A 68,642-nucleotide genomic window follows, 5' to 3' on the forward strand; every position below is an offset into this window, starting at 1 on the left:
CACAGTGCACCGGCACATGCCAGAGATGCGATCAGCATCTCTGCCCAGTGAGCGCCTCTGTCTGATTGACAGGCAGAGGCGGTCACTGGGCAGGAGGAGTCGGGCCAGCGGCGTTGTGCCGCCATTTTGGGGGCACAGTCAGGACAACGCAGACATGACCGGACCGTATGGGGGCGGGCCGTGACGGCTGTGTGACCCGGACAGCAACGGGCCTTATTTACTAAAATCTCAGATAAATTTTATGGCATTTATGTGCAGTCTAGTTTGCACAGTTGATAGAGTGTTGATCTTGCACTATCAATGTAAGCCTCACATAGGTTTGATACACATGTAAGTTTGTTTTTATTTTACTACATTGTGGTTTGTGGCTCTATACCATGTAATGCATGTCTTTTAACAGTAGTCAAGTCTTCCAATGTGCTTGTTAGTGAAACCCAATACATAGCTTTATTTTATTTTGTTTCTTCAAATATTGAATGCATATGTCTTATAACTTTTTTTTTCAATATATAAACATTTTTATTATAAGATTTTCAATGACACAAGTACATCCAAGTTGCAGATTATGGATTGTGAAGGACAAATCAACCATATAAACAATTTAAGCAATTTAAATTGCATGCAGGTAGTAGAATATCAAACTCCTTGGATGAGAGTTGGTCGTAATAAACTAGGATAGAAAAGAATAAAGTAGAAAATAAGATTTTAAACCTACCGGTAAATCTTTTTCTCGTAGTCCGTAGAGGATGCTGGGGACTCCGTAAGGACCATGGGGATAGACGGGCTCCGCAGGAGACATGGGCACTTTAAGAAAGACTTTAGTTCTGGGTGTGCACTGGCTCCTCCCTCTATGCCCCTCTATGCCACAGTTAGAGTAACTGTGCCCAGAGGAGACTGACAGTATGAGGAAAGGATTTTGTTAATCCAGGGCAAGATTCATACCAGCCACACCAATCACACCGTATAACTTGTGATAAACTACCCAGTTATGAGTACGAAAAAACAACATACTGTAGCAACAGTGCAGGACCGATGCAACTATAACATAACCCTTATTGAAGCAATAACTATATACAAGTATTGCAGAAGTAGTCCGCACTTGGGACGGGCGCCCAGCATCCTCTACGGACTACGAGAAAAAGATTTACCGGTAGGTTTAAAATCTTATTTTCTCTAATGTCCTAGAGGATGCTGGGGACTCCGTAAGGACCATGGGGATTATACCAAAGCTCCAAAACGGGCGGGAGAGTGCGGATGACTCTGCAGCACCGATTGAGCAAACATGAGTTCCTCCTCAGCCAGGGTATCAAACTTATAGTATTTTGAAAAGGTGTTTGAACCTGGCCAAGTAGCAGCTCGACACAGCTGTAGTGCCGAGACCCCTCGGGCAGCCGCCCAAGAAGAGCCCACTTTCCTCGTGGAATGGGCCTAGACCGATTTCTGTAACTGCAATCCAGCCATAGAATGCGCTTGCTGAATCGTGTTACAAATCCAGCGAGCAATAGCCTGCTTTGAAGCAGGGGCACCAATCTTGTTGGTTGCATACAGGACAAACAGCGCTTCAGTTTTCCTGACTCTAGCCGTCCTGGCCACGTAAATTTTCAAAGCCCTGACCACATCAAGTAACTCGGAATCCTCCAAGTCACACATAGCCAAAGGCACCACAATAGGTTGGTTCATATGAAAAGATGAGACCACTTTTGGTAGGAATTGAGGACGGGTCCGCAATTCCGCTCTATCCACATGGAACACCAAATATGGGCTTTTATGTGACAAAGCCGCTAATTCCGACACTCGCCTAGCCGAAGCCAAGGCTAATAACATGACCACCTTCCACGTGAGATATGTTAACTCCACCGTTTTAAGGCTGCTAAAAACTGCTAGCAAACAATCAACTCAGAATGACCCCCATAGTGTATTGCAAGAAAATATCTGTAAATCCAATGGTACCGTAAGTGCGGTATATACGGGCGAGAACATCTCCCCTAAGTGAAGTCAGCCCTATGAATAGAGTTTGTGTGATCCCTGTGCAGCAGTCACAGAAAGGGTTCATCTCTGCAGTTTGTCACTCAAATTACATTGTTGCATTTTTTCTAGAAGTGGATCTGAGAGCTGTTACCCGCAGACCAGCTACAATAATTATCCTGGGTACTCACTAGACCAGTTGTTCTCAAACTGCACCCTGGGGTGCCTCAGGGCACTTGCAGGGGTGCCTTGGATTGGTGGTCCAGGACCAATTCAAAATATTTATAGTTAGTGTTATAGGCAAAACCAGTGCTGTTGGCTGGCAATCATAACATATGTGCACAAGCAGAAGCAAATCCTGTCCCCTACCAAAGGGCCGGTGCTAGGGTGTTTGGCGCCTCCCTGCAAACTATTAATTTAAGCCCTCTCTCCAATACTTAATAAAGGCGCCTTAAAAAAAGAAGGTGTGGTATCACAAGGAAGGGGCATGGCCACACAATAGCACCCCAAATCAATATACGCCACACAGTAGCACTATCTTATTGTCATTACACCGCATGTAATAATAATAATAATAATAATACCCACAGTCGCAGTGCCCTTTATACACATAACCACCATATCAGTGCAGCTTACACACATAATGCCAACAGTAGCAGTGCCCCTTCTACACATGCCCATGGTGGCAATCCTTTACATGGCAAAAATCAACCTGGTTTTGCCATGTAAAGGATTGCCACTTTAAAAAACAAACAATCAAACAAAAACAAAAAAACAACAGGAAAAAAACACAAAATCTCTCACTTTCTGATTCTCACACCCTATTACATTCCTCCCTATATATTTAAATGTTTCTATTACTGTATGTTCCCTCTTCCCTTCTCCAAACTATACACATCAATATCTTTTAGTATTTCCAGGTAAGTTTTGTGATGTAGGCCATGCACCATTTTAGTTGCCCTAATGTAATTACAGCCTTCTGGAGATATGGCTTCTGGAACTGAACACAGGATTCTAAATGTGGCTGTACCAAGGACCTATACAGTGGCATTACAGGTTGAGTATCCCTTATCCAAAATGCTTGGGACCAGAGGAATTTTGGATATCGTATTTTTCTGTATTTTGGAATAATTGCATACCATAACGAGATATTATGGTGATGGGACCTAAATCTAAGCACAGAATGCATTTATGTTTCATATACACCTTATACACACAGCCTGAAGGTCATTTTAGCCAATATTTTTTATAACTTTGTGCATTAAACAAAGTGTGTGTACATTCACAGAATTCATTTATGTTTCATATACACCTTATACACACAGTCTGAAGTTCATTTAATACAATATTTTTAATAACTTTGAGTATTAAACAAAGTTTGTGTACACTGAGCCATCAAAAAACAAAGTCTCACTCAAAAAAGTCCGTATTTCGGAATATTCCGTATTTCGGAATATTTGGATATGGGATACTCAACCTGTATTACTTTTTTCTGCTACTGGTTCTTTAACCTATGCAAACAAGCATCTGACTTGCCTTTCCTATTGCTTTGATACATTGCTCACCTGAAATAGTAATACTTAGATAGCTTTCCTCTTGCCATTATAATGCCCTTAATCTTATAGTTAGCCTTTGCATTTTTGAGACGTGTATGATTTTGCATTTTTTGGCATTAAATGTTGCCATGTTCTTGACCATTCCTCTAGTGCAGGGGTGGAACTGCCAGAGACAACGGAGTCAGTTGCCGCCGGGCTCCAGCCCTAAAGGGGCTTCCCCCATTGCCCCCCGGCTGTTACGTGCCCTTCCTACTAAATAGACAAAGGCGCTACCAGCAGGGTCTCGCAGTTTGTACATTCCATGCCGTAACACCCTTCTTTCCACCTTTTTCAAGACCCAGCCCAGCAGCCTCGCCGCTGCAGCACTGCCAGCGGTGGGGTGCCCCTGCTTCTTCTCACACCACAGATAGCTGGGCAGCACTGCAACTGCCTGCCTGATTGCTCCGCCCCCTTCCGGCTCCCAAGCACCTCTGCTGCCCAGTGATCCAGGAGCCTGCTGCTAGGAAGAAGTGGCCGAGCTTCAGCAAGTGAGTCTGGACACTGGCGGAGGAAGCCATGATAACCAGATAATGGGGAGTGGAGAGCCAGTTCCAAGGTAATACTTTATACAGCTGGTTGAGATCCTGGTCGGTGGATATGGATTCCAAGAAAACCCTGGAGGTGCTTCCTTTCAAGGGAGACACTCTCTTTGGAGAAGACCTCAATAAGATTGTAGCTGATCTGGCTACTGCTAAAACAGCTTGCCTACCTAGTATGACTCCTACCACGCAGAAGGCTAAAAGTACTTTCCCTTGGCCCTTTCATCCTCCAGGTAAAGCGTACCCAAGGTCAGGCATACCCAATGCAAGCTCATGCTTCCAGACCTGCCAAGCCCAGACTGAAGCAAGCCTGGGCTGCCCATCAGCCTGCATTCCTGTGTCCAATGAACAATGAGATTGTAGGGACCATTGAATTGTATTGTGTGTGAGGCATAAATAGACAAGCCGACCACATCCAGCTCTCACTCTTCAACGGTTCTCATTGCTGATAATCGGGAGCTGGATGTCCAGAGGCGCATGCGATCGTTCCCTTTGTGCGTAAGTTTTCTCCGCAATCATATTGTCTTTCTCGTTATTATGGGCCATATCTCTCTCTCTCTCTCTCTTCTCCTTTTTCTCTCATTTTCCCTTAAAACGTAATTGTATTGTATTGTATTTTACTGTGTAGTTATCTGGTTAGTTAGTCTATGTTATATTGTAGTGTATGACTTGTATTGTATTATTCTTTTTTCAAGTATAACATTCATATAAGGCGTTAGACCCTAAGCACAGTATCTGTGTATTTCTTATAGTGTTAAGTATTCTCAGAACGCTTTTTAGTTAATAAGGTTACACTGTGTTGCATCCACACTCTATCTCTACACCAAGGTTTACTGCATAATACACTGTTTTATGGTATAGTTATAAGGGTTTAACATTGTGAGCGTTTGCGCCGCTGGTGATCTCCTCGTGGTCCTGAGCGTTCGCATCGCTATAGCGAATCATTACGTTAGTCGGCAGCCAATAGCGTGCCTGCCTGTGATCTCTTGGCCGTAAGCGAACGTGACGCTTGAGCGTCTCGACTACGGCTAAGCGATTGTTATGCAACGTGCGTACCCTTACGGTACTCCATACGTCAATAGCATACAGTGTTCTTAGACCTCTTAAAGGGTTTTAAATAAGATAAATATTTAGCTTTATCAATTGGCGGCTCGTCCGTCCTTCACATATCTCTGCTAGGTAATTTCAGCAGACATTATCCATCAGCAAAGGGCGGGAGATCATATTCCCCGTAGTGCTGTCTGGCTAAGCGTCTGCTTCGCTTAGTAAAGGGTGCTGAAGGAATCCGGAACCGGAGGTAAGAACAAAAGCTAGTGTCTTTTAAAACTGTTTATTTCTGTCTTGCGTACGCACGCACATATCTGCATTTCTTTTTCATTCGTGTATTTTCATATCACTCTCCTGTTTGCCATTTTATAATTGATAAAACGTGCTAAGAGAGATTTGTCGCTATTTCATAGTTAAAGTGTAAAAGTAATATATTAAGGGATAAAGTGTAAAAGCACACACGCAACTCTACCTAAAGGTACAAGGAGAGATTGGTGTGGTGCGCGGTAGACGATCGAGGATCATCTACATTGATAAACGTGTTAGTTGTGTTACGGTGGAGATTTGCTTTGCGTACACGTGTCTCTAACAAAGGGTGAGACTCGTGTACGCAACTCAAAGGCCGACGCACGCAGCGTATATTACGCAAACGGAGCATCCGGGCACGCTCACGTAACTCAAATCACACGGTAGTGTTATTTTAACAGGCGAAAAGGTGGGAACGCGATAAATGGCGCAAGTTTATTTTAGTGTCCGAAATTTAGACTAACAGATCCTTCTCCAAATTCACAACACATCTGGTTTAAAGAAAATGTCTGCGCAGAAATAGAAATAGAAACAAAAGTATATATGTGGTGAGTGAGTGTTTTTGTATATATAAGTTTATACAATTTTCAAGGTTGAACCACAAGAAGTCGAGTTCTCGCAGAGGTACATGCATGTAAGTGTCGTACATGGTGGCGAGGGAGGCATCCCTTGTTAAATATAAAATTTGAGCAGTAGAGTATAGCAGACCAGGAGGTCATACTGTAGCACAGACCAGGAGGTCCAGAACAGACCAGGAGGTCCAGGTACAGCAGACAAAGAAGTCCGCTATAAATAAGAGAAAAGGGCACAACCCAGGGGGTTGGTGCAAAACCCATATAGGCCAATAAAGCTCTGGCTGAAGGAATTCGCAGCCGAAATTTTCGATTCCACTGGTCGCTCAGTACATAAGATTAGTTGCTTATGTGCTGAACGATTGTACCGCACGTAATTGTGTGCATTAGTTAATCTGACCAGTACCATTTGTGTACGCAACCGGTTATAAAACTATTTGTACATTCTGACGTGATTTGTGTAATTTTTTATTTTCTGAAGGGAAGTTCGCTGGTCACTCAGGAATTGTCCAACAACCAACAGTTACTGGAAAGGGTCAATGCTCTGCGGAACACACTCACATGTTCCAGTAAACGAAGGTTCATAGGGGCCCTGGGTCGAGTACGCCAGCACTAGGGCAGTGTGTAGGTCGTATTGGTCGGCGTGGGCGAGTGAGTGGGGTACTCGGTAAACCGCCACCGTCAGCCTATCGTGAACATTTTGGTTATTGTAAGGGTTCGCTGAAGACCCTGATTGAAGGTCAGAGGTGGTGAAAGCAACGCCTGCAAGTTATGGGGGCCAATTGTTCAGGAAGGGGGCGATCAACCTCGGTTCGGGTTGATTCAGTAAACCGACCAGTCGGGTCGGCAAGGTACGTAATGTGTGAAAAATATGGTTCACACACAGAGGTTTTATGTGATGAATGGGAGAGAATGACTGTGCATGACGGGGAGAAATTCCCAAGAGTAGGTAGCTTTAGCCCAGAAGTGTTACAAAATTTAAGGAGGAGGATATGTCTCATTAAATCAACAAAGAGACGAATCCAACATTATGATTATTTGCAGTTATGGCAACAGGAGGGTGAAATACAGAGAGGATTGGCTCTGGCGGCGGGATCTAATCCTGTCAAGAAATTGATAGCCACGGCCCCGCCGCCACCATACATATCGGGAGAGAAATTGGTTGCGGAGAATGACGCATTAGGGTGTAACAAACAAACACTTAGCAACTGCGTAAATGTTAATAAGTTAACCAATGCAAGTACTAACCCGTGCAAGTTGTACCCTGTTTTGAACTTTCCCCAGGAGTGTGATCAAGAGGACGAATCGGCAACAATATCAGCGCTCTCTCTAGCAGCCACCATATCAGAAACAACAGTAGGCACGGCCCAACCCTTAAGATTAGTAACAAAGGCCCCTAGCGGAGGGACAGGTGAGGTCGTATCTACGGGTAAGTACGGCACCATACACTATGCTGAAACCATTTCACCACAGGCTGTAGAATCTACACAGAATGATGTTAGTAGACTTAATCCTGTTAGGGTAATAGCAGTGCCAAATGGGAAAACTGACACAACAGGAATCACTCCTGTTAGGAACATTGCCATGTACAGCCCATTTTCCCGAATGGAATTAAGAACCATAGTGTCCGAATTCCCTGACCCTAGGAAAGATTTAGTTGCCAGCCAGAAATACATCAGAGACCTAGGGAACACTTTAGAGCCCAATAACAAAGACTGGCAGATATTGCTGAGGGCATGTTTACCCTCCAATGTCGACGCAGCTCAATTTTTAGCTGACTGTGGATTGGATCAGGATGTACCTCTTACAGATGTGTACAACAAAGATAATGTAAAAAGAATAAATTTACAATTAAAGGAGTATTTTTCAGCAGTAGTTAAATGGAACAAGATTTTCTCCATTAAACAGAAAGAGTCAGAAACTGCTGCAGAATATTTTCACAGGGCATTACTAGATATGGCAAAATACACAGGTATAGAGGACATTAAAACAAACATAAACCATCGAGAAGTAGCAGTATCTGTACTGATGGATGGTTTAAAAGAGACATTAAAGACAAGGGTACAGACCACGCAACCATGTTGGCGAAGTCTGTCGGTGGCTACTTTGAGAGAGGCAGCTGTGGATCACGATCGGAATATCACCAGACACAGGGAATCACAAGGTGATAAGTTAATGGCCGTAAGTATACAGGCCCTGACCACAAGGCAGCCTTTGTATAAATCACCAAACCCTGTGGGTAAGTCAAATGTGGTAACTTGTTTTTCTTGTCATAGACAGGGACACATGGCACGAGACTGTAGAGCAGGCATTCCCAACCACGGTCCTCAAGGCACACTAACAGTGCATGTTTTAGTGATATCCAGGCCTCAGCACAGGTGACTTAATTAGTAGCTCAGTTATTTTGATTTAACCATCTGTGCTGCAGCCTGGATATCACTAAAACCTGCACTGTTGGTGTGCCTTGAGGAGCGTGGTTGGGAATGCCTGCTGTAGAGTGAAACATTCACAAAACTCATATCAACCCCCTAGACAACGACACGACACACGACATTGGGAGCAGGGTCCGCAGAAACGGAGTTATGAGCCACATGCAGGGGAAACAAAAAGATACCCCCCGAACAGAGACTGGCAAGCCTCTGGTAGTTCCCATTTAACCCCTTCACAAGTAGTTGCTGCCAGCGGGATTCAGGGAGGTCACCATACCCAATAGGGGTGTGGCCATACCTGTAATCTGCAGCCAGTAAAATTGATTGCAAGTCTTGGGAGTGAACCCGAAATTGCAATTAATGTAGCTGGTAAAACATTAAACTTCCTTGTAGATACGGGGGCGGCCAAATCAGTGATAAATTCGACAGTGGGCATGAGAACCACTGGTAAGACAATTCCAGCCATGGGAGTAACGGGAGTAGTCCAGCACTACCCTGTTAGCAAACCAGCCGAGATCACAGTAGGGCCTTTACATACCAAGCATTCCTTTTTGCTGGCTGCATCGGCACCGACTAATCTCCTGGGAAGAGACTTATTGTGTAAAATGGGGTGCGTCATTTATTGTACTCCTGAAGGTGTATTCTTGGACATACCTGAGAATCACGCTCAGGAAGTGCGAGACATGTTAGACTCCCCATCAAAATGAATGTCACATACCATTATGACAAATAGGACTCCATCCCAAGTAGAAGAAATGACATCCCAGATACCAGAGTCACTGTGGACTAAAGACGGACAAGACACTGGATTGATGGCAAACGTAGCTCCAGTAGTTGTGCAAGTAAAAGATGGTAGGATAGCTCCAAAAATCCCACAGTACCCTCTGAAGCCAGAGGTGGAGTTAGGAGTTTACCCAGTAATAGAGCGCTTGCTACAACAGGGCATCCTGGTAAGAACGTCCAGCACTGCCAACAGTCCCATCTTCCCTGTTAAAAAGAGTGGGGGGAGGGGTTACAGGCTAGTGCAGGATCTAAGGGGGATTAACAAAATAGTTGAGAGTCAGTTCCCCGTAGTGCCAAATCCAGCTGTCATCCTTATGCAAATCCCTCCCACTGCGAAATTTTTCATTGTTATTGACCTCTGCTCCGCTTTCTTTTCGGTACCTCTGCACCCTGACAGCCAGTATTTGTTTGCATTTACATACAGAGGAGTCCAATACACATGGACCCGATTACCACAAGGTTTCATAGACAGTCCAAGTATATTTTCCCAGGCTTTGCATGATTGTTTACAGTCTTTCCAACCAGAGAGTGGATCAGTATTAATACAGTACGTGGATGATCTACTACTGTGTTCTGATTCATTGGAAGCATCCCTGAAGGATACGAAACAGCTCCTGTTTCATCTTTCAGACACTGGACACAAGGTTTCCAAAGACAAGTTGCAATTATGCCAAACTAAGGTAAAGTATTTGGGACACTGTCTAACACAAGGACTGAGACACCTGACCGCTGATAGAATTCAAGCAATTAGAGACATGACTCTGCCACAAACCCAGCAACAGATCAGAACGTTTTTAGGAATGTGTGGGTATTGCCGTAACTGGATCCCAGGATTTTCCATTCTAGCATTACCTTTGCAGGAGATGGTTTCCTCAAACAAGCCTGATCGGATTTCGCATACAGACGAGTCTGAGATGGCATTTGAGAGACTTAAACAGTGCCTAACGCAGGCACCAGCATTAGGTATGCCAGACTATGGGAAACCCTTTGAGCTGTACGGAACAGAAAGCGCTGGTTGCGCAGCAGGCGTCCTAACCCAAAAGCACGGTGATGCCAGCAGACCAGTAGCATACTACAGCGCTCAGCTAGACACGGTAGCGCGATCCCTCCCCACATGCTTGCGAAGCGTTGCTGCGATAGCATTGCTAGTAACGAAAAGCGAAGATGTAGTGCTATGTCACAACCTCACAATTCATACACCACATGCAGTGTCAGCCTTGCTAAATTCTGCCCAAACCAGGCACGTCTCATCAGCGCGGTTTACAAGATGGGAATTGGCACTAATGGCCCCCGTAAACATCACCATAAGGAGATGCAGTGCATTAAATCCTGCAACATATCTCCCAGGTGTGCCTGGACAGGCACAAAGGGTGGAGGATGAGAGTGGTGGGGAAGGAGAATTTAATACAAAGGAGGACACACATGATTGTATGGAATATTTGACCCAAAATTTTACCGCAAGGCCTGACATCAGTGACAACCCACTGGAAGATGTAGATCTAACTTTCTACACGGACGGTAGTTGTCACAGACAGTCAGACTCGGGAGACTTGTGTACTGGATACGCAGTCGTAGATGACCAAGGCACCATAGAAGCGGAACCGCTAGGCCCACCTCACTCAGCCCAGGTTGCTGAACTGGTCGCCCTAACCAGAGCATGTGAATTGGCTAAGGGCAAATCAGCCAATATCTACACCGACTCTAGATACGCATTCGGGGTAGTCCATGATTTCGGAGCCCTATGGCGCCTCAGAAACTTCATGACGGCAGCTGGTACACCGGTAGCGCATGCAGCTCACATCAAAAGGCTTCTAACAGCGATACAGGAACCCGACAGAGTGGCTGTTATCAAGTGTAAAGCACACACATATAGCCAAGACCCAGTATCACTTGGTAACAGCCGAGCAGACGAAGCTGCTAAATTAGCAGCTGGTACCCCCAGACAGACAGACACCACACAACTGATGGTATTTAATACCATCAACACACAGAAGTTGTGTGAGATGCAAAATTTGTGTTCCACACAGGAAAAGGCAGTCTGGAAGGCAAAGGGATATGGCCAGGAGTCCTCAGGACTCTGGACAGATGGACAAGGTAAACCGGTGGCCCCCAGAGCATATCTTCCATGTTTAGCTGAGGCAGCTCACGGGCTGACTCATCTGGGCAAGGAAGGAATGTGCAAGTTGGTAAGAGCATATTGGTGCGCCCCAGGATTTTCATCTCATGCAAGTAAGAGAGCAATGTCATGCCTTACCTGTCTGAGAAAGAATATCGGAAAGGCAATACCAACAGAACCATCTCATATCCCACCTACAGGCGGTCCTTTTCAGGTAATACAGATTGACTTTATTCAATTACCCCCTTGTCGAAATTCGAAATATGTACTTGTTTGTATAGATGTATTCTCAAATTGGGTCGAAGCATTTCCTGCGGCCACAAATACCGCTATGTTTACTGCTAAGAAAATTGTGCAGGAATTTGTATGTAGATATGGTATCCCTAGAATAATCGAAAGTGATAGGGGTACCCATTTTACAGGTGATGTCTTTCAAGGAATGTGTAAGTTGATGGGAATTGATAGCAAGCTGCACACTCCATACCGTCCACAGGCGAGTGCGAAGGTGGAAAGAGTGAACAGCACTATTAAAAATAAACTGAGCAAAGTTATGGCAGAGACAGGATTGACATGGCCAGAAGCTTTACCCATTGTACTGTACAGCATCAGAACCACTCCCAGGTCCCCTCTTAATCTGTCTCCCTTTGAAATCTTGTTTGGTCGACAACCGCATGTTATGATTAACCCTCAGGATGATTTGAAGTGTAACAATGAAGTGACTGTAAAGTACCTGGTTAACATGAGTAAACAGCTAAGGAATCAAAATGATAATTTGAAGTTAGTGATTCCTGATTTGCCAGATAGTAATTGTCATGACATTGAACCTGGGGATTATGTAATGATACGAAATTTTCTACGCTCAGGTTGCCTTATTGACAGATGGGAAGGACCATACCAGGTCTTATTGACTAGCACTACAGCATTGAAAGTTGCCGAGAGAGAGACTTGGGTTCATTTGTCCCATTGTAAGAAGGTTGCTGATCCAGAGAGGTCCCGTGATAAGGAACAGACGGTAGAGGAAGTTGTATCACTGGAGTGTCTGTTCCAGGAGGACTGAGGCGGCACCTGAGCATCGAGAATCACAAGATCAAAAGCAGTTGTCGATTCCCTGTTCCCTTTTATTGTTTTTCTCCACTTCCCATCCCCTCTCCCTCAAATTATTTTTCCCCCTTCTCATTCTTCTTCGTTTCCTCCTAAGATGGACTTGCCTCAAGAGACTGTGATCCGGATTTTCCTGTTGACCATGATGTTGACCAGAGCAGTCTGTTCCGGCGAGAGTACCATGGAGGTCGAGAGAGGTTCTGGAATGGGTTCTGATGACAGAGATGGAGGCGTAGTTTTCCAAGAACAACTTAACCAACAAGTAAAGGCGAGTATCAGAAAACGATCCGATAGCATTGACAATAGAAGGAATTGTGAAGGATTGTTAGCTGAAGAAAACTGTATCTGTAGGCTCTGTGACAATGTAGTTGAGGATGGGTGCATCAAGAAATGCCAATCCAGTTTTAATATCCACATGGACCGGCATCCCTTGAGTGACTATCACTCCTTAGTGGGTAGTGCGTTAAATCAAACAGATTGTTGGGTATGCTCTCAAGTACCTCAAGGTCATAGCAAATCAGGACTAGTACCATTTCCTTTAACGGTAGGGGAGGTACTTGAGCTAAAGGGTGGGAGACCGGTGGACAGGAGGTTTTTTTATCTCCAGTCCTCCTAGTTTGAAGCTCCACCAATATCATGTGGATAGATCCCTAATATGTTTTAACATTACCAATCCCCGAAAGCCGGGAAATTGGGAAGTGTCATGGAGTAACCAAACCATGACCCTTTCATATAGGGCAGATAGAATGCCTACAGATACAGAGCTTATACGCCACATAGCCAGTAGAGAAAAGTCTTTCCGATATAGGTATACCCTAGGAAATAGGATTACGAGAGTTGGAGAGGTATCACCAGGATACTGTGCACATATCGTACAAACTGGTACGTGTACTAGACAGATGGGAGAATTAGGGTTAGGAGATTTCACATGGAAGATGTGTAATATGGTTATGTCCTACTCCGTCCCATATGTTCTCCCCGATGATGCATATTTCATATGCGGGAGGAAGGCGTATAAGTGGCTTGCCCCAAACTCTGAAGGATTGTGTTATATTGGAAAAGTACTGCCTGAAGTAATGACTGTATCACATGCCAAAATGAAAGATATTCACCGTGGTGCCCAAACTCCTTATACTCATACTCATTATGAGCACGTAGTTAAACGGCACCTGATAGAAAGAACAGAGCATCCGGCCTCTGACATGATCCATGAATCCACCGGGATTCAGTTTCTAATCGCGTTAGATATCACTCGCACCGCTAGAGGAGTGCTGAACTATAGATACATCTCTGCGCTTGCAAATTTGTTAGATAATATCACAGAAATGTATGATGACACGTTTAGGTATACTGGAAGAGAACTTCAAGCTTATAAAACAGAACTAGTTCAGCATAGAATGGTTCTCAATTATCTCACAGCAGTAACAGGTGGATATTGTGTCACACTGGCAGTACGCAGTACGGCGTGAAATGTTGCACATATATTACAAATAGTACAGAGGACCCGGTCGAGGTCATAGACCAAAAGATGGACGACATTCTCCAATTAAAATGGGAATTCCGCAGGAGACACAATCTCACCCTTGCTGCTGTGAGTAATGAGCTGACTAGTTGGGTGTCATGGTTGAACCCGCGAAATTGGTTCTCTGGTTTAGGAGAATGGGCTCAAGGAGTCATAATGGATGTAGGGAAGTTTCTCCTATGTATCTTAGGTGTTGTCATAACGATTGGTTTGATATTTAGATGCGGTCAGGCTTTAATGAAGTGCAAACGTAGTACCAGGGTAATGAGTCTAAGGAGTGAGGAAATTGTAATTCCAATGGATTTGATTTATGACCCAACTGTAGAAACAATGATGTGATGAAAATGCGATTATACGGTCCGTTTCTTTCACCTGTTTTTCCGGTTTCTCCAAGGTAAAAAGACCTACGTTTGACGAGGAATTTGATGATCCTGTATACAGACAACTGGTGGATTAAAGAAGAAGTTTTGACAACCTTATACACAGAGATTTGATGAACTATGCCATAGACCCCCAGTTTCCCTAGAAATTTTAAAATTACGCTAGCCCAACACTTTTTGTAAGTCTATGGACATTGACAAAGCTTTTTGCCCACGCCTTTTGGCAAAAGCACAAAGAAGACTGCATTCAACAGACACCGAACAAGACTTCAACCGACAAATGTTCATTAACCTGACATAGAATACCACTGCATTTACCATAATTATGTCTTATCTTCATCTCTACAACCTTCAGGTAATGACACACATAGTCGATAGGGAATACAGGCACAGATACCAGCAATCACATATCCCCCCCATTCATGTATCATCAACTAAAATGTGCTCCCCATTTTGTTGCAACCAAAAGCCGAAGAGAGCTAGGTAAAGTTTGACAGCCCATCCACAGACCCGTACCACGGGATAAGAAGGAATTCAAATGTATACTTCGCAATACCTCGTAGCTTGATTTAAAACACGTACGGCACGATGATACATGACCCCCCAAAACACGGATTCATACACACATGCTTCTGCTATCTCACTAGGTCATACCCTTTTCTCACCTCCTCCTCTCCTCCCCTACCCAACCATAGAAATATTTACACATGACATATATTTTTCTCTTTTTGAAATGTTTTAGGAAGTGGCAGTTATTGCTGACTGCCAAAGGGTGGACTGTCAAAGTCAGAAAAATATCACGATGCACACTGCCATATTTGCACCTCATATGTGTCCCTGCTGCGCATGCGTGCGCTCTCCCGTGCGTGCGCATACTCGCTGTTGCGGGCACCCGCAGGCGCACGGTATGCGCATTTACGGTAGAGTTCGTGTGCGTCTAGCGGGCGACTCGTTCATAACATATTTTAACTATATAATGTATTTTGTAGATAATGGTCCCTTTGATAGAATCTGAAAGTTTGGTTAATGTAGCATGTTCATGGACAGAGAGATCCCTCTTTGTTTGATACGAAGGGTCAGACAGGAGTAATACAGTGGTGTTTAGTATCCATCGGAAGAGTATTTAATTAGCAATATTCCGGTGTTGGTTTGAAACAGATTAATCGCTCGTGCGAATAGTTATGGACATAAGAAGTTTATGTCCATTTACTATTATTTGCACTTACTTATCCATGCGGCGGGAAACCTAGTTTCCCACCCACCTGAGCAGTTGGAAATTGTCACAGCCCACCTGTATGAATCAACCTATGACCTTTTGTTATAATGCGAAGAGGAATTCCTGTGTCCAATGAACAATGAGATTGTAGGGACCATTGAATTGTATTGTGTGTGAGGCATAAATAGACAAGCCGACCACATCCAGCTCTCACTCTTCAACGGTTCTCATTGCTGATAATCGGGAGCTGGATGTCCAGAGGCGCATGCGATCGTTCCCTTTGTGCGTAAGTTTTCTCCGCAATCATATTGTCTTTCTCGTTATTATGGGCCATATCTCTCTCTCTCTTCTCCTTTTTCTCTCATTTTCCCTTAAAACGTAATTGTATTGTATTGTATTTTACTGTGTAGTTATCTGGTTAGTTAGTCTATGTTATATTGTAGTGTATGACTTGTATTGTATTATTCTTTTTTCAAGTATAACATATAAGGCGTTAGACCCTAAGCACGGTATCTGTGTATTTCTTATAGTGTTAAGTATTCTCAGAGCGCTTTTTAGTTAATAAGGTTACACTGTGTTGCATCCACACTCTATCTCTACACCAAGGTTTACTGCATAATACACTGTTTTATGGTATAGTTATAAGGGTTTAACATTGTGAGCGTTTGCGCCGCTGGTGATCTCCTCGTGGTCCCGAGCGTTCGCATCGCTATAGCGAATCATTACGTTAGTCGGCAGCCAATAGCGTGCCTGCCTGTGATCTCTTGGCCGTAAGCGAACGTGACGCTTGAGCGTCTCGACTACGGCTAAGCGATTGTTACGCAACGTGCGTACCCTTACGGTACTCCATACGTCAATAGCGTACAGTGTTCTTAGACCTCTTAAAGGGTTTTAAATAAGATAAATATTTAGCTTTATCAGGTTCACCCAATAAACTTAAGAAGAGATGAACTGAATACATTCAACTCACTATTTGAAGACCTAAGAGCAGATGAGAATAAATTCTTCAATTATTTCCGCATGTCCTTGTCATCTTTTGACGAATTACATATGCGGCTGAGAGCCCATATTCAACATGAGAACACTACAATGCAAAATTGTATTCCACCTGTTCAAATGTTAGCAGTTACACTGAGGTAAGTAAATCAAAGACATTTGAAAGTACAATGTTTTTATTTCACACTGAAAATGGACATATTTAAAGTATGAGCAATATTTGCAATTAACTTATATCCAAAACATTAGGTAACAAATGTAACAAACAGCCAACGGTGGAAATTAAATTGCATGTGTTATGCACCATGTGTGTGATTTGTAACAAATTTGGTTGAATCAGGGCTAGATTGGTATTTATAATGGGTGCAGTGATGAAAAGTCCACGGAACTGTATGAACCAGAAGACGGTGCAGGGGATGGAGTTTGAGAGGGACAACTTTGAGGGCTATTTATTGGAGGCATGTTTCCAAAATGTGGGTACAATTGAGATGTTAGCGGAGGTTGGGCTTGTTGCATAGGATTTTGGCCATAAGGTTGTTGTAGAGGCATTGCTTGCAATAGTGTTTGGTGCATTGGCATAGACTGATAAGGCAGGGGCGAAGGCTGCAAGGATCTCCGCTTCTGCTGATTTATATTAGAAATCAGTTGAAGAACCCCCATTTGGAACTGTAATATTTCATCTTCGTCTAATTTCTCTAAAGCAGGCATGATCCCCTGAAAGAAAGATATATGACGATTTGGCTTTTCAGGTTCCAGAGCCTTTAGCAGTTTTAATTCTACTTCATCTGGCTTACGGCGGCGTGTTTGTGGTCGAAAAACCACCATGTGTGGCACTGGCTGCTGGTGTTAGTAGAGTCTCTGTTGTATTTTTGGGCTCATTTTCAGGAACTGAGTTTTCCCTCACAGCATCTTCAACTGGGTTATCTGGTATGACATCCTCCAGAGTGAATTTTCTTCAGTATCCCGACACACATACAATTTTTTTAAGAATTGCATCTGGTCATGAAACACATATTTCCTATGCTTCACTGCCCCAGCTCCAGATCTCTTGCTTTCTTCGATTTTTTTGAAAGACTTTGCAAAGGAGTCTCGAATATTGCTCCATCTTCTCATGACTTCTTTACCTAGAACAATATCATTCAATAACAATATAAATGTTTTACATTTTGTAATGTTTACCAAAGACCTACTGACCAATTACTCATAGTTTGCATTTGTTCTTTTCAGATATCTGGCAAGTGGGTGCACTTTTACTGATCTACACTATAGTTATCGAATTGGAATTTCAACTGTAAATCAGATAATTAAAGAAGTTTGCCGAGCCATTTGGTCAGTCATGCAATCAGAATGCCTACCTACACCTACAAAAGAACACTGGCAATCGATAGCAGCTGATTTTGAGAAAAACGCAAACTTCCCACATTGCATAGGGGCATTAGATGGCAAACATATCCGACTAATTTGTCCATCCAGCAGCGGCTCAATGTACTTCAATTACAAAGATTACTATTCTGTAGTGTTAATGGCCATTGCAGACTCCAAATACCGCTTTGTCTACGTGAATATAGGAAGTTTTGGTAAAGACTGCGACTCTGCTATCTGGAAAAGATCTAGTCTGTGGAGGTCAATTATAACAAACACACACCAACTTCCAGACGAGAAATGTCTACCAGGAACAGAAAGTCCTAAAGTGCCATATGTGTTTGTGGGTGACGAAGCATTTGCACTTCATAAGCATCTACTCCGACCTTATGGTGGGCCAAACCTGACGCAAGACAAAAGAATTTTTAACTACCGCCTGAGTCGAGCCCGTAGATATGTGGAATGCTCATTTGGCATTCTAACTAATAAGTGGAGAATTTTCCATAGACCAATTAATGTCAATCCCGATTTTGCCGTTGACATTGTCAAGACTTGTATAATTCTCCATAATTTTGTTAGGGCTAGAGATGGGTTTCAGATTGAGGACACTACATCAATAACAGGCTTGGAAGATTGGCAACGTGAACCCACAGCACGAGGAGGCATGACCGCAAACAACGTCAGACAAATATTTGCCAAATACTTTGTAACAGACATTGGAGCTGTGTCCTGGCAAATGTCAAAAATCTGACTGTAGTCATTTTCATTAAACTGTGCTAAAAATGTAAACACAACAGGAGATTTACGGTCAGCTGGGCCCCAGTCGTGTTTCGCACAGTCCTCCCGCACCTTGTTTGATGACGTTCACCTGTCACATCAATGACCCGTGGTGCTCCCCAGTTTTGGTTTTGGTTATGCACAATGTCAGCAACAAGTGATATGTGTGCAAACGGAGTATTGCATATATACCTTATATACCCGCAAAGTCACTGTTCTACATGTGCGTTTTTTTATGCACAATTTGTGCGCACCTTAAAATTGTTTAAGTTGCCATACTAATGTCGCTCATCTGTGTTGTGCTTTTGTTTAATAAATCACGAAGATGTTGCGTTGTGCACCTAAACGTAGATGTGCTGCCTCATGTTACTTTGTGAATAAATTCCTTTGTGTTCCCAAAAGCCTCTGAGTGCCATCACTTCTACAATTGATCACTTTTCAAGCCTAGTACATGCTGGACCAGGCCAGGATATCAGGGTAACTTGCGTGCATCTGAGTACCGAACTACCTGTAAGTGTGTGTATGTATGTATATATATATATATATATATATATACACACACACACAGCGAAGTCTGGTGCCACTAAAGGGTCTGCACAGTTAGTCCGACAGACAGTAGATCTTGTAGATCAACGTTTCCATTTCATGTCTAAATCGGCCTCAGTTTCACATCCTGATGACGATTTAGTCATTAAATCAAAACGTTGATTTACAAGATCCACTGTCTGTTGTACTAACTGCAGAGACCCTTGAGTGGCACCCGAGTTCGTAGTGTATTTGTGAGGTATCTTACCTGGGTGAGCACCTGGCCGGTACGGACTTTAGTGGGAGTAACGGTGGATGTACATTGTGTGTGTGTGTATGTGTGTGTCAGTGCCGTAACTAGGCATTTTAGCGCTGTGTGCAAGAAACGATAGTGGCGCCCCCCCCAATGTAAGATAGGGGCAGTGCACGCCTAAGGTGCGCAAAAAATTTATAGGGGCGTGGCTTAAAGGGGAAGGGTGCGTGGCCACAAAATAATAGTAATTCATACTACGGTGCACAGTAGTCTACATTATTCAAATTTCGCTGCACAGTAGCGCCCCTTTTATACATTACAATAGACAGCGTCCCCCTTTTTACACATTACAGCAGCCAGTCCCCCTTTTTACACATTGCGGCAGCCAGTCCCCCTTTTTACACATTGCGGCAGCCAGGCCCCCTTTTTACACATTGCGGCATCCAGGCCCCCTTTTTACACATTGCGGCAGCCAGTCCCCATTTTTACACATTGCGGCAGACGGGACCCCTTTTTACACATTGCGGCAGACGGTGACCAAGAGAGAGAGAGAGAGAGAGAGAGAATATACTTACTTTCTCCCCGCTGACAGGCTCCTCGTGCAGCTTCCTCTCGGTGCAGGCTGTGTGAGATGAGAAGGAGGAGGAAAGAGGGGGAGCAGGGAGCCGCAGCAGCGCTATTTGATTGGTAGTAAGCGCCGCTGCAGCATCCCCCTCTCCTCCTGTATTGGTTGCCTGGCGCTGCTGTGGATGCTGGGAAACCGCATCCCAGCATCCTTAGCAGCGCCGGGCAGCCAATACAGGAGGAGAGGGGGATGCTGCAGCGGCGCTTACTACCAATCAAATAGCGCTGCTGCGGCTCACTGCTCCCCCTCCTTCCTCCTCCTTCTCTCCGCTGCCCGGCGCTGGTCCTCTTCTCCCTACACAGCGGGGCGCACGGCGCAGACTTCGGCGGCATGTAATGAGTCAATTTGACTCATTACATGCCGCTGGCCGTTGCGCCCTCAGGGCAACTGCGCTGTGTGCCAAGCCCCCTTGGCACACACGTAGTTACGGCCCTGGTGTGTGTATATATATATATATATATATATATATATATGTGGGATGCGGTCAAGATACCGCCGACGGAATCCCAACTGCCACAATCCCAACATATTCTCCCTCCGTGGGTGTCCACGACACCCATAGAGGGAGAATATAATAGTGTGCCGAGCGTAGCGAGGCACCGTGCCCGCAGTGTGGCGAGCGAAGCTAGCCCGCAAGGGGCTGCGTTCCGCTCGCCACCCCTGTCGGCATTGTGTTGTTGGGATTCCGGCGTCGGTAAGTCATCAGCGGCATTGTAATGAGTCACTACAAGCCGCCTGTGTGCGTGTGCTGCCGCCGGAGAGGAGCAGCTCCGGGGGCAGGGGAGGAGTAGGGGGACTCTGGAGCTGCAGCAGCGCAGTGTAATTGTTGGTGGCGCTGCTGCAGTTGTCCCTCTCCTTCTGCATTGTCTGGACGCCGCCGCTGTGAATGCTGGGATGCGCCTCCCTCATCCCAGCATTCACAGCGGCGGCGGCCAGCCAATGCGGAAGGAGAGGGACAGCTGCATGTGACGCTGCCACCAATTACATAGCGCTGCTATTTGTCTGTCTATCTATCTATCTTTCTATCTATCTATCTATCTATCTATCTATCTATCTATCTATCTATCTATCTCTCTCTCCTGTTTACCTAATGTATGAAAGGTGGACTGGCTGCCGTAATGTGGAAAAAGGGAAATCCTGTGTGCCAGAATGTGTGAAAAGGGGGACTGGCTGCCGTAATGTGCTTAAACAGGGATTGTCTTCCGTAATGTGTAAAAGGGGGGACTCTAGGGGTCATTACAAGTTGTTCGATCGCTAGGAAATTTTTGCAGCGCTGTGATCATGTTAAAACTTGGCCAAACTGTGCATGCATATGCACTGCAATGCGCAGGCGCGTCCTACGGGTACAAAGAGGATCGGTGCTGGCCGATAGATTTTACGAAGAATCCATTCGCACAGTCGATCGCAAGGTGATTGCCAGGAAGAGGGTGTTTATGGTTGGCAACTGTCCGTTTTCTGGGAGTGTTTGCAAAAACGCAGGCGTGTCCAAGCGTTTGCAAGGCGGGTGTCTGACGTCAATTCCACGACCAAAAAGACTAAAGTGATCGCAGTGGCTGAGTAAGTCCAGAGCTACTCAGAAACTGCAAAACCTGTTATGGGGCCACTCAGCTGCAAAGGCGTTCCCACACTTGCCAAGTGAAAATACACTCCCCCATAGGCGGCGACTCTATGATCGCAGCGCACCCAAAAGTTGCTAGTGAGCGATCAAATCCGAATGACCCCCCTCTGTCTGCCGTAATGTGTAAAAAGGGGAATCTATCAGCCGTACTGTGTAAAAGGGGCTCTACCTGGTGTAGTGGCGCTACTGTGCGGTGTAATTTAAATAATAGAGACTACTGTGCACCGTAGTATGAATTGGGATTCTTTTGTGGCCACACACCTTCCCCATGAAGCCATGACCCTATATTTTTTGGAACGGCTGCGGCGCACACTGCCCTTATATTACATAAGTGTGGGGGCCGCTGTTGCTGTTTTTTGCACACAGCGCTAAAATGTCTAGTTACGGCACTGGTGCACAGTTGCTTGACACAGAAAACTACAACAAAAAAGTATTCCCAGTTTGGCCCAATAGAAAGTTGATTAGAAAAATGTACTGAGTCCGAAAAGAACACAAACACACACATATACATAGATATATAGACATATATATATATAAATGACACAACTGTATTATAAATCGAAACAATAAATCAAATACTAACCAAACAGTTCTTTATCATTCTCAGCAAGCTCATTGAAATCAGCTTTCAAATCACAGCAAAGCTCGTGCCAAGCCTTTCTGGTGGCATTTCTGTCTTTATAAACTTCAAGAGTTTTATCCCACAAAACTGGTCTGATTTCTACCAAGGAAATCAGTCTCTCAGTGTCAATATCTAGCTCTGCCATTTTCTCCAAACTACGCCTGCAGTGAGTGCACTGATGTGGGCGGGTTGTAGTGTTTTTATCAATAAACCATGTGATGTATGGGTGAGGAAACACATCGTTCCCGGCGAATAGCTGTTGTGTGTGTAAGCACTCATTGACAGTGCTTATACACTGAATCAGACAGACGGCAGGAGCACGGGCCGGCAGCCGGACTATTCAGTGGTGAGTCCCGGCTGTTACCCGGCAGCTGGGCCGGCACCGTGCCGTGTGTAAGGACACATTGCGCTGCATGTGTCTTTACATCACGGCAGCAGTTAAAAGCCGGCCGTGTGTTTGCCGGGCGGCGACAGCTGCCTCGTGTGTTTTAGCACTTACAGAGCAGCTCTGGAGCTGTTACAGTGCCCAGCTGCTGCAAGAAATAAGCTTGAATGCTTAAGGGGCTGGGGCATAGCCAACATGAGCCCTACACCGAAGGAGGGTGGAGGTGTTTAATGCGAACTAGGGGTCATCCAAGCGCCGCAAAAGGCCGCCATGCCCTGCACGCCCCTTTTCTCTTTTCATATGCAGACGAGGGTTGAAGCCAACTTTGACCCACTGCTTGGATGACATCACCATATGCAAATCCATCTGCTGCAGGCCTTCCCCCAGGAATGCTTGCACTAGTTGTTGCATTTGGTTTGTTGTTTGGGGGTGCTTCAGTATTAGGCAGCCTTCTGCCCTCCCATGTTCATCTGAAAATATGTGTTCTCCCTGCAGTTGTTGTCCCCAGATGAGAGTTCCCTTGTGCTGCCTCAGTTGAATCTCCTTTACTTGACAGAGATGTGCCTGAGCAGCGGCCCTCCCCAGCCCTATCCCAAATCATACTTATTTTGCATAGGAGATACCATGGTCATGAAGGTTGTTCTCCCAGGGTGAGGTTCATTCATTGCATTCTGGGTATGCTGACCCCTGTGATTTCCCCAAATGTGGGAAACTCGACTGCATTATTTGTGGTAGTGGGGAACTGTGTTTGTGCTTTCCTCTGGTCAGCTCTGGTAAAAGTCAGATTTCTTTGTTTCAGATCTTCCTCTAGCCTTGTTCTTCTTTCGAGAGTTCCCTTGTGCTGCCTCAGTTGGATCTCCTTCACTTGACAGGGGGGTGCCCGAGCAGCGACCCTCCCCAGCTCTAGCCCAACTCCTACTTACCTGCCAGGTGAGATACTATGATCATGAAGGTGCTTCTCCCAGGGCAAGGCTCACCCATTGCACTCTGGGTGTGTTGCTCCTGCGATTTCCCCAAATGTGGGAAACTTGACTGCATAATTTGTGTTTCCCCTGGTCGGCTCTCGTATAATTCAGATCTCTTTGTCTCAGGTCTCTCTCCAGCCTAGATTGCTGTCTGTTTCCACTTCTCTTTTCTTGAGCCGCTCCCTTCTATGCCCTTGCGCACTATCCTGACTTCTCCCGTCTGCTTACTTTGTGCCTTCCAACGCACAATGCGAACTACAGGTAGTGCTGCAGGGCCCACACCCTTTTACTTGCCTTACAGAGCAGCTCTGGAGCTGTTACAGTGCCCAGTTGCTGCAAGAAATCAGCTTGAATGCTTAAGGGGCTGGGGCATAGCCAACATGAGCCCCACACCGAAGGAGGGTGGAGGTGTTTAATGCGAACTAGTGGTCATCCAAGCGCCGCAAAAGGCCGCCATGCCCTGCACGCCCCTTTTCTCTTTTCATATGCAGACGAGGGTTGAAGCCAACTTTTACCCACTGCTTGGATGACATCACCATATGCAAATCCATCTGCTGCAGGCCTTCCCCCAGGAATGCTTGCACTAGTTGTTGCTTTTGGTTTGTTGTTTGGGGGTGCTTGAGTATTAGGCAGCCTTCTGCCCTCCCATGTTCATCTGAAAATATGTGTTCTCCCTGCAGTTGTTGTCCCCAGATGAGAGTTCCCTTGTGCTGCCTCAGTTGAATCTCCTTTACTTGACAGAGATGTGCCTGAGCAGCGGCCCTCCCCAGCCCTATCCCAAATCATACTTATTTTGCATAGGAGATACCATGGTCATGAAGATTGTTCTCCCAGGGTGAGGTTCATTCATTGCATTCTGGGTATGCTGACCCCTGTGATTTCCCCAAATGTGGGAAACTCGACTGCATTATTTGTGGTAGTGGGGGACTGTGTTTGTGTTTTCCTCTGGTCAGCTCTGATAAAAGTCAGATTTCTTTGTCTCATTTCTTCCTCTAGCCTTATTCTTCTTTCGAGAGTTCCCTTGTGCTGCCTCAGTTGGATCTCCTTCACTTGACAGGGGAGTGCTTGAGCAGCGACCCTCCCCAGCTCTAGCCCAACTCCTACTTACCTTCCAGGTGAGATACTATGATCATGAAGGTGCTTCTCCCAGGGCAAGGCTCACCCATTGCACTCTGGGTGTGCTGCCCCTGTGATTTCCCCAAATGTGGGAAACTTGACTGCATAATTTGTATTTCCACTGGTCGGCTTTCATATAATTCAGATCTCTTTGTCTCAGGTCTCTCTCCAGCCTAGTTTGCTGTCTGTTTCCACTTCTTTTTTTTTGAGCCACTCCCTTCTATACCCTTGTGCACTATCCTGACTTCTCCTCCTGTCTGCTTACTTTGTGCCTTCCAATGCACAATGCAAACTACAGGCAGTGCTGCAGGGCCCACACCCTTTTACTTGCCTTACAGAGCAGCTCTGGAGCTGTTACAGTGCCAAGCTGCTGCAAGAAATCAGCTTGAATGCTTCAGGGGCTGGGGCATTGCCAACATGAGCCCCACACCGAAGGAGGGTGGGGGTGTTTAATGCGAACTAAGGGTCATCCAAGCGCCGCAAAAGGCCGCCATGCCCTGCATACCCCTATTCTCTTTTCATATGCAGATGAGGGTTCCAGCCAACTTTGGCACACTGCTTGGATGACATCACTGTATGCAAATCCGTCTTCTGCAGACCTTCCCCCAGGAATGCTTGTACTAGTTGTTGCATTTGGTTTGTTGTTTGGGGGTGCTTCAGTATTAGGCAGCCTTCTGCCCTCCCATGTTCATTTGAAAATATGTGTTCTCCCTGCAGTTGTTGTCCCCAGATGAGAGTTCCCTTGTGCTGCCTCAGTTGAATCTCCTTTACTTGACAGAGATATGCCTGAGCAGCGGCCCTCCCCAGCCCTATCCCAAATCATACTTATTTTGCATAGGAGATACCATGGTCATGAAGATTGTTCTCCCAGGGTGAGGTTCATTCATTGCATTCTGGGTATGCTGACCCCTGTGATTTCCCCAAATGTGGGAAACTCGACTGCATTATTTGTGGTAGTGGGGGACTGTTTGTGCTTTCCTCTGGTCATCTCTGGTAACAGTCAGATTTCTTTGTCTCAGATCCTCCTCTAGCCTTGTTCTTCTTTCGAGAGTTCCCTTGTGCTGCCTCAGTTGGATCTCCTTCACTTGACAGGGGGGTGCCCGAGCAGCGACCCTCCCCAGCTCTAGCGCAACTCCTACTTACCTGCCAGGTGAGATACTATGATCAGGAAGGTGCTTCTCCCAGGGCAAGGCTCACCCATTGCACTCTGGGTGTGCTGCTCCTGTGATTTCCCCAAATGTGGGACACTTGACTGCATAATTTGTGTTTCCCCTGGTCGGCTTTCATTTAATTCAGATCTCTTTGTCTCAGGTCTCTCTCCAGCCTAGTTTGCTGTCTGTTTCCACTTCTTTTTTTTTTAGCCCCTCCCTTCTATACCCTTGTGCACTATCCTGACTTCTCCTCATGTCTGTTTACTTTGTGCCTTCCAACGGACAATGCGAACTACAGGTAGTGCTGCAGGGCCCACACCCTTTTACTTGCCTTACAGAGCAGCTCTGGAGCTGTTACAGTGCCAAGCTGCTGCAAGAAATCAGCTTGAATGCTTCAAAGGCTGGGGCATTGCCAACATGAGCCCCACACCGAAGGAGGGTGGAGGTGTTTAATGCGAACTAGGGGTCATCCAAGCCGCAAAAGGCCGCCATGCCCTGCATACCCCTTTTCTCTTTTCAGATGCAGACGAGGGTTGAAGCCAACTTTGACCCACTGCTTGGATGACATCACCATATGCAAATCCATCTGCTGCAGGCCTTCCCCCAGGAATGCTTGCACTAGTTGTTGCATTTGGTTTGTTGTTTGGGGGTGCTTCAGTATTAGGCAGCCTTCTGCCCTCCCATGTTCATCTGAAAATATGTGTTCTCCCTGCAGTTGTTGTCCCCAGATGAGAGTTCCCTTGTGCTGCCTCAGTTGAATCTCCTTTACTTGACAGAGATGTGCCTGAGCAGCGGCCCTCCCCAGCCCTATCCCAAATCATACTTATTTTGCATAGGAGATACCATGGTCATGAAGATTGTTCTCCCAGGGTGAGGTTCATTCATTGCATTCTGGGTATGCTGACCCCTGTGATTTCCCCAAATGTGGGAAACTCGACTGCATTATTTGTGGTAGTGGGGGACTGTGTTTGTGCTTTCCTCTGGTCACCTCTGGTAAAAGTCAGATTTTTTTGTCTCAGATCTTCCTCTAGCCTTGTTCCTCTTTTGAGAGTTCCCTTGTGCTGCCTCAGTTGGATCTCCTTCACTTGACAGGGGGGTGCTTGAGCAGCGACCCTCCCCAGCTCTAGCCCAACTCCTACTTACCTGCCAGGTAAGATACTATGATCATGAAGGTGCTTCTCCCAGGGCAAGGCTCACCCATTGCACTCTGGGTGTGCTGCCCCTGTGATTTCCCCAAATGTGGGAAACTTGACTGCATAATTTGTGTTTCCACTGGTCGGCTATCATATAATTCAGATCTCTTTGTCTCAGGTCTTTCTCCAGCCTAGTTTGCTGTCTGTTTCCACTTCTATTTTTTTGAGCCCCTCCCTTCTATACCCTTGTGCACTATCCTGACTTCTCCTCCTGTCTGCTTACTTTGTGCCTTCCAATGCACAATGCAAACTACAGGCAGTGCTGCAGGGCCCACACCCTTTTACTTGCCTTACAGAGCAGCTCTGGAGCTGTTACAGTGCCAAGCTGCTGCAAGAAATCAGCTTGAATGCTTCAGGGGCTGGGGCATTGCCAACATGAGCCCCACACCGAAGGAGGGTGGGGGTGTTTAATGCGAACTAAGGGTCATCCAAGCGCCGCAAAAGGCCGCCATGCCCTGCATACCCCTATTCTCTTTTCATATGCAGATGAGGGTTCCAGCCAACTTTGGCCCACTGCTTGGATGACATCACTGTATGCAAATCCGTCTTCTGCAGACCTTCCCCCAGGAATGCTTGTACTAGTTGTTGCATTTGGTTTGTTGTTTGGGGGTGCTTCAGTATTAGGCAGCCTTCTGCCCTCCCATGTTCATTTGAAAATATGTGTTCTCCCTGCAGTTGTTGTCCCCAGATGAGAGTTTCCTTGTGCTGCCTCAGTTGAATCTCCTTTACTTGACAGAGATATGCCTGAGCAGCGGCCCTCCCCAGCCCTATCCCAAATCGTACTTATTTTGCATAGGAGATACCATGGTCATGAAGATTGTTCTCCCAGGGTGAGGTTCATTCATTGCATTCTGGGTATGCTGACCCCTGTGATTTCCCCAAATGTGGGAAACTCGACTGCATTATTTGTGGTAGTGGGGGACTGTTTGTGCTTTCCTCTGGTCAGCTCTGGTAACAGTCAGATTTCTTTGTCTCAGATCTTCCTCTAGCCTTGTTCCTCTTTTGAGAGTTCCCTTGTGCTGCCTCAGTTGGATCTCCTTCACTTGACAGGGGGGTGCCCGAGCAGCGACCCTCCCCAGCTCTAGCGCAACTCCTACTTACCTGCCAGGTGAGATACTATGATCAGGAAGGTGCTTCTCCCAGGGCAAGGCTCACCCATTGCACTCTGGGTGTGCTGCTCCTGTGATTTCCCCAAATGTGGGACACTTGACTGCATAATTTGTGTTTCCCCTGGTCGGCTTTCATATAATTCAGATCTCTTTGTCTCAGGTCTCTCTCCAGCCTAGTTTGCTGTCTGTTTCCACTTCTTTTTTTTTGAGCCCCTCCCTTCTATACCCTTGTGCACTATCCTGACTTCTCCTCCTGTCTGCTTACTTTGTGCCTTCCAACGGACAATGCGAACTACAGGTAGTGCTGCAGGGCCCACACCCTTTTACTTGCCTTACAGAGCAGCTCTGGAGCTGTTACAGTGCCAAGCTGCTGCAAGAAATCAGCTTGAATGCTTCAGGGGCTGGGGCATTGCCAACATGAGCCCCACACCGAAGGAGGGTGGGGGTGTTTAATGCGAACGAAGGGTCATCCAAGCGCCGCAAAAGGCCGCCATGCCCTGCATATCCCTATTCTCTTTTCATATGCAGATGAGGGTTCCAGCCAACTTTGGCCCACTGCTTGGATGACATCACTGTATGCAAATCCGTCTTCTGCAGACCTTCCCCCAGAAATGCTTGTACTAGTTGTTGCATTTGGTTTGTTGTTTGGGGGTGCTTCAGTATTAGGCAGCCTTCTGCCCTCCCATGTTCATTTGAAAATATGTGTTCTCCCTGCAGTTGTTGTCCCCAGATTTGAGTTCCCTTGTGCTGCCTTAGTTGAATCTCCTTTACTTGACAGAGATATGCCTGAGCAGCGGCCCTCCCCAGCCCTATCCCAAATCATACTTATTTTGCATAGGAGATACCATGGTCATGAAGATTGTTCTCCCAGGGTGAGGTTCATTCATTGCATTCTGGGTATGCTGACCCCTGTGATTTCCCCAAATGTGGGAAACTCGACTGCATTATTTGTGGTAGTGGGGGACTGTTTGTGCTTTCCTTTGGTCAGCTCTGGTAACAGTCAGATTTCTTTGTCTCAGATCCTCCTCTAGCCTTGTTCTTCTTTCGAGAGTTCCCTTGTGCTTCCTCAGTTGGATCTCCTTCACTTGACAGGGGGGTGCCCGAGCAGCGACCCTCCCCAGCTCTAGCGCAACTCCTACTTACCTGCCAGGTGAGATACTATGATCAGGAAGGTGCTTCTCCCAGGGCAAGGCTCACCCATTGCACTCTGGGTGTGCTGCTCCTGTGATTTCCCCAAATGTGGGACACTTGACTGCATAATTTGTGTTTCCCCTGGTCGGCTTTCATTTAATTCAGATCTCTTTGTCTCAGGTCTCTCTCCAGCCTAGTTTGCTGTCTGTTTCCACTTCTTTTTTTTTGAGCCCCTCCCTTCTATACCCTTGTGCACTATCCTGACTTCTCCTCCTGTCTGCTTACTTTGTGCCTTCCAACGGACAATGCGAACTACAGGTAGTGCTGCAGGGCCCACACCCTTTTACTTGCCTTACAGAGCAGCTCTGGAGCTGTTACAGTGCCAAGCTGCTGCAAGAAATCAGCTTGAATGCTTCAAGGGCTGGGGCATTGCCAACATGAGCCCCACACCGAAGGAGGGTGGAGGTGTTTAATGCGAACTAGGGGTCATCCAAGCGCCGCAAAAGGCCGCTATGCCCTGCACGCCCCTTTTCTCTTTTCATATGCAGACGAGGGTTGAAGCCAAATTTGACCCACTGCTTGGATGACATCACCATATGCAAATCCATCTGCTGCAGGCCTTCCCCCAGGAATGCTTGCACTAGTTGTTGCATTTGGTTTGTTGTTTGGGGGTGCTTCAGTATTAGGCAGCCTTCTGCCCTCCTATGTTCATCTGAAAATATGTGTTCTCCCTGCAGTTGTTGTCCCCAGATGAGAGTTCCCTTGTGCTGCCTCAGTTGAATCTCCTTTACTTGACAGAGATGTGCCTGAGCAGCGGCCCTCCCCAGCCCTATCCCAAATCATACTTATTTTGCATAGGAGATACCATGGTCATGAAGATTGTTCTCCCAGGGTGAGGTTCATTCATTGCATTCTGGGTATACTGACCTCTGTGATTTCCCCAAATGTGGGAAACTCGACTGCATTATTTGTGGTAGTGGGGGACTGTTTGTGCTTTCCTTTGGTCAGCTCTGGTAACAGTCAGATTTCTTTGTCTCAGATCCTCCTCTAGCCTTGTTCTTCTTTCGAGAGTTCCCTTGTGCTTCCTCAGTTGGATCTCCTTCACTTGACAGGGGGGTGCCCGAGCAGCGACCCTCCCCAGCTCTAGCGCAACTCCTACTTACCTGCCAGGTGAGATACTATGATCAGGAAGGTGCTTCTCCCAGGGCAAGGCTCACCCATTGCACTCTGGGTGTGCTGCTCCTGTGATTTCCCCAAATGTGGGACACTTGACTGCATAATTTGTGTTTCCCCTGGTCGGCTTTCATTTAATTCAGATCTCTTTGTCTCAGGTCTCTCTCCAGCCTAGTTTGCTGTCTGTTTCCACTTCTTTTTTTTTGAGCCCCTCCCTTCTATACCCTTGTGCACTATCCTGACTTCTCCTCCTGTCTGCTTACTTTGTGCCTTCCAACGGACAATGCGAACTACAGGTAGTGTTGCAGGGCCCACACCCTTTTACTTGCCTTACAGAGCAGCTCTGGAGCTGTTACAGTGCCAAGCTGCTGCAAGAAATCAGCTTGAATGCTTCAAGGGCTGGGGCATTGCCAACATGAGCCCCACACCGAAGGAGGGTGGAGGTGTTTAATGCGAACTAGGGGTCATCCAACCGCCGCAAAAGGCCGCTATGCCCTGCACGCCCCTTTTCTCTTTTCATATGCAGACGAGGGTTAAAGCCAACTTTGACCCACTGCTTGGATGACATCACCATATGCAAATCCATCTGCTGCAGGCCTTCCCCCAGGAATGCTTGCACTAGTTGTTGCATTTGGTTTGTTGTTTGGGGGTGCTTCAGTATTAGGCAGCCTTCTGCCCTCCCATGTTCATCTGAAAATATGTGTTCTCCCTGCAGTTGTTGTCCCCAGATGAGAGTTCCCTTGTGCTGCCTCAGTTGAATCTCCTTTACTTGACAGAGATGTGCCTGAGCAGCGGCCCTCCCCAGCCCTATCCCAAATCATACTTATTTTGCATAGGAGATACCATGGTCATGAAGATTGTTCTCCCAGGGTGAGGTTCATTCATTGCATTCTGGGTATGCTGACCCCTGTGATTTCCCCAAATGTGGGAAACTCGACTGCATTATTTGTGGTAGTGGGGGACTGTGTTTGTGCTTTCCTCTGGTCACCTCTGGTAAAAGTCAGATTTCTTTGTCTCAGATCTTCCTCTAGCCTTGTTCCTCTTTCGAGAGTTTCCTTGTGCTGCCTCAGTTGGATCTCCTTCACTTGACAGGGGGGTGCTTGAGCAGCGACCCTCCCCAGCTCTAGCCCAACTCCTACTTACCTGCCAGGTAAGATACTATGATCATGAAGGTGCTTCTCCCAGGGCAAGGCTCACCCATTGCACTCTGGGTGTGCTGCCCCTGTGATTTCCCCAAATGTGGGAAACTTGACTGCATAATTTGTGTTTCCACTGGTCGGCTTTCATATAATTCAGATCTCTTTGTCTCAGGTCTTTCTCCAGCCTAGTTTGCTGTCTGTTTCCACTTCTTTTTTTTATGAGCCCCTCCCTTCTATACCCTTGTGCACTATCCTGACTTCTCGTCCTGTCTGCTTACTTTGTGCCTTCCAATGCACAATGCAAACTACAGGTAGTGCTGCAGGGCCCACACCCTTTTACTTGCCTTACAGAGCAGCTCTGGAGCTGTTACAGTGCCAAGCTGCTGCAAAAAATTAGCTTGAATGCTTCAGGGGCTGGGGCATTGCCAACATGAGCCCCACACCGAAGGAGGGTGGGGGTGTTTAATGCGAACTAAGGGTCATCCAAGCGCCGCAAAAGGCCGCCATGCCCTGCATACCCCTTTTCTCTTTTCATATGCAGATGAGGGTTCCAGCCAACTTTGGCCCACTGCTTGGATGACATCACTGTATACAAATCCATCTTCTGCAGGCCTTCCCCCAGGAATGCTTGCACTAGTTGTTGCATTTGGTTTGTTGTTTGGGGGTGCTTCCGTATTAGGCAGCCTTCTGCCCTCCCATGTTCATCTGAAAATATGTGTTCTCCCTGCAGTTGTTGTCCCCAGATGAGAGTTCCCTTGTGCTGCCTCAGTTGAATCTCCTTTACTTGACAGAGATGTGCCTGAGCAGCGGCCCTCCCCAGCCCTATCCCAAATCATACTTATTTTGCATAGGAGATACCATGGTCATGAAGATTGTTCTCCCAGGGTGAGGTTCATTCATTGCATTCTGGGTATGCTGACCCCTGTGATTTCCCCAAATGTGGGAAACTCGACTGCATTATTTGTGGTAGTGGGGGACTGTGTTTGTGCTTTCCTCTGGTCAGCTCTGGTAATAGTCAGATTTCTTTGTCTCAGATCTTCCTCTAGCCTTGTTCTTCTTTCGATAGTTCCCTTGTGCTGCCTCAGTTGGATCTCCTTCACTTGACAGGGGGTTGCCCGAGCAGCGACCCTCCCCAGCTCTAGCCCATCTCCTACTTACCTGCCAAGTGAGATACTAAGATCAGGAAGGTGCTTCTCCCAGGGAAAGGCTCACCCAATGCACTCTGGGTGTGCTGCTCCTGCGATTTCCCCAAATGTGGGACACTTGACTGCATAATTTGTGTTTCCTCTGGTCGGCTCTCGTATAATTCAGATCTCTTTTTCTCAGGTCTCTCTCCAGCCTAGTTTGCTGTTTGTTTCCACTTCTCTTTTCTTGAGCCGCTCCCTTCTATGCCCTTGCGCACTATCCTGACCTCTCCCGTCTGCTTACTTTGTGCCTTCCAACGCACAATGCAAACTACAGGTAGTGCTACAGGGCCCACACCCTTTTACATGCTTTACAGAGCAGCTCTGGAGCTGTTACAGTGCCCAGCTGCTGCAAGAAATCAGCTTGAATGCTTCAGGGGCTGGGGCATAGCCAACATGAGCCCCACACTGAAGGAGGGTGGAGATGTTTAATGCGAATTAGGGGTCATCCAAGTGCCACAAAAGGCCGCCATGCCCTGCCATCCCTTTTTTCTTTTCATATGCAGACGAGGGTTGAAGCCAACTTTGACCCACTGCTTGGATGACATCACCATATGCAAATCCGTCTGCTGTAGGCCTTCCCCAAGGAATGCTTGCACTAGTTGTTGTATTTGGTTTGTTGTTTGGGGGTGCTTCAGTATTAGGCAGCCTTCTGCCCTCCCATGTTCATCTGAAAATATGTGTTCTCCCTGCAGTTGTTGTCCCCAGATGAGAGTTCCCTTGTGCTGCCTCAGTTGAATCTCCTTTACTTGACAGAGATGTGCCTGAGCAGCGGCCCTCCCCAGCCCTATCCCAAATCATACTTATTTTGCATAGGAGATACCATGGGCATGAAGATTGTTCTCCCAGGGTGAGGTTCATTCATTGCATTCTGGGTATGCTGACCCCTGTGATTTCCCCAAATGTGGGAAACTCGACTGCATTATTTGTGGTAGTGGGGGACTGTGTTTATGCTTTCCTCTGGTCAGCTCTGGTAAAAGTCAGATTTCTTTGTCTCAGATTATCCTCTAGCCTTGTTCCTCTTTCGAGAGTTCCCTTGTGCTACCTCAGTTGGATCTCCTTCACTTGACAGGGGGGTGCCCGAGCAGCGACCCTCCCCAGCTCTAGCCCAACTCCTACTTACCTGCCAGGTGAGATACTATGATCATGTAGGTGCTTCTCCCAGGGCAAGGCTCACCCATTGCACTCTGGGTGTGCTGCCCCTGTGATTTCCCCAAATATGGGAAACTTGACTGCATAATTTGTGTTTCCCCTGGTCGGCTCTCGTATAATTCAGATCTCTTTGTCTCAGGTCTCTCTCCAGCCTAGTTTGCTGTCTGTTTCCACTTCTCTTTTCTTGAGCCGCTCCCTTCTATGCCCTTGCGCACTATCCTGACTTCTCCAGTCTGCTTACTTTGTGCCTTCCAATGCACAATGCGAATTACAGGTAGTGCTGCAGGGCCCACACCCTTTTACTTGCCTAACAGAGCAGCTCTGGAGCTGTTACAGTGCCCAGCTGCTGCAAGAAATCAGCTTGAATGCTTAAGGGGCCATCCAAGTGCCGCAAAAGGCCGCCATGCCCTGCATACCCCTTTTCTCTTTTCATATGCAGATGAGGGTTCCAGCCAACTTTGGCCCACTGCTTGGATGACATCACTATGCAAATCCGTCTTCTGTAGACCTTCCCCCAGGAATGCTTGTACTAGTTGTTGCATTTGGTTTGTTGTTTGGGGGTGCTTCAGTATTAGGCAGCCTTCTGCCCTCCCATGTTCATTTGAATATATGTGTTCTCCCTGCAGTTGTTGTCCCCAGATGAGAGTTCCCTTGTGCTGCCTCAGTTGAATCTCCTTTACTTGACAGAGATATGCCTGAGCAGCGGCCCTCCCCAGCCCTATCCCAAATCATACTTATTTTGCATAGGAGATACCATGGTCATGAAGATTGTTCTCCCAGGGTGAGGTTCATTCATTGCATTCTGGGTATGCTGACCCCTGTGATTTCCCCAAATGTGGGAAACTCGACTGCATTATTTGTGGTAGTGGGGGACTGTGTTTGTGCTTTCCTCTGGTCACCTCTGGTAAAAGTCAGATTTCTTTGTCTCAGATCTTCCTCTAGCCTTGTTCCTCTTTCGAGAGTTTCCTTGTGCTGCCTCAGTTGGATCTCCTTCACTTGACAGGGGGGTGCTTGAGCAGCGACCCTCCCCAGCTCTAGCCCAACTCCTACTTACCTGCCAGGTAAGATACTATGATCATGAAGGTGCTTCTCCCAGGGCAAGGCTCACCCATTGCACTCTGGGTGTGCTGCCCCTGTGATTTCCCCAAATGTGGGAAACTTGACTGCATAATTTGTGTTTCCACTGGTCGGCTTTCATATAATTCAGATCTCTTTGTCTCAGGTCTTTCTCCAGCCTAGTTTGCTGTCTGTTTCCACTTCTTTTTTTTTATGAGCCCCTCCCTTCTATACCCTTGTGCACTATCCTGACTTCTCCTCCTGTCTGCTTACCTTGTGCCTTCCAATGCACAATGCAAACTACAGGTAGTGCTGCAGGGCCCACACCCTTTTACTTGCCTTACAGAGCAGCTCTGGAGCTGTTACAGTGCCAAGCTGCTGCAAAAAATTAGCTTGAATGCTTCAGGGGCTGGGGCATTGCCAACATGAGCCCCACACCGAAGGAGGGTGGGGGTGTTTAATGCGAACTAAGGGTCATCCAAGCGCCGCAAAAGGCCGCCATGCCCTGCATACCCCTTTTCTCTTTTCATATGCAGATGAGGGTTCCAGCCAACTTTGGCCCACTGCTTGGATGACATCACTGTATACAAATCCATCTTCTGCAGGCCTTCCCCCAGGAATGCTTGCACTAGTTGTTGCATTTGGTTTGTTGTTTGGGGGTGCTTCCGTATTAGGCAGCCTTCTGCCCTCCCATGTTCATCTGAAAATATGTGTTCTCCCTGCAGTTGTTGTCCCCAGATGAGAGTTCCCTTGTGCTGCCTCAGTTGAATCTCCTTTACTTGACAGAGATGTGCCTGAGCAGCGGCCCTCCCCAGCCCTATCCCAAATCATACTTATTTTGCATAGGAGATACCATGGTCATGAAGATTGTTCTCCCAGGGTGAGGTTCATTCATTGCATTCTGGGTATGCTGACCCCTGTGATTTCCCCAAATGTGGGAAACTCGACTGCATTATTTGTGGTAGTGGGGGACTGTGTTTGTGCTTTCCTCTGGTCAGCTCTGGTAATAGTCAGATTTCTTTGTTTCAGATCTTCCTCTAGCCTTGTTCTTCTTTCGATAGTTCCCTTATGCTGCCTCAGTTGGATCTCCTTCACTTGACAGGGGGTTGCCCGAGCAGCGACCCTCCCCAGCTCTAGCCCATCTCCTACTTACCTGCCAAGTGAGATACTAAGATCAGGAAGGTGCTTCTCCCAGGGCAAGGCTCACCCATTGCACTCTGGGTGTGCTGCTCCTGTGATTTCCCCAAATGTGGGACACTTGACTGCATAATTTGTGTTTCCTCTGGTCGGCTCTCGTATAATTCAGATCTCTTTTTCTCAGGTCTCTCTCCAGCCTAGTTTGCTGTTTGTTTCCACTTCTCTTTTCTTGAGCCGCTCCCTTCTATGCCCTTGCGCACTATCCTGACCTCTCCCGTCTGCTTACTTTGTGCCTTCCAACGCACAATGCAAACTACAGGTAGTGCTGCAGGGCCCACACCCTTTTACATGCTTTACAGAGCAGCTCTGGAGCTGTTACAGTGCCCAGCTGCTGCAAGAAATCAGCTTGAATGCTTCAGGGGCTGGGGCATAGCCAACATGAGCCCCACACTGAAGGAGGGTGGAGATGTTTAATGCGAATTAGGGGTCATCCAAGCGCCACAAAAGGCCGCCATGCCCTGCCATCCCTTTTTTCTTTTCATATGCAGACGAGGGTTGAAGCCAACTTTGACCCACTGCTTGGATGACATCACCATATGCAAATCCGTCTGCTGTAGGCCTTCCCCAAGGAATGCTTGCACTAGTTGTTGCATTTGGTTTGTTGTTTGGGGGTGCTTCAGTATTAGGCAGCCTTCTGCCCTCCCATGTTCATCTGAAAATATGTGTTCTCCCTGCAGTTGTTGTCCCCAGATGAGAGTTCCCTTGTGCTGCCTCAGTTGAATCTCCTTTACTTGACAGAGATGTGCCTGAGCAGCGGCCCTCCCCAGCCCTATCCCAAATCATACTTATTTTGCATAGGAGATACCATGGTCATGAAGATTGTTCTCCCAGGGTGAGGTTCATTCATTGCATTCTGGGTATGCTGACCCCTGTGATTTCCCCAAATGTGGGAAACTCGACTGCATTATTTGTGGTAGTGGGGGACTGTGTTTGTGCTTTCCTCTGGTCAGCTCTGGTAAAAGTCAGATTTCTTTGTCTCAGATTATCCTCTAGCCTTGTTCCTCTTTCGAGAGTTCCCTTGTGCTACCTCAGTTGGATCTCCTTCACTTGACAGGGGGTGCCCGAGCAGCGACCCTCCCCAGCTCTAGCCCAACTCCTACTTACCTGCCAGGTGAGATACTATGATCATGTAGGTGCTTCTCCCAGGGCAAGGCTCACCCATTGCACTCTGGGTGTGCTGCCCCTGTGATTTCCCCAAATATGGGAAACTTGACTGCATAATTTGTGTTTCCCCTGGTCGGCTCTCGTATAATTCAGATCTCTTTGTCTCAGGTCTCTCTCCAGCCTAGTTTGCTGTCTGTTTCCACTTCTCTTTTCTTGAGCCGCTCCCTTCTATGCCCTTGCGCACTATCCTGACTTCTCCAGTCTGCTTACTTTGTGCCTTCCAATGCACAATGCGAACTACAGGTAGTGCTGCAGGGCCCACACCCTTTTACTTGCCTAACAGAGCAGCTCTGGAGCTGTTACAGTGCCCAGCTGCTGCAAGAAATCAGCTTGAATGCTTAAGGGGCCATCCAAGTGCCGCAAAAGGCCGCCATGCCCTGCATACCCCTTTTCTCTTTTCATATGCAGATGAGGGTTCCAGCCAACTTTGGCCCACTGCTTGGATGACATCACTATGCAAATCCGTCTTCTGTAGACCTTCCCCCAGGAATGCTTGTACTAGTTGTTGCATTTGGTTTGTTGTTTGGGGGTGCTTCAGTATTAGGCAGCCTTCTGCCCTCCCATGTTCATTTGAATATATGTGTTCTCCCTGCAGTTGTTGTCCCCAGATGAGAGTTCCCTTGTGCTGCCTCAGTTGAATCTCCTTTACTTGACAGAGATATGCCTGAGCAGCGGCCCTCCCCAGCCCAATCCCAAATCATACTTATTTTGCATAGGAGATACCATGGTCATGAAGATTGTTCTCCCAGGGTGAGGTTCATTCATTGCATTCTGGGTATGCTGACCCCTGTGATTTCCCCAAATGTGGGAAACTCAACTGCATTATTTGTGGTAGTGGGGGACTGTGTTTGTGCTTTCCTCTGGTCAGCTCTGGTAAAAGTCAGATTTCTTTGTCTCAGATCTTCCTCTAGCCTTGTTCTTCTTTCGAGAGTTCCCTTGTGCTGCCTCAGTTGGATCTCCTTCACTTGACAGGGGGGTGCCCGAGCAGCGACCCTCCCCAGCTCTAGCCTAACTCCTACTTACCTGCCAGGTGAGATACTATGATCAGGAAGGTGCTTCTCCCAGGGCAAATCTCACCCATTGCACTCTTGGTGTGCTGCTCCTGCGATTTCCCCAAATGTGGGACACTTGACTGCATAATGTGTGTTTCTTCTGGTCGGCTCTCGTATAATTCAGATTTCTTTGTCTCAGGTCTCTCTCCAGCCTAGTTTGCTGTCTGTTTCCACTTCTCTTTTCTTGAGCCGCTCCCTTCTATGCCTTTGCGCACTATCCTGACTACTCCCGTCTGCTTACTTTGTGCCTTCCAATGCACAATGCGAACTACAGGTAGTGCTGCAGGGCCCACACCCTTTTACTTGCCTTACAGAGCAGCTTTGGAGCTGTTACAGTGCCCAGCTGCTGCAAGAAATCAGCTTGAATGCTTCAGGGGCTGGGGCATAGCCAACATGAGCCCCACACTGAAGGAAAGTGCGAGGTGCGTCCTTTCTTGCCAGAGGTAGGGGCAGAGGAAAAAAGCTGCACAACACAGCTAGCTTCCAGGAACAGAAGTCCTCCCAGGCCTCTACAAAATCTACTGCATGACGCTGGGGCTCCACTGGCGGAGTCCGGCCCATGAGATGTCATGCAGCCGCTCTAACCACGCCTCCTGTTTCTCCGTTGCCGACCCAATATTGAAACCCTGCCCCCGCACCGCTCCATCTCCGACTTGGAAATGGAGTGTTGTTGACCCCCCTCCCCCCCCCCCCCTGCACCGATTGACAGGCAGAGGCGATCGAATTATCTGCGGGGTGCCGCAGAAAATGCAGGCGGATGCGTATGCTCTTAGCAATTTTTGCAGTTGGATTGCTTATTGCGATTGCAATCCAACCTGAATCAGGCCCTATTACCTATCACAATGCACTGCGGGTAGTACAAAATGGGGTTAATATAGGAGAAAAACCCCCAGAGCTGTGCTCCTTAACTGTCCCTGGTGGCTAGTGGAGCAGCTGCCCAGTAATCAGTGTCCACGCCAGTGCGCACAATGCCCGCCCCCTACAGCCACGCTGGATCACGGTATAGTGTGTGCACAGAAGCCCCTTACCACCCTTTCATCAGCGGCCTCGTGATCCCGGAGGGCGGTGTGTGTGTGACTGACCTTAGGAAGAAACCGGAGCCTCCGCTGCAGTGACCCAGCAACCGGGGCACGGGAGTATACTGCGCCGCTGGGAGTGATGGAGCTGCAGTAAATATGTCTATTAGACCTAGCCTGCTGCAGCCCTTGTAGATTCTTATTAAAAAAGTTCTTCTTTTCTTGTCAAAATTAATAGCTAAGAATAGGATGCCTGAGGCAGAACCCTGTTAAGTGGCCTGCTACTGAAGGCACCAACTACAAACTGAGCTCCCTGTTCATGGAAGCGAGGTTATAGAGGAGGGGGCGCTGAGTATCTTGGGAACAGTCAAAAGCTTTGAGCTTGTTGGTGCCTCAGATCAAGGTCCTACTCTACACCCCAATGTGAATCCTTGTGGAGTCCAGTGTACCCCACAGAAGAAAAAAATGTGTCACAACCATTGGCAGCAACATTAGAATAGCTGCTGATGGGCACAATTGAGAAAGGAAGGGGGGAAAACATTTGAATCCAGAACATATATGTAATTCGAATATGTAATTTGTACCTTCCTACTTTAAAATGTAATGGATGAACCTCACCCTGTGAGAACTATCTTCATGATCAAGAGATCTCATATGCAAGATAAGTATGTGTTGGGATAGGGCTGTGGAGGGCGGCTGCTCGGGCACACCCCCGTCAAGTTAAGGAGATTCAACTGAGGAAGCACAAGGGAACTCTCATCTGGGGACAACAACTGCAGGGAGAACACATTTTCAGATGAATGTGGGAGGGCAGAAGGCTGCCTAATACTGAAGCACCCCCAAACAACAAACCAAATGCAACAACTAGTGCAAGCATTCCTGGGGGAAGGCCTGCAGCAGATGGATCCAGTAACAGCTCCAGAGTTGCTCTACAAGACAAGTAAAAGGGTGTGAGCCCTGCAGCACCACCTGTACTTTGCATACACACATATATTGGACAGCATCTCTTATATGCCCCAGGGTCAATAAAATAGTATCCTTATCTAGGGTATCCATCCCCTCAGATAAGGTATCCGTCCATGCTGCTACAGCACTACACACCCAGGCCGACGCAATTGCCGGTCTGAGTAAGGTACCCGAATGTGTATAAATTGACTTCAGGGTTATCTCCTGTTTGCGGTCAGCAGACTCTTTGAGGGTAGCCGTATCCTGGGACAGGAGGGCTACCTTCTTAGATAAGCGTGTTAATGCTTTGTCCACCCTAGGGGAGGATTCCCATCTTAACCTATCCATTGATGGGAAAGGATACGCCATAAGAATCCTTTTGGAAATCTGCAGTCTTTTATCTGGAGATTCCCAAGCTTTTTCACATAACTCGTTCAGCTCGTGTGAGGGGGGAAAGGTTACCTCAGGCTTCTTTCCCTTGTACTTATGTACCCTCTTGTCAGGGACAGGGGGTTCCTCTGTGATGTGCAAAACATCTTTTATTGCCATAATCCTATATCGAATGGATTTTGCCAATTTTGGCTGTAACTTTGCATCATCGTAATCGACACTGGAGTCAGAATCCGTGTCAGTATCTGTGTCAACAATCTGGGATAGTGGGCGCTTATGAGACCCTGACAGTCCCTGCGACATAGGATCAGGCATGGGTTGAGACCCTGACTGTCCCGAAGCTTCAGCCTTGTCTAATCTTTTGTGCAATGAGTTTACACTAGCATTTAAAACATTCCACATATCCATCCAATCAGCTGTCGGCGGAGACACCACATTAATTTGCTCCCGCTCCTTTCTAATATAGCCTTCTTCCTCAGACATGTCGACACACGTGTACCGACACACCACACACACAGGGAATGCTTTTTCTGAAGACAGTTTCCCCACAAGGCCCTTTGGAGAGACAGAGAGAGAGAGTATGCCAGCACACACCCCAGCGCTATATAACCCAGGAATAACACAGTAACTTAATGTTTGCCCAGTAGTGCTGCTGTATGTAATTTGCGCCGAATTATGTGCCCCCCCCCCCTCTTTTCAACCCTCTTGTCTACCGTGGTTTCAGCAGGGGAGAGTCTGGGGAACTTCCTCAGCGGTGCTGTGGAGAAAAAATGGCGCTGGTGAGTGATGAGGGAGAAGCCCCGCCCCCTCAGCTGCGGGCTTCTGTCCCGCTTAAACTGTAAAATTGGCGGGGGCTCATATATATATACAGTGCCCAGCTGTATATGTGTTATATTTTTGGCAAAAAGAGGTTTATATTGCTGCCCAGGGCGCCCCCCCTGCGCCCTGCACCCTTACAGTGACCAGAGTATGTGAGGTGTATGGGAGCAATGGCGCACAGCTGCAGTGCTGTGCGTTACTTCAGTGAAGATCATGAAGTCTTCTTCCGCCGCTGAAGTCTTTCTTTTCTTCTCATACTCACCCGGCTTCTATCTTCCGGCTCTGCGAGGGGGACGGCGGCGCGGCTCTGGGACGGACGGCGAGGGTGAGATCCTGTGTACCAATCCCTCTGGAGCTAATGGTGTCCAGTAGCCTAAGAAGCAGGGCCTTGCAACTCAGAGAGTAGGGCTGCTTCTCTCCCCTCAGTCCCTCGATGCAGGGAGTCTGTTGCCAGCAGTGCTCCCTGAAAATTAAAAACCTAACAAAATACTTTCTGTCAGAAAGCTCAGGAGAGCTCCTGAAAAGCACCCAGTTTCCACTGGGCACAGTATCAAACTGAGGTATGGAGGAGGGGCATAGAGGGAGGAGCCACTGCACACCCAGAACTAAAGTCTTTCTTAAAGTGCCCATGTCTCCTGTGGAGCCCGTCTATCCCCATGGTCCTTACGGAGTCCCCAGCATCCTCTAGGACGTTAGAGAAAATAGGATTTTAATACCTACCGGTAAATCCTTTTCTCTTAGTCCGTAGAGGATGCTGGGCACCCGTCCCAGTGCGTACTGTGTCTGCAGTTATTAAATGGCCCTTAACTCCAGAACATTTATGTGGAGACAACTTTCCCGACTTGACCATCTTCCTTGGATGTTTTCACCCTGTGTGACTGCTTCCCAGCCTCGGAGGGTTGCATCCGTGGTCCCTAGGATCCAGTCCTGGATCCCGAACCATCGCCCCTCTAGGAGGTGAGAACTGTGCAGCCGCCAATGGAGTGATATTCTGGTCTTGGAAGACAGGATTATCCTCCGGTGCATGTGTAGGTGGGATCCGGACCACTTGTCCAACAGGTCCCACTGGAACACTCTAGCATGGAACCTGCCAAACTGAATGGCCTCGTAGGCCGCAACCATCTTGCCCAGCAACCGAATGCATTGATGGATTAACACTCTTGCTTGTTTCAGAATTTGTTTGACCAGACTCTGGATCTCCATAGCCTTTCCACTGGAAGAAAACCTCTTCTGTGTCCAGTATCACTCCCAAAAACAACAACCGTGTCATTGGGACCAACTGCGATTTTGGCAAGTTTAGGAGCCAACCATGTTGTTGAAGAACTGTCAGGGAGAGTGCAATGTTTTGCAACAACTGGTCCCTGGATCTCGCCTTTATCAAGAGATCATCCAAGTACGGGATAATTGTGACTCCTTGCTTGCGAAGGAGAACCATCATTTCCGCCATCACCCTGGTGAAAATCCTCGGAGCCGTGGACAGACCAAACGGCAATGTCTGAAATTGGTAATGACAATCCTGAATTGCAAACCTCAGGTAGCTTGATGCAGTGGCTAAACGGGAACATGTAAGTAGGCATCCTTATGTCTACCAAAACCATGAAATCTCCTTCCTCCGGACCGGAGATCCCTACCCTGAGAGATTCCATCTTGAAATTGAATTTCTTTAGGTAGAAATTGAGGGATTTCAGATTTAAGATTGGTCTGACTGAGCCGTCCGGCTTCGGGACCACGAAGAGGCTTGAATAAAAGCCTTCTCCCTGCTGACTAATGCCGATTTGAACAATCGGTGAGGGGGAACGTCTTGAAACCCCAGTTTGTACCCTTGGGACACTATTTGTAAAACCCACGAGTCCAGGTCCAAATTAATCCAGTACTGACTGAAGTGTTTTAGACGTGCCCCCACTGGTGTGGGCTCCTGCAAGAGAGCCCCAGCGTCATGCAGTGGATTTGGCAGAAGCAGAGGACGATCTCTGCTCCTGCGATCTTGAAGAGGCTATAGACCTCTTCCCTCTTCTCCTTCCTCTACCTGCAAAGAAATGGGAATCTTAACTTCTTGCATATCTATTGGGCCAAAATGACTGCGTTAGATAATGATGCGTCTTCATCCGTTGAGAGGGAACATAGGGCAAGAAGGTTGACTTACCTGCGGGAGCTGCCGAGATCAAAATAACTAGGCCGTCGCCAAACAAGGCTTCACCTTCATAGGGAAGAGACTCCCTTTCTTCTTGGAGTCAGCATCAGCATTCCCTTGGTGAATCCACAATGCCCTCCTATCCGAGACTGCCATGAAATTGGCCCGTGAACTCAAGAGTCCTATATCCCTTGCAGTCGTAAGTATGCTGCAGTGTCCTTGATATGATCCAACGTAAGGAGCATCCCATGTCTCCAGGATATCTATATCGGATGACAAGGTATTCGACCAATTCTTGAATACTACTACTCACCCATGCGCATGTAATGGCAGGTCTAAGTAATGTACCCGTGGTTACATAACTAGAAATAATGTAGCTTCCTGCATACGATCCGCTGGATTTGTGACAGGGCCCCGTGCAGAACAGGGGGTGACTCCCACTTTATTCTGTCCGCGGCAGGAAATAAATAAACAACCGGAAACCTTTTGGGGATTTGAAACCATCTTGTCGAGCTGGCCCAGACTTTCTCAAACAGAGATGAAGGAACGTTACATCAGCTTTCATTATATATCTATATATACATACAAATAGACCCCTTTGTCAGGAACAGCAGGGTCCTCAGTGATGTTAATATGTCCTTAATATCCACAATCATGTACTGAATGCTCCTTGCCAATATTGGATCTAATCAGGAAATATTATGGTCGACATAGGAATCAGTATCCGAGTCAGTATCAGTGTGTAGTAACTGGGCAAAATAACATTTTTGCGGGGCCTGAGGGAAAAGAAGCATAGCCATGAACATCACATCTTTTCTCTACGTCTGTGTCTGGGACACAGATTTATCCAACCTCACTCTGATATTACTGAAACTTTCACCCAGTCAGTTATTGGTGGTGCCAACAGGGCCACCATCATATGTCTGCATTCCTAATATAGTTTCCTCTTGGGAAAAACATTCAGCCACCGACATGTTGACACACATGTACCAAGTACCCACAGACACATCGGCTTATGGGGGATAGACCTACAGTAAATATGTCAGAGGGACAGATGGGATTTTTCAGCTCACAACCCAGCGTCAAAAGTACACAGTCTGGGAAATAATAAACTCTATAGTGATAGACTTGTAACGCTCTTTAGATGTGCTGGTGAGGTGAGGAAGAAGCCCCGCCGCTGTAATGGCACGCTTCTGTCCCGCTCAGAAACAAATAATTAATTACGCTGGTGGGGTAAGGACAGTGCCCAGGCACTAATGTCCACTTTTGCCAGCCTTTTGTGAGGAATTTATGCTGCCCAGGGTGCCCTCCCCCCACGCCCTGCACCCTGCAGTGCCTGTGTTTGTGTGGGAGCATGGCGCACAGCATTCCGCTCGCTGCGTGGTACCTCAGAATGCCATCTGTTCTTCTGCTACTCGCCTGTCTTCTGACTTCTGGCTCTGTAAGGGGGTGACGGCAGGCTACGGGAGTGGGCATCTAGGCGTACCCAGCGATCAGCACCCTCAGGAGCTAATGGTGTCCTGTCAGCCAGAAGTAGAGCCATTGAACTCACTAGAAGTTGGTCATACTTCTCTCCCCTAAGTCCCACGAAGCAGGGAGACTGTTGCCAGCAGCCTCCCTGAAAATAAGAAAAGCTAACATAAGTCTTTTCAGAGAAACTCAGTAGAGCTCCCCTGTAGTGCATCCAGTCTCACTGGGCACAATTCTAAAACTGGAGTCTGGAGGAGTGGGCATAGAGGGAGGAGACAGTTCACACCCTTTGAAAGTCTTAAAGTGCCCATGTCTCCTGCGGATCCCGTCTATACCCCATGGTTCTTAATGTGATCCCTGCATCCTCTAGGACGTATGAGAAAACAAATAACGCACACACGAGGAGGAGAGAACAAAGGAAGCTATAAGGAGGGGAGGGGAGGGGGGGGGAAGGTAAGGTAGTAAAGGCATATTGGATAAACTACAACCTTATACATATTCATTAATGTACCAGTAGTTAGAAGTAGAAGAGCTCTAACAGAAACCACAAAGCTTATCTAAAGCCACACCACACTGGATATGCCCAATCTCATTTGATCTTTGAAGCAAAGCAGTATTGGACTTTGTTACTACCAAGCAGTCTCCCATCCATGTATTATCAGATTCTTTAGGTGTTTTTAAACTACCAACACCCTTTTCTTGGTACATTTAATTTTTACACGTATTCTTTTATGTACCAGAAGTTAGAAGTAGAAAAGCTCTAGCAGAAACCACCAGCTCATCTACAGCCACAGCACACTGGATTTGCCCAATCTCTCCTGATCAAGGAAGCTGAGCAGTGTTGGTCTTGGTTTTAGTACTTGGATGGGAGACCACCAGGAAATACCAGGAGCTGTGTGTATTTTTACAATACCAACACCGTTCTCTTGATGCATTCCATTTTGAAACATTGGGGCAGATCTATTAAGCCTGGTGAACTGATAAAGTGCAAGGTGATAAAGTACCAGCCAGTCAGCTCCTAACTGTCATTTTTCAAACCCAGCCTGTGACATGGCAATTAGGAGCTGATTGGCTGGTACTTTATCATTCCACCAGGTTTAATAAATCGGCCGCTTATTCATTTATGTACTAGTAGTTAGAAGTAGAAGAACTCTAACAGAAACCACTAAGTTCATCTACAGCCACACCACACTGTATATGCCCAATATCACCTGATCTTAGGCCTGGTTTGTTCTTGGATGTGAGACCACCTGGGAATACCAGGTGCTGTAGGTAGTTTTATACTACCAACACCGTTCTCTTGATGCATTCTATTTTGAAACTTATTCATTGATGTAGAAGTTAGAAACAGCAAAAATCATCTACAGCCGCATCACACTGGATATGTCCAATCTCATCTGATGTTGGAAGCTAAGCAGTGTTGTGCCTGGTTAGTTTTTGGATTTCAGGTCCTGCCTTCTGGTTTGGCCACGGCACCTCGGAAATTCACCAAGGTTATGGCCGTGATGACGACCCTTCACCATCGGTGGACCAGGGAGGAATCTCTCCTCCCGATAAACATTCTGGAATTGCGGGCAGTGTTCAATTCATTGATACTGGCCCTGCCTCTAGTACAGAACAGGCCTGTTCAAGTACAATCGGACAACGCCACCACGGTAGTGTACACAAATCATCAAGTCGGCACTCGAAACTGCATGGCAAAGCTGGAAGTATAAAAAAATCCTCAGTTGGGTAGAACGTCATCTGCCAGCAATATCGGCAGTGTTCATTCCCGGAGTCCTCAACTGGAAAGCGGATTTCCTCAGTCGTCAGGACGTTCACGCTGGAGAGTGGAGAGGCTGCAGCAGAAATATCTGCACTGGTGTCAGTAGGTGACTGAGGCAGGGATGACTGGGAGATAGTGGGTGACTGAAGCATGTATGAGTGGGAGATAGTAGGTGACTGAAGCCGGGGTGACTGGGAGATAGTGGGTGACTGATGCAGGGGTGACAGTGATAGTGGGTGACTGAGGCAGGGGTGACAGGGAGATAGTGGGTTACTGAGGGAGGGGTGATAGGAAGGGGTTGGGTAAGTATGGGAAGAAAGTGGGTGACAGGGATAATAAATGAATAAGGCAGGGATGATAGGGAGATAGTGGATGACTGTGGCAGGGGTGACAGGGACAGTAAGAGACTGAGGCAGGGTTGACAGGGATAGTGGGTGACTGAAGCAGGGGTGATAGGGTGACAGTGGGTGACTGAGGCAGGGGTGACAGGGATAGTGGGTGACTGAGGCAGGGGTCGCAGGTATAGTGGTTGACTGAGGCAGCGGTGACTGGGAGATAGTGGGTAACTGAGGCAGGGGTGACAGGGAAAGTGTGTGACTCAGGCAGGGGTGATAGGGAGATAGTGGGCAGCATATCTCTGCCTCACTGCAGCAGCACATTCCTGCTTCACTGACAGCAGCACATCCCTGCAACGTTGACAGCAACACATCCCTGCAACATTGACGGCAGCACATCCCTGCCTCATTGACGGCAGCACATCCCTGCCTCACTTATAGCAGCACATCCCTGCTTCGCTGACAGCAGCACATCACTGCCTCGCTGACAGCAGCACATCACTGCTTCACTGACAGCAGCACATCACTGCTTCACTGACAGCAGCACATCACTGCTTCACTGACAGCAGAACATCCCTGCCTCACTGGCAGCAGCACATCCCTGCTTTACTGACAGCTGTATATAGGGCCTAATTAAGACCTGATCCCTGCTGTGCATATTCACACAACAGGAGATCAGGTCTGAAGTGCGTGTGTGCTGGTGCCACAGTGCACCGGCACATGCCAGAGATGCGATCAGCATCTCTGCCCAGTGAGCGCCTCTGTCTGATTGACAGGCAGAGGCGGTCACTGGGCAGGAGGAGTCGGGCCAGCGGCGTTGTGCCGCCATTTTGGGGGCACAGTCAGGACAACGCAGACATGACCGGACCGTATGGGGGCGGGCCGTGACGGCTGTGTGACCCGGACAGCAACGGGCCTTATTTACTAAAATCTCAGATAAATTTTATGGCATTTATGTGCAGTCTAGTTTGCACAGTTGATAGAGTGTTGATCTTGCACTATCAATGTAAGCCTCACATAGGTTTGATACACATGTAAGTTTGTTTTTATTTTACTACATTGTGGTTTGTGGCTCTATACCATGTAATGCATGTCTTTTAACAGTAGTCAAGTCTTCCAATGTGCTTGTTAGTGAAACCCAATACATAGCTTTATTTTATTTTGTTTCTTCAAATATTGAATGCATATGTCTTATAACTTTTTTTTTCAATATATAAACATTTTTATTATAAGATTTTCAATGACACAAGTACATCCAAGTTGCAGATTATGGATTGTGAAGGACAAATCAACCATATAAACAATTTAAGCAATTTAAATTGCATGCAGGTAGTAGAATATCAAACTCCTTGGATGAGAGTTGGTCGTAATAAACTAGGATAGAAAAGAATAAAGTAGAAAATAAGATTTTAAACCTACCGGTAAATCTTTTTCTCGTAGTCCGTAGAGGATGCTGGGGACTCCGTAAGGACCATGGGGATAGACGGGCTCCGCAGGAGACATGGGCACTTTAAGAAAGACTTTAGTTCTGGGTGTGCACTGGCTCCTCCCTCTATGCCCCTCTATGCCACAGTTAGAGTAACTGTGCCCAGAGGAGACTGACAGTATGAGGAAAGGATTTTGTTAATCCAGGGCAAGATTCATACCAGCCACACCAATCACACCGTATAACTTGTGATAAACTACCCAGTTATGAGTACGAAAAAACAACATACTGTAGCATCAGTGCAGGACCGATGCAACTATAACATAACCCTTATTGAAGCAATAACTATATACAAGTATTGCAGAAGTAGTCCGCACTTGGGACGGGCGCCCAGCATCCTCTACGGACTACGAGAAAAAGATTTACCGGTAGGTTTAAAATCTTATTTTCTCTAATGTCCTAGAGGATGCTGGGGACTCCGTAAGGACCATGGGGATTATACCAAAGCTCCAAAACGGGCGGGAGAGTGCGGATGACTCTGCAGCACCGATTGAGCAAACATGAGTTCCTCCTCAGCCAGGGTATCAAACTTATAGTATTTTGAAAAGGTGTTTGAACCTGGCCAAGTAGCAGCTCGACACAGCTGTAGTGCCGAGACCCCTCGGGCAGCCGCCCAAGAAGAGCCCACTTTCCTCGTGGAATGGGCCTAGACCGATTTCTGTAACTGCAATCCAGCCATAGAATGCGCTTGCTGAATCGTGTTACAAATCCAGCGAGCAATAGCCTGCTTTGAAGCAGGGGCACCAATCTTGTTGGTTGCATACAGGACAAACAGCGCTTCAGTTTTCCTGACTCTAGCCGTCCTGGCCACGTAAATTTTCAAAGCCCTGACCACATCAAGTAACTCGGAATCCTCCAAGTCACACATAGCCAAAGGCACCACAATAGGTTGGTTCATATGAAAAGATGAGACCACTTTTGGTAGGAATTGAGGACGGGTCCGCAATTCCGCTCTATCCACATGGAACACCAAATATGGGCTTTTATGTGACAAAGCCGCTAATTCCGACACTCGCCTAGCCGAAGCCAAGGCTAATAACATGACCACCTTCCACGTGAGATATGTTAACTCCACCGTTTTAAGGCTGCTAAAAACTGCTAGCAAACAATCAACTCAGAATGACCCCCATAGTGTATTGCAAGAAAATATCTGTAAATCCAATGGTACCGTAAGTGCGGTATATACGGGCGAGAACATCTCCCCTAAGTGAAGTCAGCCCTATGAATAGAGTTTGTGTGATCCCTGTGCAGCAGTCACAGAAAGGGTTCATCTCTGCAGTTTGTCACTCAAATTACATTGTTGCATTTTTTCTAGAAGTGGATCTGAGAGCTGTTACCCGCAGACCAGCTACAATAATTATCCTGGGTACTCACTAGACCAGTTGTTCTCAAACTGCACCCTGGGGTGCCTCAGGGCACTTGCAGGGGTGCCTTGGATTGGTGGTCCAGGACCAATTCAAAATATTTATAGTTAGTGTTATAGGCAAAACCAGTGCTGTTGGCTGGCAATCATAACATATGTGCACAAGCAGAAGCAAATCCTGTCCCCTACCAAAGGGCCGGTGCTAGGGTGTTTGGCGCCTCCCTGCAAACTATTAATTTAAGCCCTCTCTCCAATACTTAATAAAGGCGCCTTAAAAAAAGAAGGTGTGGTATCACAAGGAAGGGGCATGGCCACACAATAGCACCCCAAATCAATATACGCCACACAGTAGCACTATCTTATTGTCATTACACCGCATGTAATAATAATAATAATAATAATACCCACAGTCGCAGTGCCCTTTATACACATAACCACCATATCAGTGCAGCTTACACACATAATGCCAACAGTAGCAGTGCCCCTTCTACACATGCCCATGGTGGCAATCCTTTACATGGCAAAAATCAACCTGGTTTTGCCATGTAAAGGATTGCCACTTTAAAAAACAAACAATCAAACAAAAACAAAAAAACAACAGGAAAAAAACACAAAATCTCTCACTTTCTGATTCTCACACCCTATTACATTCCTCCCTATATATTTAAATGTTTCTATTACTGTATGTTCCCTCTTCCCTTCTCCAAACTATACACATCAATATCTTTTAGTATTTCCAGGTAAGTTTTGTGATGTAGGCCATGCACCATTTTAGTTGCCCTAATGTAATTACAGCCTTCTGGAGATATGGCTTCTGGAACTGAACACAGGATTCTAAATGTGGCTGTACCAAGGACCTATACAGTGGCATTACAGGTTGAGTATCCCTTATCCAAAATGCTTGGGACCAGAGGAATTTTGGATATCGTATTTTTCTGTATTTTGGAATAATTGCATACCATAACGAGATATTATGGTGATGGGACCTAAATCTAAGCACAGAATGCATTTATGTTTCATATACACCTTATACACACAGCCTGAAGGTCATTTTAGCCAATATTTTTTATAACTTTGTGCATTAAACAAAGTGTGTGTACATTCACAGAATTCATTTATGTTTCATATACACCTTATACACACAGTCTGAAGTTCATTTAATACAATATTTTTAATAACTTTGAGTATTAAACAAAGTTTGTGTACACTGAGCCATCAAAAAACAAAGTCTCACTCAAAAAAGTCCGTATTTCGGAATATTCCGTATTTCGGAATATTTGGATATGGGATACTCAACCTGTATTACTTTTTTCTGCTACTGGTTCTTTAACCTATGCAAACAAGCATCTGACTTGCCTTTCCTATTGCTTTGATACATTGCTCACCTGAAATAGTAATACTTAGATAGCTTTCCTCTTGCCATTATAATGCCCTTAATCTTATAGTTAGCCTTTGCATTTTTGAGACGTGTATGATTTTGCATTTTTTGGCATTAAATGTTGCCATGTTCTTGACCATTCCTCTAGTGCAGGGGTGGAACTGCCAGAGACAACGGAGTCAGTTGCCGCCGGGCTCCAGCCCTAAAGGGGCTTCCCCCATTGCCCCCCGGCTGTTACGTGCCCTTCCTACTAAATAGACAAAGGCGCTACCAGCAGGGTCTCGCAGTTTGTACATTCCATGCCGTAACACCCTTCTTTCCACCTTTTTCAAGACCCAGCCCAGCAGCCTCGCCGCTGCAGCACTGCCAGCGGTGGGGTGCCCCTGCTTCTTCTCACACCACAGATAGCTGGGCAGCACTGCAACTGCCTGCCTGATTGCTCCGCCCCCTTCCGGCTCCCAAGCACCTCTGCTGCCCAGTGATCCAGGAGCCTGCTGCTAGGAAGAAGTGGCCGAGCTTCAGCAAGTGAGTCTGGACACTGGCGGAGGAAGCCATGATAACCAGATAATGGGGAGTGGAGAGCCAGTTCCAAGGTAATACTTTATACAGCTGGTTGAGATCCTGGTCGGTGGATATGGATTCCAAGAAAACCCTGGAGGTGCTTCCTTTCAAGGGAGACACTCTCTTTGGAGAAGACCTCAATAAGATTGTAGCTGATCTGGCTACTGCTAAAACAGCTTGCCTACCTAGTATGACTCCTACCACGCAGAAGGCTAAAAGTACTTTCCCTTGGCCCTTTCATCCTCCAGGTAAAGCGTACCCAAGGTCAGGCATACCCAATGCAAGCTCATGCTTCCAGACCTGCCAAGCCCAGACTGAAGCAAGCCTGGGCTGCCCATCAGCCTGCATTCCTGTGTCCAATGAACAATGAGATTGTAGGGACCATTGAATTGTATTGTGTGTGAGGCATAAATAGACAAGCCGACCACATCCAGCTCTCACTCTTCAACGGTTCTCATTGCTGATAATCGGGAGCTGGATGTCCAGAGGCGCATGCGATCGTTCCCTTTGTGCGTAAGTTTTCTCCGCAATCATATTGTCTTTCTCGTTATTATGGGCCATATCTCTCTCTCTCTCTCTCTTCTCCTTTTTCTCTCATTTTCCCTTAAAACGTAATTGTATTGTATTGTATTTTACTGTGTAGTTATCTGGTTAGTTAGTCTATGTTATATTGTAGTGTATGACTTGTATTGTATTATTCTTTTTTCAAGTATAACATTCATATAAGGCGTTAGACCCTAAGCACGGTATCTGTGTATTTCTTATAGTGTTAAGTATTCTCAGAACGCTTTTTAGTTAATAAGGTTACACTGTGTTGCATCCACACTCTATCTCTACACCAAGGTTTACTGCATAATACACTGTTTTATGGTATAGTTATAAGGGTTTAACATTGTGAGCGTTTGCGCCGCTGGTGATCTCCTCGTGGTCCTGAGCGTTCGCATCGCTATAGCGAATCATTACGTTAGTCGGCAGCCAATAGCGTGCCTGCCTGTGATCTCTTGGCCGTAAGCGAACGTGACGCTTGAGCGTCTCGACTACGGCTAAGCGATTGTTATGCAACGTGCGTACCCTTACGGTACTCCATACGTCAATAGCGTACAGTGTTCTTAGACCTCTTAAAGGGTTTTAAATAAGATAAATATTTAGCTTTATCAATTGGCGGCTCGTCCGTCCTTCACATATCTCTGCTAGGTAATTTCAGCAGACATTATCCATCAGCAAAGGGCGGGAGATCATATTCCCCGTAGTGCTGTCTGGCTAAGCGTCTGCTTCGCTTAGTAAAGGGTGCTGAAGGAATCCGGAACCGGAGGTAAGAACAAAAGCTAGTGTCTTTTAAAACTGTTTATTTCTGTCTTGCGTACGCACGCACATATCTGCATTTCTTTTTCATTCGTGTATTTTCATATCACTCTCCTGTTTGCCATTTTATAATTGATAAAACGTGCTAAGAGAGATTTGTCGCTATTTCATAGTTAAAGTGTAAAAGTAATATATTAAGGGATAAAGTGTAAAAGCACACACGCAACTCTACCTAAAGGTACAAGGAGAGATTGGTGTGGTGCGCGGTAGACGATCGAGGATCATCTACATTGATAAACGTGTTAGTTGTGTTACGGTGGAGATTTGCTTTGCGTACACGTGTCTCTAACAAAGGGTGAGACTCGCGTACGCAACTCAAAGGCCGACGCACGCAGCGTATATTACGCAAACGGAGCATCCGGGCACGCTCACGTAACTCAAATCACACGGTAGTGTTATTTTAACAGGCGAAAAGGTGGGAACGCGATAAATGGCGCAAGTTTATTTTAGTGTCCGAAATTTAGACTAACAGATCCTTCTCCAAATTCACAACACATCTGGTTTAAAGAAAATGTCTGCGCAGAAATAGAAATAGAAACAAAAGTATATATGTGGTGAGTGAGTGTTTTTGTATATATAAGTTTATACAATTTTCAAGGTTGAACCACAAGAAGTCGAGTTCTCGCAGAGGTACATGCATGTAAGTGTCGTACATGGTGGCGAGGGAGGCATCCCTTGTTAAATATAAAATTTGAGCAGTAGAGTATAGCAGACCAGGAGGTCATACTGTAGCACAGACCAGGAGGTCCAGAACAGACCAGGAGGTCCAGGTACAGCAGACAAAGAAGTCCGCTATAAATAAGAGAAAAGGGCACAACCCAGGGGGTTGGTGCAAAACCCATATAGGCCAATAAAGCTCTGGCTGAAGGAATTCGCAGCCGAAATTTTCGATTCCACTGGTCGCTCAGTACATAAGATTAGTTGCTTATGTGCTGAACGATTGTACCGCACGTAATTGTGTGCATTAGTTAATCTGACCAGTACCATTTGTGTACGCAACCGGTTATAAAACTATTTGTACATTCTGACGTGATTTGTGTAATTTTTTATTTTCTGAAGGGAAGTTCGCTGGTCACTCAGGAATTGTCCAACAACCAACAGTTACTGGAAAGGGTCAATGCTCTGCGGAACACACTCACATGTTCCAGTAAACGAAGGTTCATAGGGGCCCTGGGTCGAGTACGCCAGCACTAGGGCAGTGTGTAGGTCGTATTGGTCGGCGTGGGCGAGTGAGTGGGGTACTCGGTAAACCGCCACCGTCAGCCTATCGTGAACATTTTGGTTATTGTAAGGGTTCGCTGAAGACCCTGATTGAAGGTCAGAGGTGGTGAAAGCAACGCCTGCAAGTTATGGGGGCCAATTGTTCAGGAAGGGGGCGATCAACCTCGGTTCGGGTTGATTCAGTAAACCGACCAGTCGGGTCGGCAAGGTACGTAATGTGTGAAAAATATGGTTCACACACAGAGGTTTTATGTGATGAATGGGAGAGAATGACTGTGCATGACGGGGAGAAATTCCCAAGAGTAGGTAGCTTTAGCCCAGAAGTGTTACAAAATTTAAGGAGGAGGATATGTCTCATTAAATCAACAAAGAGACGAATCCAACATTATGATTATTTGCAGTTATGGCAACAGGAGGGTGAAATACAGAGAGGATTGGCTCTGGCGGCGGGATCTAATCCTGTCAAGAAATTGATAGCCACGGCCCCGCCGCCACCATACATATCGGGAGAGAAATTGGTTGCGGAGAATGACGCATTAGGGTGTAACAAACAAACACTTAGCAACTGCGTAAATGTTAATAAGTTAACCAATGCAAGTACTAACCCGTGCAAGTTGTACCCTGTTTTGAACTTTCCCCAGGAGTGTGATCAAGAGGACGAATCGGCAACAATATCAGCGCTCTCTCTAGCAGCCACCATATCAGAAACAACAGTAGGCACGGCCCAACCCTTAAGATTAGTAACAAAGGCCCCTAGCGGAGGGACAGGTGAGGTCGTATCTACGGGTAAGTACGGCACCATACACTATGCTGAAACCATTTCACCACAGGCTGTAGAATCTACACAGAATGATGTTAGTAGACTTAATCCTGTTAGGGTAATAGCAGTGCCAAATGGGAAAACTGACACAACAGGAATCACTCCTGTTAGGAACATTGCCATGTACAGCCCATTTTCCCGAATGGAATTAAGAACCATAGTGTCCGAATTCCCTGACCCTAGGAAAGATTTAGTTGCCAGCCAGAAATACATCAGAGACCTAGGGAACACTTTAGAGCCCAATAACAAAGACTGGCAGATATTGCTGAGGGCATGTTTACCCTCCAATGTCGACGCAGCTCAATTTTTAGCTGACTGTGGATTGGATCAGGATGTACCTCTTACAGATGTGTACAACAAAGATAATGTAAAAAGAATAAATTTACAATTAAAGGAGTATTTTTCAGCAGTAGTTAAATGGAACAAGATTTTCTCCATTAAACAGAAAGAGTCAGAAACTGCTGCAGAATATTTTCACAGGGCATTACTAGATATGGCAAAATACACAGGTATAGAGGACATTAAAACAAACATAAACCATCGAGAAGTAGCAGTATCTGTACTGATGGATGGTTTAAAAGAGACATTAAAGACAAGGGTACAGACCACGCAACCATGTTGGCGAAGTCTGTCGGTGGCTACTTTGAGAGAGGCAGCTGTGGATCACGATCGGAATATCACCAGACACAGGGAATCACAAGGTGATAAGTTAATGGCCGTAAGTATACAGGCCCTGACCACAAGGCAGCCTTTGTATAAATCACCAAACCCTGTGGGTAAGTCAAATGTGGTAACTTGTTTTTCTTGTCATAGACAGGGACACATGGCACGAGACTGTAGAGCAGGCATTCCCAACCACGGTCCTCAAGGCACACTAACAGTGCATGTTTTAGTGATATCCAGGCCTCAGCACAGGTGACTTAATTAGTAGCTCAGTTATTTTGATTTAACCATCTGTGCTGCAGCCTGGATATCACTAAAACCTGCACTGTTGGTGTGCCTTGAGGAGCGTGGTTGGGAATGCCTGCTGTAGAGTGAAACATTCACAAAACTCATATCAACCCCCTAGACAACGACACGACACACGACATTGGGAGCAGGGTCCGCAGAAACGGAGTTATGAGCCACATGCAGGGGAAACAAAAAGATACCCCCCGAACAGAGACTGGCAAGCCTCTGGTAGTTCCCATTTAACCCCTTCACAAGTAGTTGCTGCCAGCGGGATTCAGGGAGGTCACCATACCCAATAGGGGTGTGGCCATACCTGTAATCTGCAGCCAGTAAAATTGATTGCAAGTCTTGGGAGTGAACCCGAAATTGCAATTAATGTAGCTGGTAAAACATTAAACTTCCTTGTAGATACGGGGGCGGCCAAATCAGTGATAAATTCGACAGTGGGCATGAGAACCACTGGTAAGACAATTCCAGCCATGGGAGTAACGGGAGTAGTCCAGCACTACCCTGTTAGCAAACCAGCCGAGATCACAGTAGGGCCTTTACATACCAAGCATTCCTTTTTGCTGGCTGCATCGGCACCGACTAATCTCCTGGGAAGAGACTTATTGTGTAAAATGGGGTGCGTCATTTATTGTACTCCTGAAGGTGTATTCTTGGACATACCTGAGAATCACGCTCAGGAAGTGCGAGACATGTTAGACTCCCCATCAAAATTAATGTCACATACCATTATGACAAATAGGACTCCATCCCAAGTAGAAGAAATGACATCCCAGATACCAGAGTCACTGTGGACTAAAGACGGACAAGACACTGGATTGATGGCAAACGTAGCTCCAGTAGTTGTGCAAGTAAAAGATGGTAGGATAGCTCCAAAAATCCCACAGTACCCTCTGAAGCCAGAGGTGGAGTTAGGAGTTTACCCAGTAATAGAGCGCTTGCTACAACAGGGCATCCTGGTAAGAACGTCCAGCACTGCCAACAGTCCCATCTTCCCTGTTAAAAAGAGTGGGGGGAGGGGTTACAGGCTAGTGCAGGATCTAAGGGGGATTAACAAAATAGTTGAGAGTCAGTTCCCCGTAGTGCCAAATCCAGCTGTCATCCTTATGCAAATCCCTCCCACTGCGAAATTTTTCATTGTTATTGACCTCTGCTCCGCTTTCTTTTCGGTACCTCTGCACCCTGACAGCCAGTATTTGTTTGCATTTACATACAGAGGAGTCCAATACACATGGACCCGATTACCACAAGGTTTCATAGACAGTCCAAGTATATTTTCCCAGGCTTTGCATGATTGTTTACAGTCTTTCCAACCAGAGAGTGGATCAGTATTAATACAGTACGTGGATGATCTACTACTGTGTTCTGATTCATTGGAAGCATCCCTGAAGGATACGAAACAGCTCCTGTTTCATCTTTCAGACACTGGACACAAGGTTTCCAAAGACAAGTTGCAATTATGCCAAACTAAGGTAAAGTATTTGGGACACTGTCTAACACAAGGACTGAGACACCTGACCGCTGATAGAATTCAAGCAATTAGAGACATGACTCTGCCACAAACCCAGCAACAGATCAGAACGTTTTTAGGAATGTGTGGGTATTGCCGTAACTGGATCCCAGGATTTTCCATTCTAGCATTACCTTTGCAGGAGATGGTTTCCTCAAACAAGCCTGATCGGATTTCGCATACAGACGAGTCTGAGATGGCATTTGAGAGACTTAAACAGTGCCTAACGCAGGCACCAGCATTAGGTATGCCAGACTATGGGAAACCCTTTGAGCTGTACGGAACAGAAAGCGCTGGTTGCGCAGCAGGCGTCCTAACCCAAAAGCACGGTGATGCCAGCAGACCAGTAGCATACTACAGCGCTCAGCTAGACACGGTAGCGCGATCCCTCCCCACATGCTTGCGAAGCGTTGCTGCGATAGCATTGCTAGTAACGAAAAGCGAAGATGTAGTGCTATGTCACAACCTCACAATTCATACACCACATGCAGTGTCAGCCTTGCTAAATTCTGCCCAAACCAGGCACGTCTCATCAGCGCGGTTTACAAGATGGGAATTGGCACTAATGGCCCCCGTAAACATCACCATAAGGAGATGCAGTGCATTAAATCCTGCAACATATCTCCCAGGTGTGCCTGGACAGGCACAAAGGGTGGAGGATGAGAGTGGTGGGGAAGGAGAATTTAATACAAAGGAGGACACACATGATTGTATGGAATATTTGACCCAAAATTTTACCGCAAGGCCTGACATCAGTGACAACCCACTGGAAGATGTAGATCTAACTTTCTACACGGACGGTAGTTGTCACAGACAGACAGACTCGGGAGACTTGTGTACTGGATACGCAGTCGTAGATGACCAAGGCACCATAGAAGCGGAACCGCTAGGCCCACCTCACTCAGCCCAGGTTGCTGAACTGGTCGCCCTAACCAGAGCATGTGAATTGGCTAAGGGCAAATCAGCCAATATCTACACCGACTCTAGATACGCATTCGGGGTAGTCCATGATTTCGGAGCCCTATGGCGCCTCAGAAACTTCATGACGGCAGCTGGTACACCGGTAGCGCATGCAGCTCACATCAAAAGGCTTCTAACAGCGATACAGGAACCCGACAGAGTGGCTGTTATCAAGTGTAAAGCACACACATATAGCCAAGACCCAGTATCACTTGGTAACAGCCGAGCAGACGAAGCTGCTAAATTAGCAGCTGGTACCCCCAGACAGACAGACACCACACAACTGATGGTATTTAATACCATCAACACACAGAAGTTGTGTGAGATGCAAAATTTGTGTTCCACACAGGAAAAGGCAGTCTGGAAGGCAAAGGGATATGGCCAGGAGTCCTCAGGACTCTGGACAGATGGACAAGGTAAACCGGTGGCCCCCAGAGCATATCTTCCATGTTTAGCTGAGGCAGCTCACGGGCTGACTCATCTGGGCAAGGAAGGAATGTGCAAGTTGGTAAGAGCATATTGGTGCGCCCCAGGATTTTCATCTCATGCAAGTAAGAGAGCAATGTCATGCCTTACCTGTCTGAGAAAGAATATCGGAAAGGCAATACCAACAGAACCATCTCATATCCCACCTACAGGCGGTCCTTTTCAGGTAATACAGATTGACTTTATTCAATTACCCCCTTGTCGAAATTCGAAATATGTACTTGTTTGTATAGATGTATTCTCAAATTGGGTCGAAGCATTTCCTGCGGCCACAAATACCGCTATGTTTACTGCTAAGAAAATTGTGCAGGAATTTGTATGTAGATATGGTATCCCTAGAATAATCGAAAGTGATAGGGGTACCCATTTTACAGGTGATGTCTTTCAAGGAATGTGTAAGTTGATGGGAATTGATAGCAAGCTGCACACTCCATACCGTCCACAGGCGAGTGCGAAGGTGGAAAGAGTGAACAGCACTATTAAAAATAAACTGAGCAAAGTTATGGCAGAGACAGGATTGACATGGCCAGAAGCTTTACCCATTGTACTGTACAGCATCAGAACCACTCCCAGGTCCCCTCTTAATCTGTCTCCCTTTGAAATCTTGTTTGGTCGACAACCGCATGTTATGATTAACCCTCAGGATGATTTGAAGTGTAACAATGAAGTGACTGTAAAGTACCTGGTTAACATGAGTAAACAGCTAAGGAATCAAAATGATAATTTGAAGTTAGTGATTCCTGATTTGCCAGATAGTAATTGTCATGACATTGAACCTGGGGATTATGTAATGATACGAAATTTTCTACGCTCAGGTTGCCTTATTGACAGATGGGAAGGACCATACCAGGTCTTATTGACTAGCACTACAGCATTGAAAGTTGCCGAGAGAGAGACTTGGGTTCATTTGTCCCATTGTAAGAAGGTTGCTGATCCAGAGTGGTCCCGTGATAAGGAACAGACGGTAGAGGAAGTTGTATCACTGGAGTGTCTGTTCCAGGAGGACTGAGGCGGCACCTGAGCATCGAGAATCACAAGATCAAAAGCAGTTGTCGATTCCCTGTTCCCTTTTATTGTTTTTCTCCACTTCCCATCCCCTCTCCCTCAAATTATTTTTCCCCCTTCTCATTCTTCTTCGTTTCCTCCTAAGATGGACTTGCCTCAAGAGACTGTGATCCGGATTTTCCTGTTGACCATGATGTTGACCAGAGCAGTCTGTTCCGGCGAGAGTACCATGGAGGTCGAGAGAGGTTCTGGAATGGGTTCTGATGACAGAGATGGAGGCGTAGTTTTCCAAGAACAACTTAACCAACAAGTAAAGGCGAGTATCAGAAAACGATCCGATAGCATTGACAATAGAAGGAATTGTGAAGGATTGTTAGCTGAAGAAAACTGTATCTGTAGGCTCTGTGACAATGTAGTTGAGGATGGGTGCATCAAGAAATGCCAATCCAGTTTTAATATCCACATGGACCGGCATCCCTTGAGTGACTATCACTCCTTAGTGGGTAGTGCGTTAAATCAAACAGATTGTTGGGTATGCTCTCAAGTACCTCAAGGTCATAGCAAATCAGGACTAGTACCATTTCCTTTAACGGTAGGGGAGGTACTTGAGCTAAAGGGTGGGAGACCGGTGGACAGGAGGTTTTTTTATCTCCAGTCCTCCTAGTTTGAAGCTCCACCAATATCATGTGGATAGATCCCTAATATGTTTTAACATTACCAATCCCCGAAAGCCGGAGCTGTTACATTTTTACACATTGCGGCAGACGGGACCCCTTTTTACACATTGCGGCAGACGGTGACCAAGAGAGAGAGAGAGAGAGAGAATATACTTACTTTCTCCCCGCTGACAGGCTCCTCGTGCAGCTTCCTCTCGGTGCAGGCTGTGTGAGATGAGAAGGAGGAGGAAAGAGGGGGAGCAGGGAGCCGCAGCAGCGCTATTTGATTGGTAGTGTCCTTCGTTTGGGAGAAAAATGCAATGGTACAAGAAAGCTTTACCTTGCCAATATCTCTCGTTTGCAAAGAGCTGCGCATTGGAAAATTCAGGGCTATGTCGTGTAGATTATGGCCTAACCGGAGGCTTTAAAATTTTCTTTCTAGTGTCCTTCGTTTGGGAGAAAAATGCAAAGGTACAAGACAGCTTTTCCTTGCCAATATCTCTCTTTTGCAAAGAGCTACGCATTGGAAAATTCAGGGCTATGTCGTGTAGATGATGGTCTAACAGGAGGCTTTAAAATTTTCTTTCTAGTGTCCTTCGTTTGGGAGAAAAATGCATTGGTACAAGACAGCTTTTCCTTGCCAATATCTCTCTTTTGCAAAGAGCTGCGCATTGGAAAATTCAGGGCTATGTCGTGTAGATGATGGCCTAACAGGAGGCTTTAAAATTTTCTTTCTAGTGTCCTTCGTTTGGGAGAAAAATGCAAAGGTACAAGACAGCTTTTCCTTGCCAATATCTCTCGTTTGCAAAGAGCTGCGCATTGGAAAATTCAGGGCTATATCGTGTAGATGATGGCCTAACAGGAGGCTTTAAAATTTTAATTCTAGTGTCCTTCGTTTGGGAGAAAAATGCAATGGTACAAGACAGCTTTTCCTTGCCAATATCTCTCTTTTGCAAAGAGCTGCGCATTGGAAAATTCAGGGCTATGTCGTGTAGATGATGGCCTAACAGGAGGCTTTAAAATTTTATTTCTAGTGTCCTTCGTTTGGGAGAAAAATGCAATGGTACAAGACAGCTTTTCCTTGCCAATATCTCTCTTTTGCAAAGAGCTGCGCATTGGAAAATTCAGGGCTATGTCGTGTAGATGATGGCCTAACAGGAGGCTTTAAAATTTTCTTTCTTGTGTCCTTCGTTTGGGAGAAAAATGCAATGGTACAAGACAGCTTTTCCTTGCCAATATCTCTCGTTTGCAAAGAGCTGCGCATTGGAAAATTCAGGGCTATATCGTGTAGATGATGGCCTAACAGGAGGCTTTAAAATTTTAATTCTAGTTTCCTTCGTTTGGGAGAAAAATGCAATGGTACAAGAAAGCTTTACCTTGCCAATATCTCTCTTTTGCAAAGAGCTGCGCATTGGAAAATTCAGGGCTATGTCGTGTAGATTATGGCCTAACCGGAGGCTTTAAAATTTTCTTTCTAGTGTCCTTCGTTTGGGAGAAAAATGCAAAGGTACAAGACAGCTTTTCCTTGCCAATATCTCTCTTTTGCAAAGAGCTACGCATTGGAAAATTCAGGGCTATGTCGTGTAGATGATGGTCTAACAGGAGGCTTTAAAATTTTCTTTCTAGTGTCCTTCGTTTGGGAGAAAAATGCATTGGTACAAGACAGCTTTTCCTTGCCAATATCTCTCTTTTGCAAAGAGCTGCGCATTGGAAAATTCAGGGCTATGTCGTGTAGATGATGGCCTAACAGGAGGCTTTAAAATTTTCTTTCTAGTGTCCTTCGTTTGGGAGAAAAATGCAAAGGTACAAGACAGCTTTTCCTTGCCAATATCTCTCGTTTGCAAAGAGCTGCGCATTGGAAAATTCAGGGCTATATCGTGTAGATGATGGCCTAACAGGAGGCTTTAAAATTTTAATTCTAGTGTCCTTCGTTTGGGAGAAAAATGCAATGGTACAAGACAGCTTTTCCTTGCCAATATCTCTCTTTTGCAAAGAGCTGCGCATTGGAAAATTCAGGGCTATGTCGTGTAGATGATGGCCTAACAGGAGACTTTAAAATTTTCTTTCTAGTGTCCTTCGTTTGGGAGAAAAATGCAAAGGTACAAGACAGCTTTTCCTTGCCAATATCTCTCTTTTGCAAAGAGCTGCGCATTGGAAAATTCATGGCTATGCCGTGTAGATGATGGTCTAACAGGAGGCTTTTAAATGTTCTTTCTAGTGTCCTTCGTTTGGGAGAAAAATGCAAAGGTACAAGACAGCTTTTCCTTGCCAATATCTCTCGTTTGCAAAGAGCTGCGCATTGGAAAATTCAGGGCTATATCGTGTAGATGATGGCCTAACAGGAGGCTTTAAAATTTTAATTCTAGTGTCCTTCGTTTGGGAGAAAAATGCAATGGTACAAGACAGCTTTTCCTTGCCAATATCTCTCTTTTGCAAAGAGCTGCGCATTGGAAAATTCAGGGCTATGTCGTGTAGATGATGGTCTAACAGGAGGCTTTAAAATTTTCTTTCTAGTGTCCTTCGTTTGGGAGAAAAATGCAATGGTACAATACAGCTTTTCCTTGCCAATATCTCTCTTTTGCAAAGAGCTGCGCATTGGAAAATTCAGCGCTATGTCGTGTAGATGATGACCTAACAGGAGGCTTTAAAATTTTCTTTCTAGTGTCCTTCGTTTGGGAGAAAAATGCAAAGGTACAAGACAGCTTTTCCTTGCCAATATCTCTCTTTTGCAAAGAGCTGCGCATTGGAAAATTCAGGGCTATGTAGTGTAGATGATGGCCTAACAGGAGGCTTTAAAATTTTAATTCTAGTGTCCTTCGTTTGGGAGAAAAATGCAATGGTACAAGAAAGCTTTTCCTTGCCAATATCTCTCTTTTGCAAAGAGCTGCGCATTGGAAAATTCAGGGCTATGTCGTGTAGATGATGGCCTAACAGGAGGCTTTAAAATTTTCTTTCTAGTGTCCTTCGTTTGGGAGAAAAATGCAAAGGTACAAGACAGCTTTTCCTTGCCAATATCTCTCTTTTGCAAAGAGCTACGCATTGGAAAATTCAGGACTATGTCGTGTAGATGATGGTCTAACAGGAGGCTTTAAAATTTTCTTTCTAGTGTCCTTCGTTTGGGAGAAAAATGCAATGGTACAAGACAGCTTTTCCTTGCCAATATCTCTCTTTTGCAAAGAGCTGCGCATTGGAAAATTCAGGGCTATGTCGTGTAGATGATGGCCTAACAGGAGGCTTTAAAATTTTCTTTCTAGTGTCCTTCGTTTGGGAGAAAAATGCAAAGGTACAAGACAGCTTTTCCTTGCCAATATCTCTCGTTTGCAAAGAGCTGCGCATTGGAAAATTCAGGGCTATATCGTGTAGATGATGGCCTAACAGGAGGCTTTAAAATTTTAATTCTAGTGTCCTTCGTTTGGGAGAAAAATGCAATGGTACAAGAAAGCTTTTCCTTGCCAATATCTCTCTTTTGCAAAGAGCTGCGCATTGGAAAATTCAGGGCTATGTCGTGTAGATGATGGCCTAACAGGAGGCTTTAAAATTTTCTTTCTAGTGTCCTTCGTTTGGGAGAAAAATGCAAAGGTACAAGACAGCTTTTCCTTGCCAATATCTCTCTTTTGCAAAGAGCTACGCATTGGAAAATTCAGGACTATGTCGTGTAGATGATGGTCTAACAGGAGGCTTTAAAATTTTCTTTCTAGTGTCCTTCGTTTGGGAGAAAAATGCAATGGTACAAGACAGCTTTTCCTTGCCAATATCTCTCTTTTGCAAAGAGCTGCGCATTGGAAAATTCAGGGCTATGTCGTGTAGATGATGGCCTAACAGGAGGCTTTAAAATTTTCTTTCTAGTGTCCTTCGTTTGGGAGAAAAATGCAAAGGTACAAGACAGCTTTTCCTTGCCAATATCTCTCGTTTGCAAAGAGCTGCGCATTGGAAAATTCAGGGCTATATCGTGTAGATGATGGCCTAACAGGAGGCTTTAAAATTTTAATTCTAGTGTCCTTCGTTTGGGAGAAAAATGCAATGGTACAAGACAGCTTTTCCTTGCCAATATCTCTCTTTTGCAAAGAGCTGCGCATTGGAAAATTCATGGCTATGCCGTGTAGATGATGGTCTAACAGGAGGCTTTAAAATGTTCTTTCTAGTGTCCTTCGTTTGGGAGAAAAATGCAAAGGTACAAGACAGCTTTTCCTTGCCAATATCTCTCGTTTGCAAAGAGCTGCGCATTGGAAAATTCAGGGCTATGTCGTGTAGATGATGGTCTAACAGGAGGCTTTAAAATGTTCTTTCTAGTGTCCTTCGTTTGGGAGAAAATGCAAAGGTACAAGACAGCTTTTCCTTGCCAATATCTCTCGTTTGCAAAGAGCTGCGCATTGGAAAATTCAGGGCTATGTCGTGTAGATGATGGCCTAACAGGAGGCTTTAAAATGTTAATTCTAGTGTCCTTCGTTTGGGAGAAAAATGCAATGGTACAAGACAGCTTTTCCTTGCCAATATCTCTCTTTTGCAAAGAGCTGCGCATTGGAAAATTCAGGGCTATGTCGTGTAGATGATGGTCTAACAGGAGGCTTTAAAATTTTCTTTCTAGTGTCCTTCGTTTGGGAGAAAAATGCAATGGTACAAGACAGCTTTTCCTTGCCAATATCTCTCTTTTGCAAAGAGCTGCGCATTGGAAAATTCAGGGCTATGTCGTGTAGATGATGGCCTAACAGGAGGCTTTAAAATTTTCTTTCTAGTGTCCTTCGTTTGGGAGAAAAATGCAAAGGTACAAGACAGCTTTTCCTTGCCAATATCTCTCTTTTGCAAAGAGCTGCGCATTGGAAAATTCAGGGCTATGTCGTGTAGATGATGGCCTAACAGGAGGCTTTAAAATTTTAATTCTAGTGTCCTTCGTTTGGGAGAAAAATGCAATGGTACAAGAAAGCTTTTCCTTGCCAATATCTCTCTTTTGCAAAGAGCTGCGCATTGGAAAATTCAGGGCTATGTCGTGTAGATGATGGCCTAACAGGAGGCTTTAACATTTTCTTTCTAGTGTCCTTCGTTTGGGAGAAAAATGCAATGGTACAAGACAGCTTTTCCTTGCCAATATCTCTCTTTTGCAAAGAGCTGCGCATTGGAAAATTCAGGGCTATGTCGTGTAGATGATGGTCTAACAGGAGGCTTTAAAATTTTCTTTCTAGTGTCCTTCGTTTGGGAGAAAAATGCAATGGTACAAGACAGCTTTTCCTTGCCAATGTCTCTCTTTTGCAAAGAGCAGCGCATTGGAAAATTCAGGGCTATGTCGTGTAGATGATGGCCTAACAGGAGGCTTTAAAATTTTCTTTCTAGTGTCCTTCGTTTGGGAGAAAAATGCAAAGGTACAAGACAGCTTTTCCTTGCCAATATCTCTCGTTTGCAAAGAGCTGCGCATTGGAAAATTCAGGGCTATATCGTGTAGATGATGGCCTAACAGGAGGCTTTAAAATTTTAATTCTAGTGTCCTTCGTTTGGGAGAAAAATGCAATGGTACAAGACAGCTTTTCCTTGCCAATATCTCTCTTTTGCAAAAAACTGCGCATTGGAAAATTCAGGGCTATGTCGTGTAGATGATGGTCTAACAGGAGGCTTTAAAATTTTCTTTCTAGTGTCCTTCGTTTGGGAGAAAAATGCAAAGGTACAAGACAGCTTTTCCTTGCCAATATCTCTCTTTTGCAAAGAGCTGCGCATTGGAAAATTCATGGCTATGCCGTGTAGATGATGGTCTAACAGGAGGCTTTAAAATGTTCTTTCTAGTGTCCTTCGTTTGGGAGAAAAATGCAAAGGTACAAGACAGCTTTTCCTTGCCAATATCTCTCGTTTGCAAAGAGCTGCGCATTGGAAAATTCAGGGCTATGTCGTGTAGATGATGGTCTAACAGGAGGCTTTAAAATGTTCTTTCTAGTGTCCTTCGTTTGGGAGAAAAATGCAAAGGTACAAGACAGCTTTTCCTTGCCAATATCTCTCGTTTGCAAAGAGCTGCGCATTGGAAAATTCAGGGCTATATCGTGTAGATGATGGCCTAACAGGAGGCTTTAAAATTTTAATTCTAGTGTCCTTCGTTTGGGAGAAAAATGCAATGGTACAAGACAGCTTTTCCTTGCCAATATCTCTCTTTTGCAAAGAGCTGCGCATTGGAAAATTCAGGGCTATGTCGTGTAGATGATGGTCTAACAGGAGGCTTTAAAATTTTCTTTCTAGTGTCCTTCGTTTGGGAGAAAAATGCAATGGTACAAGACAGCTTTTCCTTGCCAATATCTCTCTTTTGCAAAGAGCTGCGCATTGGAAAATTCAGGGCTATGTCGTGTAGATGATGGCCTAACAGGAGGCTTTAAAATTTTCTTTCTAGTGTCCTTCGTTTGGGAGAAAAATGCAAAGGTATAAGACAGCTTTTCCTTGCCAATATCTCTCTTTTGCAAAGAGCTGCGCATTGGAAAATTCAGGGCTATGTCGTGTAGATGATGGCCTAACAGGAGGCTTTAAAATTTTAATTCTAGTGTCCTTCGTTTGGGAGAAAAATGCAATGGTACAAGAAAGCTTTTCCTTGCCAATATCTCTCTTTTGCAAAGAGCTGCGCATTGGAAAATTCAGGGCTATGTCGTGTAGATGATGGCCTAACAGGAGGCTTTAACATTTTCTTTCTAGTGTCCTTCGTTTGGGAGAAAAATGCAATGGTACAAGACAGCTTTTCCTTGCCAATATCTCTCTTTTGCAAAGAGCAGCGCATTGGAAAATTCAGGGCTATGTCGTGTAGATGATGGCCTAACAGGAGGCTTTATAATTTTCTTTCTAGTGTCCTTCGTTTGGGAGAAAAATGCAAAGGTACAAGACAGCTTTTCCTTGCCAATATCTCTCGTTTGCAAAGAGCTGCGCATTGGAAAATTCAGGGCTATATCGTGTAGATGATGGCCTAACAGGAGGCTTTAAAATTTTAATTCTAGTGTCCTTCGTTTGGGAGAAAAATGCAATGGTACAAGACAGCTTTTCCTTGCCAATATCTCTCTTTTGCAAAGAGCTGCGCATTGGAAAATTCAGGGCTATGTCGTGTAGATGATGGTCTAACAGGAGGCTTTAAAATTTTCTTTCTAGTGTCCTTCGTTTGGGAGAAAAATGCAATGGTACAAGACAGCTTTTCCTTGCCAATATCTCTCTTTTGCAAAGAGCAGCGCATTGGAAAATTCAGGGCTATGTCGTGTAGATGATGGCCTAACAGGAGGCTTTAAAATTTTCTTTCTAGTGTCCTTCGTTTGGGAGAAAAATGCAAAGGTACAAGACAGCTTTTCCTTGCCAATATCTCTCGTTTGCAAAGAGCTGCGCATTGGAAAATTCAGGGCTATATCGTGTAGATGATGGCCTAACAGGAGGCTTTAAAATTTTAATTCTAGTGTCCTTCGTTTGGGAGAAAAATGCAATGGTACAAGACAGCTTTTCCTTGCCAATATCTCTCTTTTGCAAAAAACTGCGCATTGGAAAATTCA

At 46.0% G+C, this 68,642-nt stretch overlaps 28 non-coding genes across 28 annotated transcripts; all 28 read left to right on the forward strand.

Moving 5' to 3' along the window:
- Positions 1-23,333: 23,333 nt before the first annotated feature.
- Positions 23,334-23,497, forward strand: LOC135040438 (U1 spliceosomal RNA). Its single transcript, XR_010234339.1, has one exon. It is a non-coding gene; the product is annotated as a U1 spliceosomal RNA (small nuclear RNA).
- Positions 23,498-23,649: 152 nt separating this feature from the next.
- LOC135040467 (U1 spliceosomal RNA) lies at positions 23,650-23,812 on the forward strand. Its single transcript, XR_010234367.1, has one exon. It is a non-coding gene; the product is annotated as a U1 spliceosomal RNA (small nuclear RNA).
- A 671-nt stretch (positions 23,813-24,483) lies between these two features.
- LOC135040441 (U1 spliceosomal RNA) lies at positions 24,484-24,647 on the forward strand. Its single transcript, XR_010234342.1, has one exon. It is a non-coding gene; the product is annotated as a U1 spliceosomal RNA (small nuclear RNA).
- A 152-nt stretch (positions 24,648-24,799) lies between these two features.
- On the forward strand, positions 24,800-24,962 carry LOC135040495 (U1 spliceosomal RNA). Its single transcript, XR_010234395.1, has one exon. It is a non-coding gene; the product is annotated as a U1 spliceosomal RNA (small nuclear RNA).
- A 674-nt stretch (positions 24,963-25,636) lies between these two features.
- On the forward strand, positions 25,637-25,798 carry LOC135040450 (U1 spliceosomal RNA). Its single transcript, XR_010234351.1, has one exon. It is a non-coding gene; the product is annotated as a U1 spliceosomal RNA (small nuclear RNA).
- Positions 25,799-25,950: 152 nt separating this feature from the next.
- On the forward strand, positions 25,951-26,113 carry LOC135040477 (U1 spliceosomal RNA). The gene has a single exon (XR_010234377.1). It is a non-coding gene; the product is annotated as a U1 spliceosomal RNA (small nuclear RNA).
- A 672-nt stretch (positions 26,114-26,785) lies between these two features.
- LOC135040428 (U1 spliceosomal RNA) lies at positions 26,786-26,949 on the forward strand. The gene has a single exon (XR_010234330.1). It is a non-coding gene; the product is annotated as a U1 spliceosomal RNA (small nuclear RNA).
- A 152-nt stretch (positions 26,950-27,101) lies between these two features.
- On the forward strand, positions 27,102-27,264 carry LOC135040492 (U1 spliceosomal RNA). Its single transcript, XR_010234392.1, has one exon. It is a non-coding gene; the product is annotated as a U1 spliceosomal RNA (small nuclear RNA).
- Positions 27,265-27,938: 674 nt separating this feature from the next.
- On the forward strand, positions 27,939-28,100 carry LOC135040459 (U1 spliceosomal RNA). Its single transcript, XR_010234360.1, has one exon. It is a non-coding gene; the product is annotated as a U1 spliceosomal RNA (small nuclear RNA).
- Positions 28,101-28,252: 152 nt separating this feature from the next.
- On the forward strand, positions 28,253-28,415 carry LOC135040471 (U1 spliceosomal RNA). The gene has a single exon (XR_010234371.1). It is a non-coding gene; the product is annotated as a U1 spliceosomal RNA (small nuclear RNA).
- Positions 28,416-29,089: 674 nt separating this feature from the next.
- LOC135040456 (U1 spliceosomal RNA) lies at positions 29,090-29,251 on the forward strand. Its single transcript, XR_010234357.1, has one exon. It is a non-coding gene; the product is annotated as a U1 spliceosomal RNA (small nuclear RNA).
- Positions 29,252-29,403: 152 nt separating this feature from the next.
- LOC135040478 (U1 spliceosomal RNA) lies at positions 29,404-29,566 on the forward strand. The gene has a single exon (XR_010234378.1). It is a non-coding gene; the product is annotated as a U1 spliceosomal RNA (small nuclear RNA).
- A 674-nt stretch (positions 29,567-30,240) lies between these two features.
- On the forward strand, positions 30,241-30,402 carry LOC135040461 (U1 spliceosomal RNA). The gene has a single exon (XR_010234362.1). It is a non-coding gene; the product is annotated as a U1 spliceosomal RNA (small nuclear RNA).
- Positions 30,403-30,554: 152 nt separating this feature from the next.
- On the forward strand, positions 30,555-30,717 carry LOC135040479 (U1 spliceosomal RNA). The gene has a single exon (XR_010234379.1). It is a non-coding gene; the product is annotated as a U1 spliceosomal RNA (small nuclear RNA).
- Positions 30,718-31,391: 674 nt separating this feature from the next.
- On the forward strand, positions 31,392-31,555 carry LOC135040429 (U1 spliceosomal RNA). Its single transcript, XR_010234331.1, has one exon. It is a non-coding gene; the product is annotated as a U1 spliceosomal RNA (small nuclear RNA).
- A 152-nt stretch (positions 31,556-31,707) lies between these two features.
- On the forward strand, positions 31,708-31,870 carry LOC135040487 (U1 spliceosomal RNA). The gene has a single exon (XR_010234387.1). It is a non-coding gene; the product is annotated as a U1 spliceosomal RNA (small nuclear RNA).
- A 675-nt stretch (positions 31,871-32,545) lies between these two features.
- LOC135040431 (U1 spliceosomal RNA) lies at positions 32,546-32,709 on the forward strand. Its single transcript, XR_010234332.1, has one exon. It is a non-coding gene; the product is annotated as a U1 spliceosomal RNA (small nuclear RNA).
- Positions 32,710-32,861: 152 nt separating this feature from the next.
- LOC135040503 (U1 spliceosomal RNA) lies at positions 32,862-33,024 on the forward strand. Its single transcript, XR_010234402.1, has one exon. It is a non-coding gene; the product is annotated as a U1 spliceosomal RNA (small nuclear RNA).
- A 670-nt stretch (positions 33,025-33,694) lies between these two features.
- On the forward strand, positions 33,695-33,858 carry LOC135040446 (U1 spliceosomal RNA). Its single transcript, XR_010234347.1, has one exon. It is a non-coding gene; the product is annotated as a U1 spliceosomal RNA (small nuclear RNA).
- Positions 33,859-34,010: 152 nt separating this feature from the next.
- LOC135040482 (U1 spliceosomal RNA) lies at positions 34,011-34,173 on the forward strand. Its single transcript, XR_010234382.1, has one exon. It is a non-coding gene; the product is annotated as a U1 spliceosomal RNA (small nuclear RNA).
- A 604-nt stretch (positions 34,174-34,777) lies between these two features.
- Positions 34,778-34,941, forward strand: LOC135040432 (U1 spliceosomal RNA). The gene has a single exon (XR_010234333.1). It is a non-coding gene; the product is annotated as a U1 spliceosomal RNA (small nuclear RNA).
- Positions 34,942-35,093: 152 nt separating this feature from the next.
- On the forward strand, positions 35,094-35,256 carry LOC135040488 (U1 spliceosomal RNA). Its single transcript, XR_010234388.1, has one exon. It is a non-coding gene; the product is annotated as a U1 spliceosomal RNA (small nuclear RNA).
- Positions 35,257-35,932: 676 nt separating this feature from the next.
- Positions 35,933-36,096, forward strand: LOC135040433 (U1 spliceosomal RNA). Its single transcript, XR_010234334.1, has one exon. It is a non-coding gene; the product is annotated as a U1 spliceosomal RNA (small nuclear RNA).
- Positions 36,097-36,248: 152 nt separating this feature from the next.
- LOC135040500 (U1 spliceosomal RNA) lies at positions 36,249-36,411 on the forward strand. Its single transcript, XR_010234400.1, has one exon. It is a non-coding gene; the product is annotated as a U1 spliceosomal RNA (small nuclear RNA).
- A 670-nt stretch (positions 36,412-37,081) lies between these two features.
- On the forward strand, positions 37,082-37,245 carry LOC135040434 (U1 spliceosomal RNA). The gene has a single exon (XR_010234335.1). It is a non-coding gene; the product is annotated as a U1 spliceosomal RNA (small nuclear RNA).
- Positions 37,246-37,396: 151 nt separating this feature from the next.
- Positions 37,397-37,559, forward strand: LOC135040483 (U1 spliceosomal RNA). Its single transcript, XR_010234383.1, has one exon. It is a non-coding gene; the product is annotated as a U1 spliceosomal RNA (small nuclear RNA).
- Positions 37,560-38,163: 604 nt separating this feature from the next.
- Positions 38,164-38,327, forward strand: LOC135040419 (U1 spliceosomal RNA). Its single transcript, XR_010234321.1, has one exon. It is a non-coding gene; the product is annotated as a U1 spliceosomal RNA (small nuclear RNA).
- A 152-nt stretch (positions 38,328-38,479) lies between these two features.
- LOC135040506 (U1 spliceosomal RNA) lies at positions 38,480-38,642 on the forward strand. The gene has a single exon (XR_010234405.1). It is a non-coding gene; the product is annotated as a U1 spliceosomal RNA (small nuclear RNA).
- Positions 38,643-68,642: the final 30,000 nt, after the last annotated feature.

This window comes from Pseudophryne corroboree, unplaced genomic scaffold (assembly GCF_028390025.1).
Source record: "Pseudophryne corroboree isolate aPseCor3 unplaced genomic scaffold, aPseCor3.hap2 scaffold_74, whole genome shotgun sequence".
Lineage (NCBI taxonomy): Eukaryota > Metazoa > Chordata > Amphibia > Anura > Myobatrachidae > Pseudophryne > Pseudophryne corroboree.